General features: G+C 44.6%; 2 protein-coding genes across 2 annotated transcripts; both read left to right on the top strand.

The window, feature by feature from the left end:
* Nucleotides 1–5,604: 5,604 nt before the first annotated feature.
* Rpl34 (ribosomal protein L34) lies at nt 5,605–8,292 on the top strand. The gene is made up of 4 exons (XM_050159984.1): nt 5,605–5,782; nt 6,604–6,677; nt 6,758–6,961; nt 8,174–8,292. Exons 2-4 carry the CDS (start codon nt 6,613–6,615, stop codon nt 8,256–8,258), a joined length of 354 nt encoding a protein of 117 aa, XP_050015941.1. The 5' UTR covers nt 5,605–5,782; nt 6,604–6,612; the 3' UTR covers nt 8,259–8,292.
* A 15,503-nt stretch (nt 8,293–23,795) lies between these two features.
* Ostc (oligosaccharyltransferase complex non-catalytic subunit) lies at nt 23,796–33,023 on the top strand. The gene is made up of 4 exons (XM_050154901.1): nt 23,796–23,998; nt 27,656–27,749; nt 30,503–30,700; nt 32,472–33,023. Exons 1-4 carry the CDS (start codon nt 23,860–23,862, stop codon nt 32,488–32,490), a joined length of 450 nt encoding a protein of 149 aa, XP_050010858.1. The 5' UTR covers nt 23,796–23,859; the 3' UTR covers nt 32,491–33,023.
* Nucleotides 33,024–69,543: the final 36,520 nt, after the last annotated feature.

Here is a 69,543-nt window from a genome sequence, read left to right as displayed (position 1 = left end):
CCCCCCCGCTTACTCTGGCTGTGACTCTGCTAATTCCCAACGTGATAGATTCTATGGTGCTTCCTTTACTTAGATGCCTCCTAAAAAGCCCCCAGGAAATGAAACAGAAACATTTGCAACAAGACATAATCACGAAGCTTGAAGCTGGGCAGCTTGAAGGCATTAATGTCTTCCTAGGAAAGAAGCTAAGGCCGGATTTCATAGAGCATCTTCTATGTGTGGGCCTTGGTCTATGCCACACCCGTTGTTCTCACAGGATGTCCACCATACAATGGCTCCTACACTCCAACAGAAATATAGACAAGCTGTGAGGTTAACTTGCTTTCCTAAGGACACAAGGGTAGCACGAGAAGAGGAAGAAACTGAAACCATCAGCAGGAGAAAAGAGTTAAAGCCACTGAGCACATACATTGAAGCTGTGATGCCCAAATCCACGAAGTCCCCCAAACCCAACAAGGAGACCGAGTCCCATATGTAAAAGCAAAGAGCCTTTATTTTATACAAGTTTGCAAACTTGGTCTCTCCGCATGTCCAACATATTGGAATAAACAGAGAGCCCCTACCTCAGTTAGAGTTGGCTTTTTATAGTAGTAAAGGTGGGGGTGAGGGGTTTCTGAGGTTCAGGACCTCTGATTAGCTGGCATTTGTCTAGGGGTGTCCTGGTGAGTGTGTGCTGGCAGGTGGTCCTATCTACAGCAGTTAGAACGTTAGGCATTTCCTTTGGATGGTCTGTTCTTGGGTGGTGCTCAGGTAATCTTAGTTTGTGGTCCTCTCTGCAACCAGGTATTGCTTCAGGGTAAACTACTGAGACTCGGGCCCCCATTAAACTTATTGATGGCTGAGTCCTACACTGGCAGGTGATAATGGTTGAAAGTAAAGAACTTCCTTTGGGTGCTCTGTTCATATTTAGCTTATCATGGCTGGCTCCTACAGAAGCCTTCCATGATCTGCTTCCAACTCTTGGCCAAATTCCTGCTCTCTCTGGTATGTTAAGCCATCTGAGAGAAATCTCCTGGCGTTACCACACATTGGCTTAATACATTTCCAATGATTTAGAGACACAGGCAAAAATCTGGCATTGTGACATGTTTGTGAAATGGTCATGTGATTTCAACTAGCACACATCCATTTCTTATAAATAACAAGTAGAAAAAAAAACATAACCAGTATGGGATATGAAAATACAGTTTGGATATGTATCCGCACTTTGGGATATGAAAATACAGTTTTCCCATGTTTTCTCAAACTGTTCTCTTCCAGGAAATAGAAACTTTATTTGCCATTGTTGGCTATTTTTTCTTAAGTTTCTAACAATAGGAACATCAATGCGAAGTTTCCCGTAACTCTTCCATCCTTGCTCCTTCAGCCACCCCCACCCCCACTCTCCGTGACCATGCCCAGTTAGACAACAAACAGAGGTTACAGCGACCAACAGAAGCGTATTTCATTAGCAAGAGACGAAACCACTGCACGAATGCTGTTTTGAAGCTAACCTTTGGGGGATTTCATACAGTTGTTCTCTGACAATAGGACTTGGTTCATTTGCTACTTAAGACATGATTATTTAAATTAAAGCTAATTGGTTTCCTTACTCCCCTTTAGGGCTTTAGACTCAGAAACATTTCTATTAGAAAAATCTAATTTGCTCTCAAATTTCTATTTCTAAAACTTAGAATATTAAATGCTGGGGTATTTTAACCCTTCACAGAGAAAATGATCCCTCAACTCCACATTCCAAGCTAACAAAGCTGATTGCATTAAAGACACAGTAATGCTTTCAAAGAAGGGTTCGTCAGGGGTCAAGAGAAAAGGCCCAAAGTGGAAATACAGTGACCAGTAGTCTCTATAAGGGTTCAAAGACTGGACCTCTCTTTGATAATTTAATGTTTGTTTGCTTGAGAGAGAGATTCTCAGTGTAACTGCCTTGGCTGTCCTGGAAGTAGCTGGCCTCAAAATGACAGCGATCAGCCTAGCTCCGCCTCACAGGCGCTGGGTTTAAAGGTTTGCGCCACCACAGAAACTGTGCCCACAAGGGTTAAGTGACACAATGCTGCAAATCCTGAGCCCAGTTATCTCAGGGCATCTTCAGTCCCCTTAATGGCCATTTATTTTCCTCCTCCGTACCTGACCTATCATCTCTGTGACCATTGGGTAAATCCTCTGTAATGTACAAACAGACCCCCAGTATCCACTGACCAAAGGGTTGAGAATACTGTCCGATGACATCAGAGGCCTACAAGTCTTCCCCACATGCTGTCACCTGCCTGCCTGCCCAATGTGCCAACCAATGTGTTTGAAAAGCGCACTGTCTGTGGATTCCTTTGTTCTATGAAAAGCTCATGTAATTGCTAGTTCAATGGGATGTGAGCATGTGCAGAAATCTGCTGTGGCATAATCTATTTGTACACTATGAATATGTATTGCTCTCATTGAATAAAAAGCTGTTTGGACAATAGCTGGACAGGAATAGAGTGAGTGTGACAACCAGACTAGGAGAATTCTGGGAAGAGAAAGGGCAGGTATAAGCTAGCCAAGTGGCCGGGAGCGGCCCACCATTCCTTTTACAACAGGGGATAGTTATACACGTTATCTTAGTTAAGGTTTCTATTATTATGAAGAAACACCATGCATGGCTACTCATATAAAGACAAAACATTTCATTCAGGTGGCTTACGTTTTCAGAGGTTCAGTCCATTATCATTGGTGCCACATGGGGGCATGCAGGCAGACATGGTGCTGGAGAAGTATCCTACATCTTGGCTTGCAGGCAACAGGAAGTGGTCTGTCTTACTGGGTGTGACTTGAGCATATGTGAGACTTCAAGGCCCGCCTCCACAATGACACACTTCCTCCAACAAGACCTCCTAATAGTGCTACTTCTTTGGGGGTCATTTTTTTTTCAAACCACCACAGGGGGAAAATTATATCCCTAATCACTCGGTATAGAAAGAAAAGACTCTAAATGAATCCATGAATAGGCTTTATTGTATTTTAAAATGGGGTCTCAGGCTGACCTCAAATTCATACTCCTCCTGCCTCAGCCTCCAAAATGCTGGAATTACTGGCATGTGACTCCATCCTTGGCTTCCATGAGGTGTTACATTATTGAAGATACAGGTGAAAGACATGTTTAGTGCTACACTATGAACAATAGCCAAGATAGAAAAACAGCCTAAATTTCTCTTAACAGATGAGTGGAGAAAGGAAATGGGGGTGATACAGACAGACAGACAGACAGACAGACACACACACACACGAGTCTTATTCAGGTGTAAAGAAGAATGAAGGTACAGTATTTTCAGGGACATAAATGGAACTGAAGATTATATTAAGCAACATAAACCACAGCCAGAAAGATGAATATCACAAGTTTTCTCTCATATGTGGAATATATAATAAGAAAGTAGATAGGAGCAAAAGGAAGGGGACAAGAAAAGATTATAAGGAAAAAAGGAAATATTGCACATTTCCTTTCATATGCAGAGTCTAGATGTGGTTGTGTGTCTGTGTGCCTGTCATGAAAGCATAGGTGGGGAGGAAGGGGTCAACAAGAGGTGGGAGAAGGCAGGGCGGTGGCACACATCTTTAATTCCAGCACTTAGGAGACAGAGACAGGTAGATCTCTGCGTCAGAAGCCAACCTAGCCTACAGGGTGAGCTTCAGGACAGCCAGGGCTACGTAGAGAAACCCAGTCTCAAAAAAACCAAAAGCCAAAAATGGGAAAAAAAAAAAAAAAAGATGGGAAAGAGGGTAGTTAGAGCAAAAATTAGTAACCACAATGGCATGTATATGAAATAGCATAATGGACCTATTATTTTATATGCTAACAAAATTAATTTGATGAATTAATTTGAAGATGTAAGTGATTCTTTTTTTCTTTGAGACAGGTTTTCTCTGTGTAGTCCTGGCTTTCCTGGAACTCCTTTTGTAGACCAGGCTGGCCTCTGCTTCCTCCTGAGTACTGGGATCAAAGATGTGTAATATTACTGTAGGCCCAGCATATTTTATTATTTTTTTAAAAAAGATTTTATTTAAAATTTAGTATAATACAACATTCTGCCTCCATGTATGCCCACATGCCAGAAGAGGGCGCCAGATCTCATTATAGATGGTTGTGAGCCACAATGTGGTTGCTGGGACTTGAACTCAGGACCTCTGGAAGAGCAGCCAGTGCTCTTAACAACTGAGCCATCTCTCCAGCCCCAGCCCAGCATATTTTAAAGAGGTTATACAATGTTTTTAATTTGTTTGTTTTTCTTTTTGTTTTTTGAATAGCTTTGTAGCTTGTCCTGGAATTTGCTCTGTAGACTTCCTAGGCCTCAAACTCACAGAGATCTGCCAGCTTCTGCCTCCTGAGTGCTGAGATTAAATGCTTGCATCACCACCACCAGGCAGGAATTCTTTTTTTTTTTTTAAATAAGACGCAAACTGCTCAAGTTCAAAGAGTGTTGAATTTGATCCCATTAAAATTAACTTTTATCAAAAACCCTTAAAAATTACACTAAAATATGTTAAACCTCAAATGTCCACAGTCCGAACCAGAAAAATATTTTAGATTCATCTTCTAGTTTTACAAAAATTATAAAATAATATAAAGAGAAATTAATGCAGAGATGAGCAGAAAACTAAACAAAGGAGATTAATAAAAACAAATGAGGGTCTTTTGAGAATTTTATTAAGATTTTTGTATTTTCAGCAAGATTGATCGATAAACATGCAAATACCGATTGAAAGAAAAGAAAACTCGCATATTAGGGTTAAGTATAACCTGGGAAAATTACAACAGCAAGACCATCTTCTACTGCGATGGAAGGGCACTCACGGAACTATATTAACAACGTGCCTTGTACAATGTAAGAGCTCCCACGGTACTCTGCCCAGCAAAGTCTCTCTAGAAAAAGAGATGGGATCTTAAGGAAATGTATTCTCTCAATCATTTATTCAAAAACTACGCTTATCTCTGGACACCAGCCTTTATCTGATGCCTGCCACAGGGACAGATGTGACTCCTGAGTCTGAAGAACACGGACGACAGGCTGGAGAGCTATTTGAGAGCCAAGGGAAGGATAGAAGCAAGGGCACTTCATGACATTTTCCTTTCAGAGACTTACGGACTTGCCCAAAATGATAGTAATTAGCAAATGCTCGTTTCAAAGTCTGTAAAGTTTGTGCTCTGCCTAAACGACAGAAGGAAAGGTTGAAAACGAGAAGGGCCCAGGTCAGTAGAGATTTAAACCCAGGTCTAGGCTAAACGTGTCGTAGCGCCCCTGTTTTCTTTCAGGGGCGTGTGTCGGAGGACTCTCGGTGGGGGTTGTGCTCCTCTGTCATTGACTTTTGCTTCCACAGCACCACTCCATCTAATTTTTCGCGGGACGTTCCTACGTGAGGCTAGAGAACGGAAACCGCTCGCTCCACGCGTTCCGGCCCGCACAGCTTCCGCCGCGTCCGCGTCCGTACAACCGTACAACATGGCGGCGTCCTCTCCGACACACCTCTTTCTCTGACACACTTCCTGTCCTGTGCAGTCCTACTTGACCTTTGCCCTCATCCTCCTCTTCCTTTTCCTCTTCCGGGGACGGTGCTTAGAGGTATGGTGGCTTGTTTTTTCTCCGTGTTGCCCCTGTTTACAATCCGCAGCCATCGGAGGAGTTAGGCGGGCGGGACGTCCCGGGGGACAGGGCCGCAGCTGGCGTGAGGGCGAGGGGCGAGGAGAGGCGTGTGGCGGGCGCGTCCTCGGCCCGGGTCGTGGTAGTAAAGCTCTCAGCGACAGCGGAGCCCTCGGGTGGGCGGCCGCCCCCCCCCCCCCCCCGGTTGATGTCTGCCCTGAGAGCGAGCGAGACGCGATAGCAGGGACGGTGGCGGAGGCTGCCTTGGTGATGAAGACAGAGCTCAGATTGCGGCCGTTTACACTGGGATTCTGTGCGGGTTCAGGGGCCGGACGGTTGGGTGTCCCTTTAAGTAATGTCGGAAGGCAGCTTCGCTTGGCCGATCTCGGCAGGCCGATGCCTGTGTTCCTTGGGGTAGCTCACATGAGAACGAAGTTGCATGGACTGCCGCTGCGGGCTGGAGGGGCGTTTATATGCCGTGAACAGCTCGGAAACGGGGCCCACTAATAGATACACTCCTCGGGGGTGCTGCTTTGGAACAGGACCTAGGTTCCCCAACAGCATGTGCCAGTACCAAGGAGGGTGTTGATGTCTTAATCCCAGCGGTAGCTGTGTGAACCAGGGGGAAATACTGTCTTAGAAGAAGCCAGCATCTGCTGGCTCTATTGCCAGCAAATGGCATTGCCGAGGATTCGCCTCGAGGGTCTCGCTTGCTCTCACCCTGTAAATCGGTGTTTCTCCAGCTTTCCTGGTTAATATTTTGTCTAGACACCAAAGAAAACAGACTCTTTGAGGAAGTGGGTCCACGGTCGGGGCTTTAACCAACTCCCTACTTGATTATCAGCAGGCAAGCCATCCATTAGTGAGATCTAAATGGATACAGTTTTTAAATGGAATTCTTTAGAGTGCATGAATGTGTAAGATGTGTTATTTGGTGATGCTTTGTAGTTGGACTTTACGTTTACAGTGAAGAGTGTTTTTTTTTTTTTAATTTTAGGCACTCAGGATGGTCCAGCGTTTGACATACCGTCGTAGGCTCTCCTACAACACAGCCTCCAACAAAACTAGGCTGTAAGTATTTTCTTCCGAATTTAAAATACCTATCGTCGCCTTCTCTGTGACACTGAGCTGCTCACACCCTTTCTTCCTAGGTCTCGAACCCCTGGCAACAGGATTGTTTACCTTTACACCAAGAAGGTTGGAAAAGCACCTAAATCAGCGTGCGGTGTGTGCCCAGGCCGACTTCGAGGGGTTCGTGCTGTGAGACCTAAAGTCCTCATGAGATTGTCGAAGACAAAGAAGCATGTCAGCCGGGCCTATGGTGGCTCCATGTGTGCCAAGTGTGTCCGTGACAGGTGAGTGGGGTGTCTGAGCCACTGTGGGTTTCTGTTGTGCCCGCTGTTGAGTCTTCCCTGGCAGCTGATAGATAGGTGTTGAAGAAACCACCGATACTCAGGTTGTGTCAGAACGTGGGGGGCATCTTTAAAATAGTTTTGGTTTTTAGAGAAAAGAAATGGTGAATTCGTATTTGATAGTAGGCAGCTGGGGAGGTGACGGAACAGGTGAATTTAGCAAAGCTAAGAATCATTTAATAAGCCAGAAACTGGCTACAGCAGAGTAAATGGAAGCCATTCGTGTAGCAAGGTAAGAGTTTTTGCAGAGGAAGAGGAAATGTGCTTGCTTTGCTGGCTGGGAGAGGACTAAGTCTTGGTTATTAGACTCTTGAGTGAGGGTGGTCGTAGAGCGATAATTGCTGAGCACCGGCTGACATCCATGTGCACCAGGGTGAATTTTCTGGGTAGGTTTTTGGTGAAGAAACCAGCACTTAGGTTCAAGTTCAGATGACTGGAAAGGGATAGTGCCCTGAATATCTGGAAAGACTGAGAAAATTGGTGAGGGGGATTTAGGGATGGGTGGAGTTTGGGCTCTGGTTTATTTGGGTAGTTTTATAAATGTCTAGCCAAGTGTTTAGATCAGATTTTCTTGACAACAATCAGCCTGCCCTGGTTTTGAAAAAAGTTTGTTAGGGAGTAAAGTCTAGTACATTAGTACAAGCACAGGACAAGTATTCTGTGAAACAGGCAACCTGAATTTTATATGTAAAATTTAAAAGAGAAAATTCATGTAGTTGGAGAAACTGGGGTGGCATTTGAGGCCAAAACTGAATTGTGGAAACAAAGGATATTCAAGACTGCTGTTTGACCTGGTACAGAAAGGAGGTGGTGACCTTGGCTCCGTTCTTTACCCCCGCATTCTAGTTTCAGCAGCTAGCTAGTTTCTATGGGAAATGTCCTAGTACCCAGGGTTGGCACTGCCTCAAACATTCTTGATTGAGCTTTCTTCTTCCTAGGAATAAGTTGTGTATGGGTTTGCTAAAACTAGCCAACACCGCCCGTTTTATTTATAGTTATCGTGAAGCAGGCAAGAGTAGGAATTAGAATTGCCATTTGTAAATGCCCATGTAATCTCAAGCTGTACATTTCTCTAGGCTCTTGCTTTGCTCCATCTTATAACGATAATTTTCCAGCGTTCAATAAATGATAATCAAAGTTTGTTTTTCTTCATAGGATCAAGCGGGCTTTCCTTATTGAGGAGCAGAAAATTGTTGTGAAAGTGTTGAAGGCACAAGCGCAGAGTCAGAAAGCGAAATAAACGTGCGGCTTTTTTAATAAAGGTCAAGGCTTGGTCTGTGCTTCTGTTCCGTGTGATTTGTTTAGAGGGGAGGACTAGTTTATGCTTGGATGATTTCTTTAAGGGAAATGATGGCTGGACTGGATGTCATGGTTGCTAGACTCTTGGGTAGTTCCAATCATTGGGAGTGGCTTGAGAATAGTCCTCTCAATGCCACTTAGACCATTTCATGGTATCTCTTACCCCACCAAACCAGAAACCTCCAGGAATGAAGTCTTTAAAACTGTACTTAAATCCTCTTTAAAAAAAAAAAAAAAAAAAGTTCTGATATGGGAAGTTTGAACACCTACTTCTACAAAAACCCTTAGTAAATCTCAAATTTCAGTTTTTGATGTATTTATAGTTTGGGTTGGTATGTTAAAGTATGAGTTGCTAATGCTGGTTTGAACAAGTTTTTGAGGCTCTTAAATGCTGAGAGAACTAGCATGGGTCCCCTTTAGACTTCTTGATGTATTTCCTTTGTGTTGCCTCTTGCCCCAGATTTAGCCGTTGTCTAATTAGCTGGTGAGGTGACAACATGTCTACAGGGGGTTTTCATTGTCACTTCAGGTAAAGACAGGTCTGCCACTGGAGAGATGGTCATTTATGGGCAGTTGCTGTTCTTGAAGAGTTACTTAGTTCCCAGCACCCACCTGGGAACTTAGAACTTAAGCATGGCCTGAGTTAGAAGCCGTAGCACCAGTAAAAGACAGACGTGGTGATGTTCTGTAGCCCCAGTTGTGGAAGCCGGAGGGCATGCGTAACTAGTAGAGAAAGATGCCGGAGGCTTATGGCCAGCCAGCGTAGCTAAAACAGGCTTCACATTAGCAAGTGGCCCTGTCTCCTCTGCTGGACAACAGGATAATAGTATTGGAAGTGCACACAAGCTAATAATTTAAATGAGAATTGAATAGCCTTGGCCTCAGCTTAACTCCTTGACATTAGTGGGTTGTACTGCACCAAAGGGCTGTGCAGTCCTATGGCGTTGGCATTAGTGTCTTCACACAGCACATTGTAATGGGTTAAATGATCATTGTTCATTGATTCTACAGGATAGTTTTTAAAAAGATGGACACTCAAAGTTCATAAACACAAGAAAGGAAATCCTCAGTTTGCCTACATTGTAATGGGTTAAATGATCATTGTTCATTGATCCTACAGGATAGTTTTTAAAAAGATGGACACTCAAAGTTCATAAACACAAGAAAGGAAATCCTCAGTTTGCCTACTGTCTAGGACCCATTTTTCCATGTTAGGTTGAGCAATGTGACTGAATACAGGCTTTTTAAAAATTTATTTTATTTTTAATGATAAATTGGTTGGGGCAGGAGTATGTACATGTACGTTTTAAGCATTGAAGTTACAAGGTGGGTGCTGGAAAATAAAGCAGGGCTGTTGCACAGAAACCCTGTCTCAAACCACCACCCAAGAAGAAACTGAGCAGTACCAGCTCTTAGTGGATCCTGTCAAGGTCCAGCCAAGTAAGTGGGTTAACAGCTTTGAGAAGGTTACTGTATTAAAACACTTTACAAGCGATTAGCTTTGCCATTTTTTTTTTTTTTAGGATTTATTTACTATGTATACAATGTTCCTCCTGAATGTACACCTCTATGCCAGAAGGGGGCATCGGACCTCATTACAGATGGTTATGAGCCATTATGTGGTTGCTGGGAATTGAACTCAGGACCTCTGGAAGAACAGCAAGTGTTCTTAACCTCTGAGCCATCTCTCCAGCTCTTGCTTCACCTTTTCTAAATTACAAGTAATTATACTTCAAAACATCTTTTTGAGACAGGGTCGCTCTATTGCTCTGCCTGTCCTGGAACTGACCTGTAGACCAGGCTGGACTTGAACTCATAGATCCACCTGCCTCTGCCTCCGACTTGCTGGGATTAAAGGTGTGTGCCATCATGCCCCTGGCTCTGGAAATAAATAAGTACCCTCTTGTTTCAGTACTTAGAATATTAATAGTGGATTTTTACCCTTCCATTCTGTTTGTAAGGCAAACAGGATAATTAAAAATTGAAAGCATAGTATGTATGTAAATTTTCAGTTCTTTTCCACACAGAACTCAGATAACTGTTGAAATGCATGTTAGTGTCTTGGTGTGGCCATAATTTAAATACTTCTTTTAGAAAATTCAAGCGAGTTGCAGTTTTCTCTTAAAATCTGAATATTCATACATATTTAACTCTCACTTGAAATGTCATACGTAAGATATCGTGGTGTAAATGTAGTGCCGACGCTATCCAAGTCGCCCAAGCGGGTTTTTAACTGTTGCTTCAATTTGGCGGGGGTGGAGAAGCGGGGATGGGAAATCAAGTTTTTATTGAATCCAGTTCCTGCGTGTGACAAAGCGGTCTTGACAGGCCCCTAAGAGGACATGTGAATGTAGTCAGTGGTTTTCTTTTCAAAGTCTAGTATTTCTCCTTCCGTTGAATTGCTTATAAATTCCATCAGAAGGTTGAGGGGGTCTTTTACCCTTAAAAGCAGAAAAGTCTCCATCTGCTTAAGCAAATCAAGGTTGTTTTCAGCAGCTAAATATTAATAGCATGCTGCTTTCAGCCTACTGATTAGCTTGATGGCGACCTGCAAGAGCAGCTGTGCTTTCCAACTGAAGTCTGTCACAGTCTGTGGGTTAAGATGCTGCTTAATCCTGAATGTTAGTTTTTCTCTTGTGTGCATTACTTGGTCACTATCTTATGATGATTGGCGTCATCACTGCCTCGTCTTAGCTTGTGAAAGCAGTTGTGTGTCTCTGTCTCTGCAGCTCTAAAATACAGTGTGAGTATGTAGACCCGGACAATGACACGTCCCATAGCCCTGGACCCGCTATCACCGGGTCTGCTACCAGTTTACAGGGATGCGCTTGGATGCTCTGTTTCTTTGGTACTTATTTGAAAAATATATGCCCTTTTAAAAGGTATAAATAGTTTTTAATAACTTAATTTTAATTCTGTAAATCTCTAGCTTTTTTTTTCTTTTTTTTTTTTTTTTTTTGAGGGGGAAGGGCTATTTTGTTTTGTTGAGACAGTGTCTCACTATATAGCCCCGGCTATTCCCAAACTCAATATGTAGACCAGGCTGGCATCAAACTCACAGAGATCATCCTGCATCTACCCCCTAAGCACTGGGATTAAAAGTGTGCACCACCATGCCTGGCTAATTTTGAAAAAAAAAAAATCCCAAATCATTTCATGAATCTAGTCCTGTGTGTCTAAATGTAGGGGACAATAAGTATCAGTTCTCTTTAAACAACGAAAATTAAGTGTAGTAAGTGTTTGTTTTGTAAGTCAGGAATAGAAAAGTTCACATTTTCTTGAGTTTTTAATTCTTATTTGGTTTGGGCTGCTGGAAGAAGTTATCACATACTGGTTAATTTAAACAACAAACATTTGCTTCTCGAAGTTGAGGCTACGAAGTCCAGGGTGGTAGCAGATTCAGCATCTAGGAACCCTTTCTTCCTGTCTGGGTAATGGCTGTCTTTTCTCCTCTGTAGTCAGAGGCTCATCCAATCTCTGTGACCCAGGTTCCCCAGATCCTGACTATCCCTTTGGAAGTCTTGAACACACACAAATTGAGGACACATAGGTACCTCAACCTGGAATGCGTCCCGAGTTAAGATTTACAATATGATGCCAGGCAGTGGTGGCGCACGCCTTTATTCCCAGCACTCAGGAGGCAGAGGTAGTTAGTTCTCTGAGTTCAAGGCCAGCCTGGTCTACAAAGAGAGTGTCCCGACAGCCAGGACTGTTAAGAAAAACAAGAAGAAAAAAAAAAAAAGACTTACAGTATTGAATCAAAAACTGCTTCTGGTCTTTCTTCCCAAATCTCAGCTGCCAATCATAGCAGGCTTTCTTGTGTTATTCTGGTGAGCATGAGGATTACACAAATGGTTCCCACTTTGTAAACTTGCCGTGGTGCTCTCAACTGACACCTAATAACTGCTAAGTGCTGTTGGGTAAATGCTAGTCCAGTAGCTGGTAGACCATGTTAAATGTAGTGTGCTGCGCTCTCTTGCTCGCTCTCGCTCTCTCACACATGCAGGAATGAAGGGAAAGCCCTGGTATGTAACTAAGGAGTTCAATGGACAGGTAAACTAGGCTTTTCTAAGGAATTGATATGTAAGTTCATGGTAAGAATAAGTAGTTACTAGCTGTGAGCGGAACATCCGGACAAAGGAACTGACCTAGGCCAAACACCAGGACTCGAACAGCTTGCATGGAGATACATTTAATTCAGTGCAATGCTATTCTCTGTGTTTACAGCCCCACGTCCAAAATGTGTGAACATTCCCAGTCACTGAGAAGAAACATGCCTGTCGTCGCCGTGCAGAGTTTAGTAAAGGGCCACATCTGCAATGCTTTTTCCATCCCAAAGGAGATCAATGAGAGAAAACCTTGCTATACTGCTTACTTTAGCAAGGACAAAAAAAAAAAAAAAAAAAAAAAANGTGCAGAGTTTAGTAAAGGGCCACATCTGCAATGCTTTTTCCATCCCAAAGGAGAACAATGAGAGAAAAACTTGCTAAACTGCAAAAAAAATAAAAAAAAAAAAAAAAAAAAAAAAAAAAAAAAAAAAAAAAAAAAAAAACCTTTGCATTAGGGAATATTTAAATTGCAAAAAGCCCTGGGTCATTTCCACAGTGGCCTCCTACGCTGTGAAGGAGGGAAAGGATCAAATGTATTGACTGAATTCCCCTGCCGCCCTTCCTGCTTCTGTATTCCTTGGCCCACGCCAACAGCCTGAGGGCTCAGCTCTCTCTGCTCTTTTAGGCTTGGAAATAGGCTTACAGCATGACAGGCCCAAAGAACAAATGTACTTGAAGAGAATTCAGATATTTACTGCATTGGCGTGTTGGTCATGCAAAGACTGTCGGGTACATGGTGTCTCTCATACGTTTCAACTCTTCCATTGTAGAGTGAGAGTAGCCATACACCATGCACAAATGAATGAGCATTGCTGTGTTCCAATAAATCTTTATTAGCAAATGCGTGTAAGTATGGCCCATAAGTCACAGTTTGTGGGCTCTGTGACTCTGTGATCTTACTTCTAGTCATAGCTACTGACTGCAACTACATGACTGATTTCAACAGTCATTGCCTTGTTAGATCTCATCAGTCGGGACAGTAGAAATGAAAGGGCATCTTGCTTTCAGACTACTTAGTTTTTCAGGAGTCTTTGGAGTACACATCACCAAAACAGGGGTGCAGTGCAATGACCAGCCTTCTTTGGCTTGCGTACTCCTCACAACATTTTTGAAAAGTGTTTAGACCCTGGCAGATGAATAGATTGTCATCTAAAACTTCTCATTAGGATTTTAAATCCTGGGCTAGAGAGATGGTTCGGCAGTTCAGAGCAATGTTTCTCTTCTGTGTCAGACAGGGATAGACAAACTCTACCATTAGCTTTTCCTTTCTTCACAATCATTCAGAAATAAGTGAGCCGGGCGGTGGTGGTGCACACCTTTAATCCCAGGATTTGGGAGGCAGAGGCAGGTGGATCTCTGTGAGTTGGAGGTCAGCCTGATCTACAGAGCGAGTTCCAGGACAGGCTCCAAAGCAACAGAGAGAAACCCTATCTCGAAAAACAAAAACAAACAAAAAATTATAAATGATTGTGGGTTAACAACATAGACAAAAATCTCCTTAGCAGAGATTTCATGCCGCTGAGGACTGACAACGAATGAAAAGGTGGGATAAATAAAATGCATACTTCAGCTCACAAATGCTGTGGAGAAAAATGAAGCAGCTAAAGAACATGGAACACAAGGTGCAAGCATGGAGTTGCTGTCTAGTGGGTCCACCTGGGAAGGACACACGCAATGTGCTGGGCGCGAGGAAGGAGCCACAGTTCTAGCAGAGAACTGCCGGGAACAAGATGGCGCCACATGGCTGAACTGGAGGCAGAGAGCGGTAAAAATGAGGTCACAGAGTTCATAGGTGCTGGATTGTATTGGTCCTTAGGATTCCCTGTTAGGACCTACATGGCTTTCAGTCCTGGTCAAGAAAGCCTCTACTCTAGTTCGCATGCTTTAGAGATTTTATTTTTTTTAAAAAATATTTATTTATTTGTTATGTATACAATATTCTGTCTGTGTGTATTCCTGTAGGCCAGAAGAGGGCACCAGATTTCATTACAGATGGTTGTGAGCCACCATGTGGTTGCCGGGAATTGAACCTTTGGAAGAGCAGGCAATGCTCTTAACCACTGAGCCATCTCTCCAGCCCTGCTTTAGAGATTTTAGTTTTCTCCTGGACCTACCTCATCCTGTAATCAGAGCCCAGGATACCCCAGGTTGCTGTGTGTTCCCTGTCTAGACATGACCCCAGAAACTCCTGTCCTGGTCTCCCCAAACCCATTCATAGTGTATCCTTCTTCTCTGGGGTGTTGATGTCCTCACCTGAAGCCTGCCTGTGGGTGTTTGAGGGAGGTTGGAAGGCATGCTGGTGTGTGCTAAACTAGCCACACATCTGCAAATGAAGACCTTCCAGGTAGAAACAACCAGAGGTCTGGGAAAGTCAGGGCTACACAGGGAACAAGCTATATCTGTAACGCCATGTTCGGACAGTGAAATCTAAAGAGTTCTGGAAGTCTAATGTCAGACCCACCTTCAACACCTATGTCCAAGTGGTAGGCTGGAACTTGTCTCTGTGAACCGCTCATTGGCTTGATTTATACGACTTATGTAAGCATTTGGCAGAAGGTGTTGTCCTGTATTTCCTTGCTCTGAGTAGTCCTGCAGATGTCAAGGCAGGCCTGGGTTCTGGCTCCCGAGCAGGGAAGCCACCAGTGCCGCATGGCCTGGAAGCAGCTGCGCTGGTCCTAGATGCAGAATTATTCATGCGTTGCCCTCAAACTGTGCGTCTCCAGTCAATTCACCACGGACCATCAGATGACTCCGTGGTTTCCTTTCTTCTGGAAAACGGAAGGAAAGTGGAACGGCCGTGAAAGAGGCCATGGGAAGAAAAATTAACAACGCCATCTTTTTAGGGGAAACCCGTTTTCAGAGATGCTTTGTGGAAGTCGAAAATCTAGAAATTGCTTTCTTTGAAACTGATAATTCTCCAGGGCCCCTTGGGCTATCTTCAGATAGCCTGGCAAAGAAAGTAGGTAACCCACCTCAAGGACTCAGCTAGAATGGAGACAGTGTTTACCCGAAGCTTGAAGGCCTAGAAGAGAGTGTTGGCTCCGCCACTGTTTCTGTCTACTTGGGTAAAGCCCCTCGTCCTGGCTGTGTGGGGTAGTGATTCCCAGACTCCCATGTGTGCAGCCCCTGATAAATTTTACGGACTTGGTGGTGAATTGGGCGTCTGCTGTGTTCCAAGCACTGTAAGGGGCTCCAAGCCTTGACACAGAAGCAGCAGAACCCCCTGGGGGTTCAGGTCTAGCTCCTGACAGATTAGCTTAGCCAGTGGGTCCAGCTAAGACAGCACCTGTGACACTTTAGGGACATGTGCCGGACACTGATAGAATGTATAGTCAGTCCTGCCAGCCAAATTGTCCTGAGTCCATGGATTTCCAACACCCAATGAGCTTCCTATGGATGCCGTTTATTATCCGGGCCTTGGTACACGCTATGTAAATAAAGGCACACAAAGAATTTTCAGAATGGTTTTAATAAATACTTAAATTTCTAAGAATGCAACCACCATTTTAAACTGGAGGAGATTATGTGTTTTTTTTTTTCCTAAACATTAATCTGGAGAAATCCAACATGTGGGGAAAAGGTAATAGTCCACAAAACTTTGATCTGTTGCCAGGTAATCTGAGATTCCCAAATGTCAACAAATAAATAAAAATGTAAATGTGTGGGTAAACTTGCTGATTTGCATTTTTAAAAAATTCTTTGGTGCTAGATACTGTTTGCCCAGAATCTAATTAATGATAAGTTTGTTTGTAACAGAAATACAAATGTCTACCATGTTTCATCAAGAGCATCATGACCTGAGTTTTTTGCTTTTCTACAAGTTTGTGAACCTCTACTGTTGGGGATTAGAAAACATCAAAGGGTTTTAAGCCCATTAAGATTTAGAAAGGTCCTTTGATGACTGAAGTGCTCGCTTTCACTCGATTCAGCATTGTTGACTGTGGACTCTGTGTGTGTGTGTGTGTGTGTGTGTGTGTGTGTGTGTGTGTGCTAGGCACTGTGTTAGCACCGCTGCGGGGCGGGGGAGGTTTGGAAGCAGGCGAAGCCTCCCTTCTCTCCTAGGACCCGGGTCCCCACGGTGCTCTGCTTCCATGCACTAAGTTACAGGACATGGTGCAATGGGTAGAGCACAGGCTCCCTTTGCTTGCTCATATGGCTTTGAGAAGTCACTTCAAGTCTGTGTTTTATGAGAAAAAAAATTTTTCCAATTGTCATAAGAACAGCTGCCATCAGTTGGTAGTTCACATATGTAACTTCTGGTTTTCTCGTTCCTTTGCCATCTCTCCTGAAAACCCTAAACTCAGAACACACCTGCCATCAACACGTGTGAGTACAAGCCCATGCGCTGCCTTAAGGACTGTTTATGATTTTAGTTTTAAAATTCCTAGTGGTGGGGAGGGGGCTGAGTCTCTGCTAGAGAAGAGCAGAGCAGGTGAGGCTGGTGAGTCAATCGGTTCAAAGCCCGCCACCGCCTGTTCGTAGAGACACGGGCAACAGAAAAGATGGACGTGCGTGCATGAACGTGCCCGTTGAAGTACAAACAAAAAACGGCCCAGCGGTTGTAAGCACTCGCGCACTGCCTAACAAGTGTCTGTAACTCCAGTTTCAGAGGATCCGACCCCCATTTCCAGCCTCCATAGAAAAGGGAAATGAATAAAATCTTTAAAAACAGACATCAGGGTTCAAGTTCAGGAGGAACCACCTGAACTTCCCTTTTCTATTTCATAAATGTGAGCTTGACTATGTAGTCCACAGTTTCATGCCTGGGAGACTGACTTTAGGAAATCCCCTAAGAGATGGTTGAACAAGATACATCTATATCCTCCCATCTAAGGCTCAGGGAAGAAGGGATGGAAAGAAAGAGAAAGGAAGGAAGGAAGCAAGCAAGCAAAAAGAAAGAAAAGGAAGGAAGGAAGGAAGGAAGGAAGGAAGGAAGGAAGGAGAGAAAGAGAGAGGGGGAGGGAGAGACAGGACAGAAGAGAGGGAGGGGTTGTGAAAAGCTGTCTGTGTGGCATAAGTGCCATTAACATCATGATTCCACAACAGGTGAGTGACCTTCCCTAGGCCTGCACAAGGCTGGGGGGCCACTAATCCTGGAAGGACTATGGAGGCCTACCCCCCCCTCCCGTTGGGGGATTCTGGAGGAAGAAGAGTCATTGCCTTTAGCTATGCATTCATAGGTGAGCCCACCAGCACCCATGGATAGTTCCAAGCCCCTAGTCCATAGAAGCCCTGGTGAAACTCCATGGTCACTATACAAAACAGATGACATGGTTATAAAGAGGGGACTTGTAGGGAAGAGGGGGGGCTAACTGGTGCAAGGGAGAGAGGGAGGCTCGAAGGCGGGAGTAAACTGAATGTAGACAGACACGTGAAATTGTCAAAGACCAAATTAATATGCATCATAATTAAAAGAAACCAGACTCCAAGCTGGGCGCTGAGTGTTTTAATTCTAGCACTCAGGAGACAGAGATAGGCAGATCTCTGAGTTCAAGGCCAGCCTGGTCTACAGCACGAGTTCCAGGACAGCCAGGGCTACACAGAGAAACCCTGACTTGATAAACCAAAAAAAAAAAAAAAAACCTAAAATTAAAAAAAAAATCAGACTCCTGGGCTAAAGTAAATCAATCAGAATCTCTAAAACTGACATTTGAACACATTCTCGTCAGGCTGGACCTTGGGCTGTCCTTCCACAAAGACGGGAGTACGCATAGTTGTTTGGTGGAGATTTTCAGCGCTTTTAGGTGATTCTGAAGACGGTTCTTACCCTCCGTCTCTGTCCTCTGACCTATAGCTGTGGTGGGGGGATAATGAGGATTTCGGTGAAGCGGCTTCTGCTGTCCAAACCTGAGCTTGTGTGGTCAGGAGTTTTCTCTGTCATGATTAAAGGAACGTCACCATGTTGGAAATAAGGGAAAAGTCAACTGATACCATCCAAATCCTGTGTCTTTGTGAGGGACTGTGGAAACACACACACACACACACACACACACACACACACACACACACGCACGCACGCACACACGGAGTTGAAGTGCCAAGCTGTATTTGATTAGTTCTGGGAGAAGCGCATTATGGCATCTAAAAGCCACGACTGGAGACATCCATTCTGATGGGCCTAATGTTCTGCGGGTTTCCTTTCAACTGAACTTGAGGGAAAGTACTTTGATATAATGTACATATGGAAATATTTTACGGCATTCTTAAAAAGTTAGATATTTCATTTAATATATATAAAACATACTTTTTCTTCTCAATGTGCCTGAGTACAGGCAAATCAATGCCTTAAAGGGGCCTTCGTCATTTCAGCCAGCATAGTTTTGTTTCCCTCTGTTGCTAAATAGACTGCTGTGTGTCTGGAAGGACCGGCTGACAGCCCTGGAGACAGGGTCTCTGCTCAAGGCTCCTGGCCATCAGCAGCGTCAGCAGCTGCTCAGATGCACCCCAAATTCTTACCTCTGGGAAGATCATTTCTGGAGGCGAGAAGGCGCTTTGATTTCCCGGCATCTCGGAAAGGTGCCGATGAGAGCGTCTGTGAGCATGGCCTCCCCTTTGCAGGGACTTCCTTGTGCTGAGGCCGTCACCATATTTCACATGTGCAGTGAAATTGCAATCTGGGTTTTAGTTCCAATTCTTTGAAAAGATTAAAAACTGTTCATTTAGATGCTCTTCCTAACCTTGGGGTAAAGTATGCCTTGGAAAGATAGTGCTCAATCAAAAGAATCCATTACAGCTGGTCGTGTTGAAAATAACAAAAAAAAAAAAAAAAAAAAAAAAAAAAAGAATAGGGAGTGGGTACGGATGATAGGAGATGGCCTTCACCGTTCAGGTTTTTATCGAGTGTTTTAGTGACTTTTAAAAAACACTTATTGTGTGTCTGCGTCTGTGTGCAAGTCTGTGAGCACACACATGCCACAGCATACCCATAGTTGTGAGAAGACAACTTGTAGCAGTGGGCTCTCTGCTTCCACCTTGTGGGTTCCTACATATTAATTAAAAGATGTATTGTATTAAAAGATTAATAGAATTAGTCTTTGTGAAAATATTCAGTTGGCCAAAATTTGCCAAGCCCATTTTTAACATTTCATAAGTATATATGATTTTCAAGGCAGCTAGATAGATTTAAAAAAAAAACCCTGGGTTTGATATTTTATTCATCTGAAAATGATGCTTTCAGGAGATTTTTCTTTTATCTTTAAAGGAGTAAACCATTTGCATTTTAAAGACAGGCCTGAATGCCCCAGGAAGCAGCCTTTTCTATTTATGTTATATTTAATTGCATTTATTTGATCACAGCATCGAGGCAAGTTTTTTAAAAAATAAGTTTGCCTTTTTACTATGCTTGTGAACATAGCTGATGAATCTCAAGGTATCAAAAAATATGTTTGGCCAGAGTTGAACTGTGCACGACCGAGTCCTCGAAAAGAGAAAGCCTGCCCCACTGTGGCCACAGAGGAGAATTACAAGTGGGAAGTTCAAACGGTTGTTTGAATTACACCAGCTTTGCAGGAAAGACAAGTATATAGTTAACCCCCTACATGTTTGTGTTTATGTGAGCACATAGTAAATCTAAACTCTGAATGTTATGTATCAATACATTCCTCTCTTGACACTCCACTCTTCTCTCCCTCCGAGCAGCCAAGTAAGACTGAAAACGCAGAAACTCAGCCTTGTACTTGGGCAGTTCTCTTTTTGACCATCCTTATAGGTTAGAAATCAAGCCGCGGTGGTGGCACACCCCTTTAATCCCAGCACTGGTGAGGCAGAGGCTGGCTGGTCTCCGTGAGTTCAAGGCCAAGCCTGGTCAACCAACTTCTTAAGAGTAAAGTTAACACCTGCTCCAGAGAATGATTGGATGGCTTAGATAAGATGACTTAGCACAGTTTCTTGCACGGTGGACATAAATACTGATTGCCCTAATACCTCTGATTTTTCTGCTCTTTCTTTTTGTTATTCTTAAAAACCGATTCCCTGGCGGGCTGCTGGCCGCAGGTAACAGACGTGTAAACACAGGAAATAGCCATAAGTATTTATTAAGGAAGAGGGAGAAAGAGAAAAAAGATAAAAGGAGAGAAAAGAGATAAAAGAAGAGAGAGACAGAGGAAACGCGTGCGCACGCCAAGGAAGCAGAAAGAGGAAGGGTCCCAAGTTGGCGACGGGCAGGTCGGAGGTAATGGGAGTGGGCGTGGCTAGGGCAAGGACCGAAAGAATAACACTTTTTCTAATCTGTGTGTGGTGTGTGTGGTGTGTGTGTGTGTGTGTGTGTGTGTGTGGTAGCACGCCTGTGAAGTCTCAGCTACTTGGGAGGACAAGGCAGAGGGATCAAAAGTTCAAGGCCAGTCCTGGCAACTGTCCTTATCTTGTCTCAAACATTAAAGTGGGGAGGGCCTGGGATGGCTCAGTGGATAAGAGCCCTGCTCTTCCAGAGGACTTGGGCTCCATTCTTAGCATCCTCCTAACTCTCATTCCACGGGATCCAAGGGACACACATAAAGACAGGCAAAGGACACATACACACATAAAACAGTATTTAAAAAAACTTAGAGATAACACAGCACACATGTATATGTTTGCTCACACAGATAAATGTAAAATCAAAACTAAGAAGAAGAATTTTTTTTACAGAGTTTTTTTTTGTTTGTTTGTTTGTTTGTTTGTTTGAGACAGGGTTTCTCTGTGGTTTTGGAGCCTGTCCTGGAACTAGCTCTTGTAGACCAGGCTGGTCTTGAACTCACAGAGATCCGCCTGCCTCTGCCTCCCGAGTACTGGGATTAAAGGCGTGCGCCACCACTGCCCGGCTAAGAAGAAGAATTTTTAAAGGGCTGGGGATGTAATCTCAGTGTTAGGGCCTTTCTCTAGTGTGTGGATAGCCTTCCCTGGCCATGTTCAATTCTCAGAAGTGCAAAAGAAAAAAATCTTTTTCCAAGATAAATTTCCTCTTCTGGGCTGTGCCCCACATTCGGCCTTTGCTCTGGCGTTGTGCAGTTACTTAACCCCTTCCTTTCCTCTTTCAGGCATCTGTAGTCTTTTCATTTTTTTCTGTGATCATCCTTGAATTTATAGAAACATGTTTGTTTTTGTTTGGCTACAGCCCACCTGTTCCTGACAGACACAGTGTTTACTCTCCAGTAGATGTGCCGGAAAGAAACACCTGTGTTACGACTGGTAGCTACCTAAAAATTTTAATCCAAAAATTAACACATAAATTACAAACAAACTAGGCAATACTTGTGATTTTGGAAAAAGCATACTCTATAATTTCATCATGCACACATTTGTTTTTATGTTCCTTGAGAGCAGTGGTTCTCAACCTTCCTAATGCTCTGACCCTTTAATACAGTTCCTCGTGTTGTGCTGACCCCAACCGTAACATTATTTTCATTGCTACTGTATAACTGTAATTTTGCTACTGTTATGAATCGTAGTGTAAATTTTTGATATGCCGGACATCTGATATGTGACCCTGTAGGAGGGTCGAGACCCTCAGGTTGAGAACCATTGCTTTAGACTTTTTTTTTTTTTCAGTGCACAGTGCCTGGAAAATTCACACAACCAATGAGTCAGTTCTCCACCCTTCCCTATTTTTATTTCAACCCTGTTGTGAGATCTCTCGATTTCAGAAAAATGAACTTCTCTGGCATCAGACGTAGAGGTTCTATAGTATTACTGTGTTGACAGTTCACAATACATTTAATCTATCCATTTTTTTCATATTCTTTTAAAAAATTGTGCCGACTAGGCTTTTCCTTTCAAAAATATGTTTTTAGATTTATTTTATTTGTGTGTTTGAGTGTTTTGCCTGTATGTCTGTGCACTACATGCATACCTGGTGCCTGAGGAAGCCTCCATTTGGGTGCTGGGAATCGAACCTGGGTTCTTTGCAAAAACAAGTGCTCTTAACCACTCTCCAGGCCAATCCACCCATCTCTTTCCTTCCTTCCTTCCTTCCTTCCTTCCTTCCTTCCTTCCTTCCTTCCTTCCTTCCTTTTTTACTTCCTTCCTTCCTTTCCCTTTCCCCCTTCCTCCCTCCCCCTTTTGTTTTTTTGAGGCAGGTTTCCCTGTGTAGTCCTGGACGTCCTGGAACCTGCTCTGTAGACCAAGCTGGCCTTGAACTCACAGAGATCCACTGCCTGTGCCCGAGTGCTGGGGTTGAAAGGCGTTCGCTAGCACTGCCCAGCCAAATCCATCCATTTTCAACGAAGAATTATTAAAGTTTTAGAAATAAGGAGCAAATGGAAGTTTATTTCCTAGCTTAAAAAATAATGTCTCTTAATGTCTCTTAGAACTAAGGATGCTTCTTGTGGCCCACACTAAAAAGCTTTGCAGAGGGCTGGCGTTTTAACTCAGTCTAGCATATGCAAGCACTAGATTCGAGCCCAGCACCTAATAAAAAAGTTGAAGAAAGCAAAAAATAATTCTGCAGTGAAAAGAATCTGGGCAATGTGACTCCAGCTTCGTGAGTTACTGAAATTCAAGTAGACTACAGCTTGACTTCGCATCTATGTATACGTTTTTAAACAATATTTAATTTTCACAGCAATATCATGCTTTCCCTAGAAATGCAATCCTCCTTTATAAAACTCAAATTTGCTTCCCACCCCCAAAGAGGAAAAGAACTTCTGTTCATTTTTGGGTGATAATCATTTTTTTTTCCTTCTTTGCTATCTAATAAGTAGAGAAAGGCTGAATGTTATCAGTAAATTTTATTTCACATGTTATAGAGGAGCAGGAGGCAGAAAGAGAAAAAAGTACTGCACAAACTGTGCACATTAAAATAAGGAAGAATAATGGGGCATGGCGAAAGAACTACATACAAATCGTTCAGGATATATTTTGTTCTGTAACAGTTTATGGTAGGTATGGACTGGATTTTTAAAAAATGGATAAAATACGACTTCGGCAATTATTGACAATTGTTACTATTGTCAGTACCGCAATACAACGTGAAGAAAAAGCTCAGCGAGTTGGGCTTCTTTCAAGCCCTAAGGGGAACCACCAATCTTAGAATCGGGTTCCTAAACTTTCCCATCCACCCTGCAGCTCTGGGACCCTGGAGCTTCCAGCAGCCAACCAGCTCCAAGTGTGTCGTCAGCAAGTGGGCGGGGCAGTGGGATGCGACTTCTCTAGCTCGGCCACGTAAGACGCCTTGGAGGTCCTGGAAGATGCATAATATCGAAGCTGTGTTTTTCAGCAAGAAAACGAAAGTCTGACCCCCTAATCCATCTTAATAAGATCATAAATTTTACTCTATGCGATAAATACCTTAATAGCCCATTGTGGTTTTTTTTTTCTTGAGTGGATGGCATGTCTACTTCTGACCTTTGCGGACCTGCGTTCCTCGACTGACGCACGCACGAGAGCTAGGGAGGCGGGGCGTGTTTCCGGGCGGCACGGGAGGCTGGAGGCCGGAGGGCTGGCCGTGCTGCCGCCGACATGGAGACTCTGTACCGAGTCCCATTTTTAGTGCTGGAGTGCCCCAACCTGAAGCTGAAGAAGCCGCCCTGGGTGCACATGCCGTCGGCCATGACGGTGTACGCCCTGGTGGTGGTGTCTTACTTCCTCATTACCGGAGGTAACTCGGCCGTGATGGGTCGGGTGGGCGCTGCGGAGGCCGGGAGGGCAATGCCGAGCCCACGTCGGTCTGCAGGCAGAGCGGAGCTGTCTTCACGTCCTGCCCCAGAGAGAAGTGCTCTCATTCTCTATCCTGCCCTCTCCCTCGAGGCTCCCATCCCGAGAGCCGAGTTGAATTATATTTGTCAAGCCCAGCTTGTTCTTTTTCTTACTTACTACGTCGGGCTCTTGGGAACATCATAATCGATTCACTGTATTTCCGTGGTCGGTCAAGAGGGTGTAGGACTTTGAAACTTCTCTCTTTGTGGTCCCTGGAACCTTGGAAGTGATCTGACGGCCAAACCCCAAGGTCTTGGGGTTGCTTTGTTTCCAGTCACGAGAATGAGAAAAGAATGTTATCGAAGCCACCATTTTTGAGAAATGCATGAGATTGGAATTGAGGCTTGCAAAAAGATAATATGTTTCAAAGGGCAGAAATTGGGGGCTCAAGGAAAGCATCGCTTTTCGGTTATCTGTCACCCAGTTTTCTCTGAAGTGGTAAATGCAGAGGGGTGTGGCCTTGCCTGCTGCTGAGTTGGCAGTCTGTCTGCAGTCTTCAGGTAGCCTTTGGATCGCCAGTTCCAGGATTTACTCAGGAGTGTGCTTTTGGAGTTTAGGGAATAGTGTACTTAACTCAGAAAATTAGAAAGATCTTAAGTTAGCAAGAGTAGTTCAACTTTTTGGGGGTGGCGGTGACCGTATCATTGCTATTTCATACCTACTTGTCTTTGAGGAGGTAGGAGACAGCCTTCAACTGTAGAGTTTACGCCCTGCCTAGCTCACGTTAACAGAAATGCTAAATGCCACTTTAAACAATTACTTTTATAATTTATTTAACTTTATTTTATGTGCACTGGTGTGGAAGGGGTCAGATCCCCAGGAACTGGAATTAGAGACAGTTGTGAGCTGCCGTGTGGGTGCTGGGAATTGAACCCGGGTCCTCTGAAAGAGCAGCCAGTGCTCTTAACCACTGAGCCATCTCTCCAGCCCTTAAACAATTTTTTTATTGTTTTTTTAAAAAAGACATTATCTGGTGTGTCATTAGCATTAAATTTTGCTCGGCACATTAAGCAGTGAGTACTGAATAAATGAAACAAAATGCATTTGGCTTTAAAAATAATGACTTTTCATTCTTGCCAGTCTGTTTCCTAGCCCTGTTTCCTTTGGAGACAGAATTTTTTTTTAAAGCCTCAGCTTTCCATTGGCTCTCATTTTTGGTATTTATAAATGGGGTTAGGGGATTCTCTGCTCTAACCATTGGGTCAAAGTGAAAGGACACCTGTAGTGGTCAAGGCCACTTCTTGTACATTTACTGTTTGACCCCCCGGAAAAGACAGTCTTCTGAAAACTGAGTATACCTTTCTACAGAAACAGCGTTGCTGAGAATGGCAGGTGTTAACCGAGTTTCTGTGAGCTCATCGCTGGGGTAGCAGCAGACAGCCTTAATTGCCCTGCCCTCCCTGGGATGTAGTCGAGACATGTTAGGTGCCGCACAGTTGCTTCCTCCTACATGGAGTGTCATTGCAGAGAAGAGTTGGAAGCACCATTTCCATTCCCGTGTGTTCCCTGAAGAAATGGCCGGCAAGCCTAGGGTTTACTAGGAAAGAACAGAAAGCATGGACAAAGTGTGGGACCAGGAGCCCAGTGAGGTGGTTTCTGTTTACTTACGTCGGGGCTTCTTAAACTTTCCCTCCTTGGTAATCCATTTGTGAGAAACCTGCACAACCCTGGTTGTGCTAAATGGGTGTAGAAAATAGATATGCATGCCAAACTTTTACTGATAGGAACATATAAACTTACTTTACAGCAAATAGTTTGGTAGGCAGACAGCTGCACTGCTTCTTAAAACCGAAAGCAAACTCATATACTAAAGAGATGGGTGTACTTAATTATTTTCACATAGAGAACCAAACCTTAGTTGAGTATTTGACCCTGGAGGATCTAGAGCATCCCCAGTGTCCTTCAGAGTTTAGTATTTTTGGTTTATAATTGGCCAGTGCTGGGAACTTGTAGTGTGAAATGGAAAACGTGTTTAGGACCATCTCAGAAATTGTTGGGAATTCTGCCCTAATCTGAAGCTAAAGCTCATCTAACAATTTTTAAGAAACTTAAACAGCAATATTAAAGACCAACACACAATACAGTCCGACAATACTAATCTGATACTTAGCATCATGCTTTTAGAAGAGCAAACTTTGTGTCTATAATAATATATAGTAAAAACAATTGTAATCCACAGGGCACAGCAGTCTGGAAACCAAGCTTGGATGTTGCAGGCTGTGCTTTCTGTCATTGCATAGTGTGGAACGTGCTTCGACAGTGCCTGTCTGTGTTCAGAACCAGGGTTGTATGCACATGAGCAATTTAGAGCTCATTTTTGAGCTCACATGTTCACAAACCTTTCACTAGTGACATTTTGTCTGTTTCAATCCCCACAATTGTGTCTGTCCTGTGTTATAGTCCACAATTTAAAAAAGCTGTAGCTTAGGTTATAATGTTAGGTTGGGTAGCAGTGGTTTTAATTAGTCTTTTATCTGTCCAGTTTTGTTTTGTTTGCCTTTTAGCAAGTGATGTTGTAAAATGGACCAGGTGTTCCTGGAAAGATGGCGACAGAACAGTTGTGGAACCAGGAGGCCACAACCGAGAGGTCATGGGTGACCTCAGCACTGCCGGGGGTGGCAGAAGCTGGGCTACAATAGATAGTTCTTTCCAGGACTGTCTGTTTAAGAAAGGCAGAAAGAGAATGCTAGGAGACTAAAGGAATGAAGAAGGGTTGATGTAGGGAAAGAAAGCTTGGTAAGAGGGCTGAGAAGAGCTGTCCAGAGGAATGAGTGACCTTCCTGGGAAGGTGAGCGGGGATGCCATGAGGGAGGGACTCCTCATGTAGCTGAGTGAAAGGGGCAGAGAGTGTAGGTGCCAGGCTTTGTAGGTTTACCAGGGAGAAGGTAAGGGAATTGTTGATTCTTTTGTCAGCAGGGATACAGGGCTGCTATTTCATAAGAAAAGTTGGATTGAGGCTTCATAAGAACAGAGTGTTTCCCCACAGTGGAAGTTGAGAATATTACTGGACATTAATGGTCATGATTAAATTGTGAGGTGCTGGGATTGTCAGTAATGATCACTGGCCGAGAAGTCTGACCCAGCACTCAGGAGACTGAGGCAGGAAGATCAGCACATTTGAGGCAACCTGGGTTACACAGTGAGTTCAATGGCAGCTTCTGCTACAGAGTGAGAACTCCTCTCAGCTAGCCAATGAGAAAGAGCTAGAAAATTTCCTTAGGCCTCCCTCAATTTACAGAAATAAATTCACGGATATGTGGCCGTATTTTATGTGCTAAAGTAGATCCTTAGTATTAAATGTCCCTTAGTGCAGTCATTCCAGAGTATTAGAGGGGTTCCTAAGTTCCCTTCATGAAACTGGCACCTCTTTGAGAGACAATATTGTTTAGATGTTCTAAAATGGGTTATCCAAAGATTAGAAGGTGAGGTGGATGTGATTTGATTATAATAATTGAATCAAAGCAGCCTTATTTATGTATAAATAGTAAGTCCTATCTAAGTGTAATTAGAGGCAGTGAATCTGCAATCTTTGTTTTTCAAACTGTTGTCTTCTTTTTAGGAATAATCTATGATGTTATTGTTGAACCTCCAAGTGTCGGCTCAATGACTGACGAACATGGACATCAGAGACCAGTGGCTTTCTTGGCTTACAGGTAAAAGATAGCATTTTGAACAGCTTGATGATGGGAAAGAAGGTTGCTGGGGCATGCTTAATTATTCAGTGCAAGAAAAATGAGCGTGGTGGCACGTGCTGGTAACTCCAGCAGAGGGTCTCTGTTTAGGCAGCCTGGACTGCATAGTGAGCTTAAGTCATAGTGAGACTCTGGCTCTCAACAAACAAAAGTAGATAAAAATGAAGTACAGTGAAAATGCTGTGGGACTTACCTGCATTTAGAAACACCTGTTTTGCTGGGGAGTGGTGGTACACGCCTTTAATCCCAGCATTCAGGAGGCAGAGACAGGAGGCTTTCTGTGACTTCGAGGTCAGCCTGGTCTACAGAGTGAGTTCTAGGATAGGCTCCAAAGCTACAGAGAAACCCTATCTTGAAAAACAAAGACAGGTTGGGGGTTGCGGAGGGAGGAACGAACACACGCCTGGAGTTCTTATGACAAAACGAGGTAAGAACGTAACAAAATAGAACTGTATTATTAATCTATTAGGTAGTCACATGTAGGGATGGCGAGATGGCTCAGCAGTTAAGAGCACTGGCTGCTCTTCCAGAGGTTCTGAGTTCTATTCCTAGCACCCATGTGTCTCAAAACCACGTCAGAGGGATCTGATGCCCTCTTCTGGAGTAAAGGTATGCATGCAGACAGAGCTCTCATAAATAAACCTTTAAAAAAAAGAAGTCAAGTGTATCTTATTGATTGGCATATCACCAACCTAAAGGCCAGTTTAAAATCAAAATGACAGACTGTTCTAGGGTCAGCAGACCACAGTCATTTTTTGGTAACATTTTGTTGGAATTAGCAAATCCATTTATAAACACCACACACTAATTGATTGCCCCACTGCATTTGCTTATTTAGGCACTGGAGACCAAATCTGGGGCCTCATGTATAGGCAAGAAATGGCTGTTTATGGTAGTTATTTGGGCATTTTAGAAAAGACATTTATAAACCCTGAATGTTACCGTTAAATAAGAAACATAATTTTGAGACCTTGTGAATTCTATTTCATCAGTGAAACAGCATTCTAGCTGAATCTGGTGCCAAATTATGTTTTCTTTCTTTTTTTAAAAGACATTATTACCTTTTCAATGAAATCAATTAGTTAATTAAAAATATCGTATACTTTATAATACCTATTAATAACCATCTCTTTGGGAGAAATTTACTTTCTCTAAGAATTCAACATAACCATATTCCTGAAAAGTCAGATGTGGGCTGTTGAGGTGGCTTAGCAGGTAAAGACACTTGATGCCAACCTTAAACATGAGTTCAATCGCCAGCACCCATACAGTGGAAAAAGAGAACTGACCTCAATTCGTCTTCTGACCACCTGGCGGTGGTGGCGCATGCCTTTAATCCCAGCACTTGGGAGGCAGAAGCAGGCGGATCTCTGTGAGTTCGAGACCAGACAGGCTCCAAAACCACAGAGAAACCCTGTCTCGAAAAACCAAAAAAAAAAAAAAAAGTTGTCTTCTGACCTCCTCATGCATGCTATGGCACATGCATCCCTAAACATATACATACATACATACATACACGGAACAGTAAAATTCTTAAAAAAAGAAAAGAAAAATCAGATATAAGCATATACACAAATTGGCATATAAGGGCTTACAGATTGCTAGAGATATTGTTGGGGTCATAGCCTGGTAGTGCATGCCTTTAGTCCCAGCACTTGGGAGGCAGAGACAGGCGGATCTCATTGTGTTAGAGGACAGCCTGGTCTACAAGAGCTAGTTCTAGGACAGGCTCCAAACTACAGAGAAATCGTCTTGAAAAACAAAAACAAAAAAAGAATGTATGCCTTAAAAAGACCTTAAAATGAGAGATTTATTAATTATTATGACTTCGAGAAGCACAACACATTCAAATTTCTTTGCAGTTGATAGAATATTATTTGTTTGTAGGCAGGGTCTCACACTGTGCAGTCCTGGCTGGCCTTGAATTCATGAGACCCACCAGCTCCTGCCTCCTAAGAGCTGGAATTAAAGGTGAGATTGTCAGGAAGTTGTGTGTACCCTTAATCCCAGCACTTGGAGAAGCAGAGGGAGATACCTCTTGTGTTCAAGGTCAGCCTGGTCTACATAGTAAGCTCTTAGACAGCCAGAGCTACATAGTCAGACCCTGTCTTGAGTGTGATACAAGTTTAAATAGCATAACTTTGAAACGTTGAAGTTCATATATGCATAAGATGTTCAGCTTTTAAAATAACTAAATGTGTGTTGATTTTCTAGACAGTTTTGTTAGCTGATTTTTTTTGAAGCCCTGTATCTTATTTTATGTATACGATGCTCTAGCTGCATATACACCTGCATGCCAGAAGGGGGCATCAGATCCCATTATAGATGGCTGTGAGCCACCTTGTGGTCGCTGGAAATTTATTTATTTATTTATTTATTTATTTATTTTGTGGTGCCTGGAGCCTTAAGTGTGCCTGTGCTAGCAGGTTCTGCCACTGAGCTATATTCCCAGCCAAGACAGGTTTTTATCTATTTTGTTCATTGTTGTATTCCTAGAACCTAGAATAATATTTGATGGGATAAACTCTCAATGAATAACCTGTTGAATGGATGAGTAGATGAATATCCAAAGGCATAATAAATAATTGTAAGGGTAGAACAAAATGTTGGCACAAACTGTTTTAGCATCAAGCAGAAACAGGAATTTCAACTAAAGGGAAAAACATTAATTTTCTAGTAACATTTGTTTGCTGTGCTGTGGTTTTCTTTTGCAGAGTGAACGGGCAGTATATTATGGAAGGACTTGCGTCTAGCTTCCTGTTTACAATGGGAGGTTTAGGTTTCATAATCCTGGACCGTTCCAATGCACCAAATATTCCAAAACTCAATAGGTTTCTTCTTCTCTTCATTGGCTTTGTATGTGTCCTGCTGAGTTTCTTCATGGCTAGAGTATTCATGAGAATGAAATTGCCGTAAGTAAAATAGTTTGTGTAATAAGCAATTTAACTTTTGTTATGAATTGGTATAATAATTAATTGGATAGCATAAATTCATAGATTTAATTTAACACTCATTTAAAGGTGAAAAGTGTCCAGAAACACTGATTTTTCTCAAGTTATAACTATGGTTGTAACAAACTGAGATCAGTAGGTCTTCTTGGCTATCCCCCTGCACATTCATGAGAAAGTCTAGTTCTCTTGCCTCAGCTGCACTGACTGGTGGTGGTAGCTAGTTTTTCTATGATGTGCCTTTTTGGTTACTATGTCAGATTCCAGTAGGATTAGTGACAGGATTTTCAAGCTATGCGAGGCTGCTGCTCTTTCATTATTGGCATAAGTTGCTTATTCCTAACCTGAAAAGCTAAAATTGTTGACAGTCAGCATGCTAGGACGGTGGAAAATGCTATACCATGAAACCTTTGTTTCATGCACAGAATTTGTATGAACCCTCTGGATATATGGACAAGATACATATGATACATAAATGATCGGTTTGGTTTGGGCTTAAAGTTTTGGAGTGCTCGAGATCAAATCCAGGGGCATTGTTCATGTTAGGCAGTGTCTTAGGGTTACTGTGCTGTGATGACCACAGCAACTTGGGGAGGAGAGGGTTTGTTTCACTTGCATATTCTAGTTCACTGAGGGAAACCAAGGCAGAAACTCAAACCAGGCAGGACCCGGAGGCAGGAGCTGATGCAGAGGCCATAGAGGGGTGCTGCTTACTGACTTATCTCTCATGGCTTTCTCAGCTTGCTTTTTTATAGAACCCAGGACCACCAGCTCAAGGGTAGCCCCACCCACAATGGTCTGGGCCCTCCCCCATGGATCTCTATTAAGAAAATGCCCTATTGGCTTCCTACACTTGATTGTGTGGAGGCGCCTTCCTTTCAGATGACTCACTCTGGCTTGACATAAACTAGCCACGTCAGACAGGTCCTCTGCTGCTGCTGAGCTACACCCCCAGTTCCTATAGATGAATTTTATGTTTAGATTTAGATTCCATCCCTAAGATAACTCTTTATATATGCAAACATTAAATAGTCTGAAATCTCAGTTGGGGATGTGGCTCCACAAGGAAAGCCGTTGCTCCGGAAGTGTGAGGACCTGTGTTCATCTTCTGAATCGCCATGTGAAGAGCTGGGACGAAGACACATGTCTGTACTTGTGATGTTAGGGAGGCAGACAGGCTGACACCTGGAGCCTACTGCTGACTAGCCTTTCTGAGTTTTACACTCACGTGTACATGTGTGCACACACATAGGAACATACATATATGCCATTCACACACTAAACAAAAGAAAAAATATCAAACACTTCTGGACCCAGGCGTTTTGGGTATAGATTTCAGCCTTCATACAAAACAAAACAAAAAAACCATTAAGCCTTAGACCAGTCAGGTGTTTTAGGCAAAGTAGCACAGCTTCACAGAGTAAAACAAATGCAACATAAAAGAATACAACACATCTTTGCATCATTAAACAAATATCCCACATCATAAACGAATATAACACATTTTAAACTAATATTCCAAACAAATTTTGTGTTAGTTTGCGTCTTGCTTTGTGATGTTATACTTTGAGAGGGAAGAGTAGGGGGAAGTTTGCTTATTTATTAGTGTGAACCAAGGGCGGTGGTGAGGAGTAGCAATGAGATTTGGGATTGTCCTTTGATTCGTAGGAAGAAGGTGGCTTTTTTGAATTATTGTTTTCTAGTCACTTTCTGTGTTTATGATTTATTTCTGCAGGGGCTACCTGATGGGCTAGTGCCTTTTGAGAAGAAACCAGTGAATCCTGGATTGGCTCCTGTTAGTGAAACTTTGAAGGCTGAGCCACTCCCTTGTGCAGTGTGGAGAAGAGTGAAGAGCAGAGTTGAACAGCGCTGAGTGACACCCTAGCAAGCTTATGAAGGCTAGGCCTGGAATTGATGGTATCAGAGACAAGTTCATTACAGTATTTTCTGATGACCTATTCTGATGTACCAACTATGTTAAGTGGCATTTTCTTCTTAGTTTTTTATTTCCTAAAGAAAATAGACTCCGTTTCTAAAACTTTGGTATTGAATAAAGTGATTATTTTTTACAACCCCCCTATCATTTTTTAGACATGATATTTCCAATTTTCAGAAATTAATACAAATCGGTGAGAGCCGAGATTCTTGGACGTATGGTCAGTTCCTCCAGCGGTGCTTTGCCTTTAAACGGCGTGTGTGGTACTCTGCCGCTTCAGACACATACGGGAGACTTTCCTGGACAATATGATGTATGAAAGGAGCAGAAATAAATGATTTTTCTAATTAACATTTTATACTGTGTGGTTTTTTTTTTAAATTACTATTTTTATTATGTATGCAACATTCTGTCTGCATGTATGCCTGCAAGCCAGAAGAGGGCACCAGACCTCATTACAAATGTTTGTGAGCCACCACATGGTTGCTGGGAATTGAACTCAGGACCTTTGTAAGAGCAGGCACTGCTCTTAACCACTGTGCCATCTCTCTACCCCTAGTGTGTGGTTGTTTGTTGTTTTGTTTTTGATACAGGATCTCACTATATACCTCTGTCTGGCCTGAAATTTTCTATGTATATCAGTATGCCTCTGCTTCCTGAGTGCTGAGACCAAATGAGTGCCACCAGAACCAGCTTCACTGAATTAACTTTTTGGTCTTTAAGTCAGTAAGTCTCATCTTACGGTGTTCTTTAGTCATGCCCCCAAATCTCTAACTATATTGTTAGCTATCAGTTCCAAAGGGTACCCTTATCCCTTTGACATGGGCAGTCAACCTGGACTTTAGGAGGATTTCTGGCAGTTAGACAAAAGCCATTCTTCCTCAGGAAGCTGTGAAACCTGTTCCCATCTGCCAAAAAGAGTCCTTTCCCTGACCTCTGGCAGAAAGAAACATTTGGATCCATTAATATATACCTGTGGCTGGATATATGGATCAAAGCCCATGCCAGCCTCCAGGCTCTCTGAGTCCCCAATTCACAAGGACTTGTTACACATTTGAAAGCCCCTGTCCTGATCCTGCCCCCCCCCCCCCCCGTACCCCGCCCTCCTGTCAGTCTGCCTTTCAGTTCTCTCCCTTGCTCTGTTCTATTCTCTATTCCTTGTCTCCACTCTTTCCTCCCATGTTCCCCCTTCCCCAGCCCTGCCTCTTCAGTCTTTCTCTGGACTCCTGCAGATGCCTCTGGGTGTTTCCTCTTATTCACAATAGAAACCGTAACCTTACCTCGAAGGGGTCGTGTTGGCTATTCCTTTACTGTGCCCGTCGATAGGAGCATCAGGGTGCTCCTGAGGGAGCCCTTCCACATTCCCACAGATGCTGCGCAAGCATGCCCTCCTCATGGCTGCGGCTGGTCAATGACAGTTCCCGTCACACACTGGTTTTCAGTAACATGTTTTGAACACTCCTGGAAATGGATGTATAGTTTTTCTGACCAGGTTTTCCAGTTCTCCAACAGGGCATGACCTCTACTCTTCATAGCTCAATCCATTCTAATAAAATCTCTTTAAGTTTCCACTAAGGTTTCTTCCTCAGTAGAGTCTCCCTTGCCTTCCAGTTCCAAGGGTTGTCATTGGCTGTCCATAAAGATGCATTCCTTTATTCAGAAAACTTTGAGCACAGGATGAGTACGATGGACAAAGGCTCCGCCCTCCAGAGCTGGCATTCAGTCATCAGTAGATCACATTTATGAGCTGTCAGGTACGCAGGGGCAACAGCAAAGCGAGCCATGTGGACCAGGGAGGTGCGCAGAGGAAAGGGTGCCCGTGCTTTTAAACTGAGACGCGAAAATGACCCATTGGTGTCGGTCAGAGTTCAGGCCTGATTCAGGGTAAATGCAGTTTCTGTTTGCTTGACTCTTGGACCATCTCTTAAAACCTTAAGTTAGGTGGACAAAAGTGACAGCAATACAACAAGGTTCCCCCTTTCATCTATTGGTGGAGTAGTAACAGTTCCTACTATGTGTCACTAGGTGGTGCTACATGGATGGTATATTTCTGTTTCAAAACCAACCCTTTTTGGATAATTTTTTTTAACATGTACACTTTTTAAAAGAAAGACTTATTATTTATTTATTTTTGTTTTTTCGAGACAGAGTTTCTCTGTGGCTTTGGAGCCTGTCCTGGAACTAGCTCTTGTAGACCAGGCTGGTCTCGAACTCACAGGGATCCGCCTGCCTCTGCCTCCTGAGTGATGGGATTAAAGGCGTGTGCCACCACCGCCCGGCTGAGAGATTTATTTATTTTATGTGCATTGGTATTTTGCCTGCACGTATATCTGTGTGAGGGTGTCGGATTCTCTAGAACTGGAGTTACAATCGTGAGCAGTCATGTAGGTGCTGGGAATTGAACCCAGATCCTCTAAAAGAGCAGCCAGTGCTCTTAACCACTGAGCCATCTCTCCAGCCTTGGGTAGTCATTTCTTTAGCCAATGCAGGAAAGTATTTAATCAGTGACATATTAATATTTAAATCAATATTTTGAAGCATATAATCAATTATATAAAATATCGTGTTGGTTAAAAAGTACAATGTTTATGTGAAGAAAAAAATGATCCATGGTTGGCATAAACTATTTTCGGGGGCATGTGTTGACATCACTCTGTGGAAAAACTGCTAAGCATTATTACTAAGGTGGCTGAGTGTAGAATGAGTTTGCCTATTGGACTGGAGACAAACTTATCTTTGACTGATCACGTGGCTCTCCTGGGAGAGGGCGCTGACAAGTATCTAGTGGTTTTGTGGAGAATATCTCGTCTGAAAGGAGAAGGAAGAGAGTGATACAGACAGGAAAAGCTGGCAGGCGATGTCACGCCATCACAGGCTGGCAGGCCGTGGCTCCAGAGGAGAGTTTGCCTGTCAGGGCAATGTGACAGGTGGAGGTGGCTAGACTCTGGTCGTTGGAGGTCACCTAAGAGTAGCATTTGACTAGGAATTTCAGGTAAACCTGATCAAGCTAACACCTGGGTTTGCCATTTTGCCGCACTCTGCAGAGAATCCTTCAAGGGGGAGGGGAGTGGCACCGCCAGGCTTATGATTTGTCCTAGTTCTCTCCTGCTGAACGGCCGGCCGAGAGTCTGGCAAAAGCACGCAAAGGAAAAGAATCTCTTCCGGTTCACAGTTCAAGGGTGCAGTATGGCGGCAGAAGCTTGAGACAGTGGATCACATCCCAGGGACAAAACAGAGTGGTGAGTCTCTGTCATGGCCATTCAGCCCCCATCAGGCCACACAGGGGGCTAGACATCCCCCCCCCTCCCGCCCACGATAATCTCGGCTGGACACACCCTAAATACACCTATATTTGAGATTGCATCAAAGTAACAGTTGAGATGAACTATTTCAGATTAATAAAGAGGGGATCCTGTGTGTAGGATATGAACGAGAGTCAGGTGTGGCGTGTGCTGACCATCTCAGGACTCTGGACACAGAGGCAGAGTACTGATGCAAGAGTCTGTCTCAAAACAACAGAAACCGTGAAAATGAGAGGGAGCGAGAGGGAGGGAGGGAAGGAGGGAGGGAGGGAGGGAGGACCCGAGAATGAGAAGATTGTGTGTGATCACCATTGACGCTTATTTGTAAAATGGGAAGTGAGACGTGCGTTTAACTGTTCGCGACTGAAGGGCAAAGTCGGAAGGATTTCGTTTGAATTGGATGGAGCTTCTGCTACACGCTGCAATCTTTCTAGTGCGATCAGCCTGGACCTAGAAGTCTTGTACCTTTATTGAGTCAGAAAAGCAAGTGCCAGGTAATGGACGATACAAGGTGAAGAGGAATCAGGAACCTCCTCCCGGGGCAGAACTTCAGCCTAGAGCTTGCCCAGGCGGAGATGCCTTGCTTCTGGAGCAAAGTCTGCTCTTCAGCACTCCATAGTATCATCCCTGAAGTTCAGAGTGTTAAAACACTTGCCAAAAGCGACTTACTTGGCTTTTATACTTGGGCTCTTCATTTCAGTACTGTGAGTTATTAGTCAGTGGGTCTGTATTTCAGCTCTTAGATTCCCCAAGCCCCATGTTCTTAGGAGACTGAAGAGCGTCATAGGGTGCTCTAAGAATTAAGCGAAGTACTTCCTGGTTGCGTAGACGCTCTTTACGTACCGGTTCCGTGCTTTCCCTGGAGCCAGGCTTCTCCTCATTGCTATCCTTTTATTTAATATGTTTGCGCATTCTCCTCTGGAGGTGGGCGCGGTGAAAATAGGCGCTCGCAGGCATGCGCGATAAATATGATGGACGGCAGAATGTCTGCTCTTATTCTTATCCCACTTAATGTTTTAGAGATTTATGCAGGGTGGGAAGAGTCTCTAAGCAGCGTGACGCCACTTGACTTAAACCAAGGGGCTGCCTGGTCTAACGGATGATAGCCCCTCTTCACAGAGTCTGTCTTTGGAGCCCCTGTCAAGAATGAACCTTCACACATGCCAGTGAGTGCTGGTCTTGGCCACCGGTCCTCCTCAGGACTCTGTCTGCTCCGAGCAGAGGGTGAGCGCCAGTTTAAACAACACTCAGGGTATGACCCCGTAAGTGCGTTGGAGAAGCTGTAATCCACTGGTTTATTTTAACTGGGATGATTATCGTTTCTAAACATCACTGTAACAATAGCTCATACTTACATGGTTTATACAAAGCAACCATCCTGATTCCCCTAGCTAGGGAAAGTGTGCGCGCCCTGTGACTGTTTTGATCAGAAGATGGGAGAAGTGTCGCAGTGTCTGTCCTGGGTAGTTTAGCAGACCTGGCAGCTTCTGCTTCCTGCCTCTTAGAAGGCCACTTCTCCGGATGTGCCCTCTGAAAACGCAGCTTTGAGATCATAAGAATCCCAAACCGCAGGAGAAGCCAGATGAAGCTGCTCCTGTCAACACCAGCCAAACTGGGAACTGACCGGCCATCAGCTGCTGGTCCTCATGCCCGCACGCAGCTGTCCTCTGACTGTGGCTGCGTGAGAATACTCAAGGGAGGATTGCCCAGTGGAGGCCAACTGGCTCGCAGGACTTGGGAGTTAGGTTTAGGGGTGGCTTTTCTGCGGTGAGACATAACAGGTGGACCCATTGCTGTGGCTTTGGGACTAAGAGGTGACTGGAAAGTGGCAGGATCTTGACCTAGAGATGAAAAACAAATGGGAAAGATTCCCAGAAGACCATTAGGGACATGGAAAGACCTTGTGGGAACTCAAGGCCTGAGGCTGGAAGTAGGGACCCTTGTTTTGCTAACTCTTTCTACCTTTGTTAACGTGGGAAACAGCTCAGAGAGAACTTGCTGGTCCAGTAGAGGAGTTCTGGCAGAAAGCACCAACGGCAACTTTCTTCTAGATGAATGTGGTGGAATTTGAAAAAAGAGCTGAGGTTAAGGAAGGGGTTTCTCTCTGTGCACAGAGGTGCACACCTTTAATCCCAGCACCTGGGAGGCTGAGGCAGGTGGATCTCTGCGAGTTTAAGGCCCGTCTGGTCTACATAATGAGTTCTAGGGTAGCCAGAGCTACATAGTGAAACCCTGTCTTGAAACAAAAACAACAAAAAGAAGTTTCCCAATTCCTGATTGTAGAGGCCGAGGTCCAGAACAGTCTTCAGGCAAATGAATTCACACTATTTTTCAAATTCGCTTATTTGAGAAAAATTTCCCTATTCTTTAAAAAAGACTTCGTTGTTCAGTTTTGTTGCAACTGTTGGTGCACCACCATTTCTGTGTCAAACTCACGATGGTTCACGGGTCCTGGTTTCTTAGTCTTTTTCAGTTTACGAAGAACTTTGCTGTATGTTGTCTCAGTTCTTCTCCCCGCCCTGCTGCAGTGAGAGATCCCCCGCTGCTGCACAGTCCTGCAGGTGCCCACAGTCATCGCTCCTTCCTCTCCAGCTGCAAGATGCCTACTGTTGCCTGGCTTGATGCTTTCGGTAGGTTCTCTCCTCTCTGTGTGGTGACGTATTATGATTCACTGTAAGGAACGAGCATGTTAAACCAGAGGCACAAACATTAGCCATACTGAAAACACCCTTCCTGTCACTTCTTGTCCAAACTCCACATCAGCATTTGCTTTACGGAGATAACTATTATTATTATTATTATTATTATTATTATTATTATTATTATTATTATTATTATTATTATTATATTGGTGTTTTGAGATAGGGTTTCTTTGTGTAACAGCCTGGCTGTCCTGGAACTCTCTTTGTAGGCCAGGCTGGCCTTGAACTCACAGAGATCCACCTGCTTCTGCCTCCTGACGATAGCTAGCAATTTTAAGCTGGAATCTTCGATAGGTGGATACTTTCTTGCATCTTACAAAATGCCAGCTTCATTATCTGTGTTACAGTCAATATGTTTTCAGACTTTTTAGGGCTGTGATGCGATACTGGTTTGTCCCTTTTGATCTGTAGATGACAGAAGTGACCCTGCCAATCTTTATACTTATTTATTCTTCATTTTTTTAAAACCAGGTATAGCATTTTCTGGTTTCTGTTTGCTGATGAATTGGCTTTCTACATTCTTTGGGCTGTAAGAAGTTTGCTCAAGTGTAAAATCAGTGTGTTGGCTCAGTCAGTCTTTAATCTTTAATCTTCCCTACCCTCCTGATGCATGTTTTTCAGATGCTGCCGCTCAGTCCCACGACCAGCAGATGGCGCTCTTGACATCCGAATAGGATTTGTGTCCTATGGGGGCTCTTGATACCTGAATAGGTCAGGAGAGGCGGTTACTGATTGCTTACTGTGCACATTAGACTTTGGCCTAGACACGATCCTTCAGCGGGTTCATATTTATGTAAGTATGTTCTCAGGCCCACGTCAGTGATTGATTCTATGTGTGGGAAGGACTTCCGTGACACATTTCACCACACAGGAGAAATGTCTCCATGGCGAATGAAAGAGACAGTGATGGAGATACAGCCCAGGGCTAATTGTCAGTCTGATTTAGTGGCCCTTGCATTCCAGGATCTCCTAGGAGACCAAGCTCATTCTTCTAATCTGTAGCATTTTGGAACTGGGAAATACGTCTTATAACTATTATGATCATAAATGGGACACAGGAGCCAAGGAAATCCAACACATTTTAAAATCACATGTAAACTTATAATATTTACAGATGTTATCTTAAATGAACACCATTAACCCATTCTACAGGGTACCTTATATAATGCTTCCAAATGCAGATTTAACGACCCTCAAACTTCATTTTCTCTGCTTTTCTCAGTATTCCCAGTTGCTCTCCAGTATTGATTATTATTCCTCATAGGTAGCCACAATCAATTGTAAGGTGTGGGGCTATATTTCTGTCTAGGATTTCCAATAAATGCTCCGAGAGCTGCACTGAAGCTTACAGCCCCACTTCACAGTTTTTTCATCAAATGAAACCAAGTCAGACACTGAAGGTTCCCCCAAAGCTAGGGCAGGAATAACGCCCAGCGCTTGTTTCTAAACTTGGACACATCGTGTTTCCTATGGTGTCTGTCTCTTCACTGGGTGTCTAGAGGTTGAAAGGAACCTGTTCCGATTGTTTCGATACATTCATCGTGTCTGGCCCCAGAGATTTCACGTCTAGCTGAGCACTGCACCTGGGAAGTATTTGAAGCAGATGGCAAAGGCCGAGTATCTTTACAGACAGGCTTGCCTTTTCTTTATTCACCCCCGCCCCGTCCTCCTCTGTGAAAATGTCACATACCTGGTGTAACTAAAGTAAAACTTGAAGAAGCAAATTTCTTCAAGAAGGCCGATTGTATCCCTCGTTCAAATTCGTGCTGGACCTCTTCCTTGGAGCAGGTTAAGCAGTACTTCTGAAGGCTGGGTGAGTCAAGAGCAAAGCCGCCAGCCTTCCTTTGCATGGTGGAACTTAACACATTAAATGCAGAATTCTTTGCTTTTAAAGGCTTCATGCCTAGAAAGTTTTGACCCCTGTTTTAGGGTTACAATTGCTGTGATGAAACACCATGATCAAAGAAACTCAGGGAGGAAAGGGTTTATTTGGCTTAGGCTTCCACATCACAGTTCATCATCAAAGGAAGTCAGGACAGGAACTCAAACAGGGCAGGAACCTGGAGGCAGGGTCAGATGCAGAGGCCATGGAAGGATGCTGCTCACAGGCTTGATCCTTGGGTTTGCTTAGTCTGTTTTCTTTTCTCTTTCTTTTTTGTTTTTCAAGATAGGGTTTTTCTGTGTAGCCCTGGATGTCCTGGAACTCCCTCTGTAGACTGGCTGACCTCAAACTCAGAGATCCTTTTGCCTCTGTCTCCTGAGTGCTGGGATTAAAGGCATGCGCCACCACCACTTTGCTTGGCCTCCTTTCTTATATAACCCAGGACCACCAGCCCAGAGACGGCACCACTCACAATGGCTATGGTTCTCAACCTTCCCAAAGCTGTGGCCCTTTAATACAGTTTCTCAAGTTTTGGTGACCCCAACCATAAAATTATTTTTGTGGCTACTTCATATCTGTAATTTTGTGATTATGAATCATAATGCAAATATCTGTGTTTTCTGATGGTCTTCAGTGGCCCTTGTGAAAAGGTCACTCAACTCCCCAAGGGGGTCACAATCCACAGGTTGAGAACCACTGTGTAATTAATTGGCTGGGTCCTCCCACATTAATCACTAATTAAGGAAATGCCATATGGGCTTGGCTACAGCCCAATCATACTGAGGAATTCTCTCAGAAGACTTTAACCCGTGTCAAGTTGACCTAAGACTAGCCCGTCGAGGAAATGAGGCTCAGACAGGCTTTGTGATACTATGTCCCTACCGCAGCCACAGTCTGAACCCCGAGTCTTTGCTCTAACCACAATGGTGGTGGCCTTTACTTGACCTCACTTCAATTCTGATTATTATTATTATTTTGAGATTGGACCTTTTTATGTTGCCCTGGCTGACCTGGAACCTGGCCTCAGATGCAGAGAGATCCACTTGGCTCTGCCTCCCAAGTGCTGCGATTAAAGGCATGCGCCACCATGCCAGCTTCAGTACTGATTTTTAAAAAGTCCACCAGAATGGGAAGTTCAGTGTCTGAATCTGTTTTTTATTTAAAGTTCTACAAGCTTTCTCATAGCTCACGTCTAGCTATATGTCCATATTTACCCACGGTGCTGCTTTCTGTCTTTTGTCATTTTGGCCTTACTCCTCTTTGCTTCTGAAAACACACCCAATGCTTACTGTATAATACGGTGCTCTATCTCCTACATCTTAAAGCTTGGGCATTGAAGGTGGAATAGCGAGTGTTGAAAGCTATAAAACTAACATAGTATATGCCCATTGATCTTCTCAGTACAACTTACGTTTAACAATGGCCTTTATTTCATTAGAAAAATGTTCTCATACAGTTTTCCTCTGAAAGCATGCTTGGTTCATTCTCCCTAAGTTGAGTATAGAAAATGACATTTCCATACTTGGCTTCCATTGCATAATGAAGCACCTATGTTATCTTTAATAAGTCAAGGCACAAATAAAACAAGATGCTTATGAAGGTGGTTCATGTCTTTAACCCATGGACTTAAATTGAGAAGCTTTTTATTAGATAACGAGAGTCCTGCAGATAGCCATCGCTGTCTTAGATGACAGGCCAAGCATCTACTGAGGTGCTTAGGAACACCCAGCTCCCAGGCAGGTTTGGGTGTGAGCTCAGGGGATGTGTTTACGTCTGCAGCAGACGGTCCACAGGGGACCAGAGCATAGACTGGGTAGGTCTGCTTGAACTGTGAGAGGAGAATCTCTCAAGCCAAGGTTCCCACATTCCTAGAATAGGCAGCCAGAAGACCCACTTGGAAGGTGATTTCCAGAAAGGTGGAGCATCCCTCAAACCCTCAGACATTGATAGGATCTCTTAATTCCAAGTATTTGAGCTCGACTCACCAATAATCTTTCATTTCATTGGTTAAGGTTTCGCACCACTGGTTTATATCCTTCGGATAAAATCCATAGGATGAAATCCCAAGCCCTTGGGGTGGTCCCACGCCTGCCTCTCTGCCTCCTTTACGGTCCTCACCTCATAGTCCTCTTGTTTACACGTCATTCGGCCAACACTGCCCCCCCCCCTCGGCTGGTCACTGCACTCACAATTCCAGTCTGGAGGCCTTGCTCCCTCCTTTCCTGGATAGATCATTCCCTTTCCTCTTTCACATATTTTTTCAAAAAAGTAGTTTCTTGACGAGGCCCTCCGTTATCTGCCTTTGAGAAGCAAGACTCTTGTATTTCTCCCCATAGCACTTGCCCTCTTTCTTCTGCTGCAAAGTTGGCTTCTTTATGTCGTTCATCGAGATTAAAACTGGAACCACGTGGAATCAAAGCTGCAGCCTAGTGTGGGGAACACGGTATGCACTCGGTAAATATTCCCTGCACGGCCACATTAAACTCCTCAGGGGCTTGTTAATTTGTTGAGGAACCCAGGCTCGTTGGCACCATCTCTTCTTTGTGGTTTGATGACTGTCTTTTTTTTTTTAATATTTTATTTATTTGTTTATTATGTATACAGTATTCTTTCTGCAGGCCTCATTACAGATGGTTGGGAGCCACCATGTGGTTGCTGGGAATTGAACTCAGGACCTTTGGAAGAGCAGGCAATGCTCTTAACCGCTGAGCCATCTCTCCAGCCCCCTTTGATGACTGTCTTACTCACAGTTAGTTCCCCTCCCATCTAATGCTGGCAGTTGAACCTGGGACCCCCACATGCTAGGTAGGTGCTCTACAGTTTCCTCATAAATTCTTTTTTTTTTTTAAAAAAATATTTGTTTATTTATTATGTATACAATATTCTATCTGGCATGTATGCCTGCAGGCCAGAAGAGGGCGCCAGATGATTGTGAGCCACCATGTGGTTGCTGGGAATTGAACTCAGGACCTTTGGAAGAGCAGGCAATGCTCTTAACCTCTGAGCCATCTCCCCAGCCCCTCTCATAAATTCTTGAACTGAGTGCAATCAGTAGAGAGGCCACGGCTATGCAAGCCCCATACTAAACCAAGCCCCATAATAAACCACAGCACACATATCACTAGGTAAGAGCTTCTTTCTTCATCCAAAATGCTGTGTCATGTGGGATTTGACTTCAAGGTGAACACGTTTCCAATGAATGGACCATCACCTACGTTACTGAGTCCACAAACATTTAATGAATTGATGGACACAGTGATTTTTGTCACTGTTTGTGTTTTGTTCCATTTTGTAGCTTGAGCAACTTCTAAAACAGTGCCCGTCTCTGGAACTGCACCGTGTTTGCAAGTTAATAAGTTGGTCTGTTACTGTTTCATGGATATTGGCAGAAAACTTGAGACTTCTGGGTCAAAGACAAAGGACTTTGTTACAGGGGAGTGAGCTGCATGGGGTTCCTGGCAGCAGCACCCCCCTAGCCCCGCAGGGTTGAGATAGATGCTGTACACATGGGTGGCTGGTTCACAGCTGCAGAACCCTGACTTTAGCAATGCGCCCTTTCATGGTTCATGGGAGGCCGGGGAGACAACCCCACCTTTTGTCTGCAAGGAGATGTTATCTCATTCTTCATCTTGGTGGGCTACGGACAGCAACCCTGAGAAATGGCCTGGGGGAAGAGCAGCCATTGGCTTCACATGCCCAGCAAAGAAGTTCAGGACTCCTCAGAGGCCACAGCTGTCGTCTTTCCCTGTTATACTCAGATAATTAGCCTTGGCCTTAGTTCGCTCTTTGAAACCAGGCCGCACAGGCTCAAGTCCCCGCTGTATTCTTTTCTAGTGTGGGAATTTAAACAAATCTCTTGAATTCCCATCTATTGTCTCTTTTATGATGGCGACACTCGTCCCGTTGGTTGGTGGAGGATGATGAGTATGGAGGGGCTGAGGTTATCCCTGACTTGCTCTGTTTACTGGGTAGCTTTCTGGAACACTCATGTTGCTTCCCTTGGTGGGATGAAGGATACTTTGTGGCACATGTGTCACAGGTTCCCAGGGGACTAGGTTTATCGCTTCCAAAGGATTCTGCTAGTTGTGACGTACTCGCCCAGGTACAAGTGACAGGACAGGAAAAATAGAAATCTCTATCTCTGTGCAGATTATATTTGAGACAATATTATACCTCAATTACCTCAAATTGGTATATAATAGGAGGTGGGCTAACATTATGAAGAACAATGAATCAGGTAAGGATGTGGTGATTGGAGGCACGCCCAGGTCACGCTTTTGACAAACACTGTGTTTTCGGGGTGAGTCTGAGCCCAAGGAGTGGCCATCCATGGCTTAGCTTAGGAGGAGCGACCTCACGGAGAGGCTTGGCATGAGTGATTATGATTTCATAGGAAGCGATGGAATATTCATGTTAAGTTATGATTTGATGCCACACCTAGGTGGAGCACTTTTCAGTCCTTCAAAGGATTTCTCAGGTCAAGGCTGTAAGAAGAGGCCCTGAGGGACTGGAGAGATGGCTCAGCAGTTAGGAGCACTGACTGCTCTTCCAGAGGTCCTGAGTTCAATTCCCAACAACCCCATGGTGGCTTTCAACCATCTGTAATGAGGTCTGGCGCCCTCTTCTGGCCCGCAGGCACACATGCAAACAGAACACTGTATATACAATAAATGAAATCTTAAAAAAAAAAAAAAAAGGAGCTCCTGAAAAGAAAAGGTGCCTTGCTGACTCCACACCTGTTCGTAACCCTTGTTCTCAACGTGACATTTCTCAGGGATTTTTTTTTTCTCATGGAGAGATTCAAAGAGACCAAAGAGTTTGCAAGTGTGTACTAGATGAGCCATCTGGGCTTCCGTTGACATCCTTTCCTTCCGAGAGAAGTGAGCACAGTCACGTCTTAGCATCCAAGTCTCCATGTTCTGAATTCTGTAGTTCAGCTGCTCTGATTCAAATTCACCCACATAGGCTTTCTAAGCCCAAGGCGGCGTAGCAGGGACTGACAGGCAGCTTTTATCAAGACTATCAGAAACAGGACACATTCGGCTGTGTAAAACGAATCCACCATGTATGTGTTTGGTGGCAGTTGGCAGCAGAGTCAGAGAGAGTCTTCATAAAAGCTACAGACTCGGCGATGGGAGGCAGGGGAGGTGACAGCAGAGATGGCTGGGTGACCAGCCTACCATGACCATGCTGAGCCTTTCACAGGGCTGATGAGTTGGCTGCTGGACTGCTAAGAACCGCTTCCTCCCCTTTCCTTGGTAACCAAGGCAACTTGATCACAGAGACTGAAGGAGCCAAAGTCCAGACTGCATGATGCTGGTATACTCCTGACTGAACAAGTCCTCTACAGTCAGGCCAGGTCAAGGACAGGAGCAGAGCAGAGACCGTGTCATTCTTTCCGTGTTCTTTGTTCTTGGCCAGGACAAATCCTTGAACCTAGCTCAGGGAGGACTCGCCTGAGAATCACAGGAGCCCCCACTGTTGGGAGGCAGCGGATCTGAGCATTCCAGCAGACTTAGGTTTGGGATTTGATTCACAGCCCTGGAAGCTGCTCTGGAGCCTCTTTAAACAAAAAGCTTAAGGCCGCCTCCGAGATTGCTTTAGACATGAGAGAGTGTCCAGCTCAGGTTCCTGGCGCTGACTTCTTCTGGCTGCATAGACCCCTTTGTAATTGAACTCACAAGGGAGAAGGAGGAACAGGATAGAGCTGTGTTGCCCAGTTCTAGTCTGGAACTAAGTAAGACTGGCTTGTGTTAGACAGGGAATAAATTATAGAAACTGATGTATTCGCTTGATATGTCTTCCATTTAGGCCCTGTTGAAAGGCAGGGTGACCTAAATCAGCTTGCACACTTGGGAAGGGCAGCCACCTTTCCTGGCCGTTGGCTTCCTCAGCAGCATAGAGGGTCAAATGTGGCCTCTGAAGTCCCAGTGGCAACAATTCCAGCCAGGGACTGCCACCACAGGGGAGAGGTCCTCAGGATGGATCAGATATCATGAATATGAAACATTATATAAAGTTTATATAAAAAATCAAGTTTTCACTAGAGTCTTGGAACACTGCTCGCATTCAAAGCAATCTAGAGGCAGCTCTTATTTTGAGATACGCTGGTGACCAGGGCCCTGCAAGCAGGAGCAGCTGTTTAGAAGTTTTGAGGAGTCCAGGCTGCCATTCAGAAAGCGGTTTGCCATTCTTCAAAACTCGTTTCTTCTTGCCCATCTCCTGACCCTCTCTTCAGTGTTTTTATTACTGCTTGCCCATCATTGGGTTTGCAATATTATGTTGAAATAATCTGCAAGTCTCTCTACTCTTCTAAACTTTGATGTCTTCAAAAACAAAGCCTGGGCCATGTAATACGTGTGCACCCATCACACTGTGCAGGGACCACATAGTTTCTATATGTTTGCTGAGTGCTGAATGATATGTAATTTGAATGTTTATGCTTACACCGACCCTAAGAGAGAAACTGTGAAGGAAGAGACTCGCAGCGCAGCCAGTTCCTTATGAACTTGATGGACTCTAATTAGAAATCAATGATCCATTGTCAATCACCTGGGGTTGGGTACAAAACAAAGAGACGAAATCCAATCAAACTGATACCTGATGTTGTTGGCTATCAAGAAAGGGACAGAATCCTTTTTGCCTCTGTCAATTAGCAGTGAGATCGGCACACAGCCGGTGGAGAGCCAGGCTTCCCTGAGTTCATCCCCAGCTGCCACGCCCCACCCTCGTCCCGCAAGGATGACGCGTGACACCGGAGCTCTTCTCACTGCAGTTTTATTCAGGACCTTTTTTTTTTTTTTTTTTTTTTTATAACAATTGTATCTCTCTTTCCCCTCTCTCTCTGGGCAAACCTCTCCCAGCCCTTAAGTAGGGCTGCCAATCCCGGATTGCCAGGTGGGCACTGCCTATAGGTTCACGCATATGCAAGCAGCTGATAATCATTGCGTTATCATAGCATAAGTCAGACTTGAGCCATAGGAGTTGATTATACATCTCCATCAGGTGTGATTCCATGCAGCTCGCTACACCCAGCTTCTTCAGGAAAAGCTGGACAGAGGGACGTCTAGACAGAGGGACATCTAGACAGGCTCTTCACCAACACTGCAAACCTGTGGGCCGTGAAGGTGGCCTAACCCACAGCAAAGACAGACTTCAATACCACCAGAGGTTTCTGTTCTTTTAGTATCATAGCAATTATAATAGGCTCATCAATTTATCCCATGTATTTGTTCATCTGTTTAGCAGATCTGCACGGATTGTTTACTCTCTACTGGACACAGGCATGGGAAGAAGAGCATAGCTCACGGGGACTAATAATGATCCTGGGCTGGAGCGATAGCTCAGTTGATGAAGTGCTTACACCGCAAGCTCGAACATGGAGCTCCAGCTCCATAACCCAGGTAAAAGTGCCAGGTGTGGTGCACACCTGTACCAGTGCTAGGGAGGTAGACAGAAGATTCCCTAGTTGCTGAGCTCCAAGCCCATGGGAGATTCTGTTTCAAAGGAAGCAGATGATATATATATATTTTTTCAAGACAGGGTTTCTCTGTGTATCTTCCTCTATTCTGGAACTCACTGTGTAGACCAGACCAGGCTGACCTCAAACCCACAGAGATCCGCCTGCCTCTGCCTCCCGAGTGCTGGGATTAAAGGCGTGCACCATCATGCCTGCTGCAGATGACATCCTTCAGGATGATACCTGGGGTTTCCCTGGGTCCTCTGCATACATGCACACACATGTGTGCGCACACACGTGCACCTGCGCATCCGGACACACAGAACAATTTGTTATTTTCATGAAACTTAAGTTCTAGTGTAAGGACAAGCAATAAAAGAATGAAACTGGAAGAGGTATGATACGTGCTGTAGACAAGGAGAAAAGGGAGATTTGAGCTGGGGAAAGCGAAGGTTTATGATGGGTGGTGGGAGGTCCGTGACAGCCTTCTGGAGAAGGGAACCCCCGTGTAAGGGAGTGAAGAAACAAGGGAGCTCGGTTTGGAGCTATTTGGGAGTGAAGGCGGAAGAGGAACAAAGGTGAGCTTCCTGGAATCAGCGTGGTTGGAGTTGTGCGACCAAGGTGGTGAGCACAGGAGAGAGAATCCAGGATCCACAACAGGGGCCTGGCAGGATATAGCAACGACTGTTTTTTTTTTGCTTCAAATGTGAGGGGAGGCCTTGGAGTGTTTGAGCGGAACAACTCTAATAGCATCGGCTTGGCTGGCCGTGGGGAGAATATCCTGCAAGAGTGGTTGTGGGAGGCTAGCTGCAAGAGCCGATAGGAACTTGGGCAAGGCAAGGGCTAGGAGACAAACCAGAAGTGATTTATATTAGAAAAGAATCAATAAAGGAGACTTAGTTAGAATAGCTAGAAAATTCGGAGGAGACCCAAGGCAACTGTGATGCTCTGGAAGCCAAGTGAAGAAAGTAGGGAGGGGAGACTGAGCACCGTGTTGCCTCCCCTGCCAGGTGAAGTAATATTGGGGCTGAGAAATCAGGAGGGTTATCAATGCTTATCAGTGCTGCAGCAATCAAATTGACCTTAAGGAGGGCTGTGCCAGAATGGTGGAGGCTTGGGAGTGGAGGTAATACACGGGATGGAATAGCAATACACGGAATGGAGCGGCAATACGTGGAATGGAATGGGAGGAGAAACCGGATCCATGGCTCTACAAAAGGCTGTCAAGGACTTTTGCAAAAAAGATGGAGAGAAATGAGTGTCAGCTCGAGGGGAGGTGAGGTTTAAAGAATTGTTTCTAGGTGGACAAACAAACAACGCACACGTATGAGGGGACAATCGGATGATACAGGTGACAATAAGAAAGCGTGAAAGGCTCACCTGTCAACAGAGGGAGGAACAGGGGCAGAGTTCATGGTGGTGCAATTCTTCAACAAAACCGGAAGCAAGCCTGTCTTCTCGGAAGGATGGAGGAAGAGTCAAGATTGCGGCTGAAAGGAGACAACATCACGGCGCCTTTTCCTGATAAAAACAATAAAAAAACAATAAAAACAATAAAAAAAGCAAGAGGAGATGTAGGTAGAGGTGGATGACAATTGCTGAGGATTTTCTTAGTTGGCACCGAAATACCAGAATGAGGGTAGAGCGATGGCTAAGGGTTCTGCTATCAAACCTTTGAAATTTTCTGGAAACCAAAGACATTTTTAGAAATAAGAGAATCCTTGTTGTGGTAAGTATAACTATTTACATGTAAATAAATATAGATAGTTGTGTTTACCAATTATAACTTCCAGAATTCCATTCATCAAAATCAACAAAATGCTTACCAAAATGGGGATGATGAAAGAAACTGAATTCAAAAATTTTGATCTGAAAAATCAAAATGAAGAATTCTTATCTAACGGGCTGAGGGAAATGTCCGCTATTTTATAAGCACTGGAAGCCCTCCGTAATCATGCAATAACAATACTCACACGCTCTCAGCACTCCAGGAACTGCTGGGAAATTGCCTCATTAACCTTTATTTTACCCTTGTGGGGTCGGCAAGAATTTGATGAGATTTCCATGCTCTACAGTAGGCAAATGGAGACAGGCAGATTTGAGGAACATTGTAGACGTAGCTCAAATATAAATAAATCTTACGTTGAACCCTGTGAGAGTCGTCAGCTTGGCGTATAAGAATGAGTTCAAGTCTATTAATCACGCCAGGATGAACCGGCCATTTTTAACCTGTAGCGTAGATTGCGAGACCAGAAGGTCACGTGAGAAGTGGTGGTGGGAGCGGAGGGAAAGGAAAAGAAAAACAAGTGAGTGCTGTCTGTTGGGTCTTTTAAAATCGTTTGCATGGGGGTGCTGGGGAAGTCAGGACTCGCTCCTGTAGTGAGGGCAAGAATCAGGAGAACAATATGCAGACCTCCAGCCGAAGCTGCAGTTCTCGGTGGCTAAAATGAGAGGAGCGAGCGAAAATCAGGCAGGGCCGGAGGATCTCATGTGGGGTACACAGGGGAAGTAAGGAGCCCGGATGTGCTGACTGCGGGAAAGCTTGAGCTCGCTGGAAATCGTGTGGTCTTGCATTAGAGCGAGTTTGTGTTGGGCGGAGCAGGCTTAGAGAAAAATGATAACCTCCTAAAACCCCACTCAGTTGGACACACAATTGGCCGTCCACTAAAATGTGGCAGCTAACATTTGCTGAGAACGCGCTGTGTTCCAGACGCTCTTCTTAGCTTCTTACCTGTGGTCACGCAGTCTTTACTGTCTGTGAGCTAAGCCCCTACCACTCTTTGGTGTCGATTAATGAATGAAGGCATGGAGGAAAAGTGGCCTGCTCAAAGTCGGTCTAATAATGCAGACCAGGCATTTATACAGCACCTAGAAGACACCCAACAGATGCACACTCTCTGTTGAATCCGTAAGTAGACAAACAGCCTGGCATGGACCAATGCAGGGGCGAGACCTTGGCAGTACTCACAGTGCTTATCACGGTTTGGGTATGAAACCCTCCGCCCCAGGCCCAGATGTCTGAGCCTGTGTTCCCCAGCAGGTGGCACTGTTTTGGGCAGTCACGGAATTGTAACTGTGGCTTAACCAAGGCAGTGGGTGTGTGGGGTTGGGCCTTGAAGGGGATATCTACTTCCGTTTTCGGCTGGCACTCTCTCCTTTTTGGTCTACCAAGATGTGCAGAGCGGCCAGTGCATGCTTCAGCCACTAGACACGGAGCGCCCCAGTTTCCATGACGAATAGCTGGGATCCCCTGAAGCCAGGAGCCAGAGTAAACCCTTCCTCCCTGGGGTTGTGCTGTCAGCTGTTTGGTGACAGTGGTGACAGTGACTGACGCTGTGCTCAGGAATCTGATGAAATGGTCTACCCACCACCCCCTTCTGTTTTTTTTTTTTTTTTTTTTTTTTTTTTGAGACAGGGTTTCTCTATGTGTGTCACTGGCTGCCATGGAATGGAACTCACTCTGTAGACCAGGTTGGCCTCGAACTCACAGAGATCTGCCCTCCTCTGCCTCCCGAGAGCTGGGATTAAAGTCGTGCACCACTAAGCCTGGTGCTCTGCCTTCTTGTAATCATCTTTTCTTCCTCCTGGACTCAGTTTAGCTGCATCTCCATTGCTTCCCTCACAGGACTCCTTAGAGGTGGGTGCTCTCCAGTCACCCAAACATCCTCAAGTCTTTGGGGACCTTGGGGGAGGGGTGAAGTGGGGAGGGAAAAGGCAGGGAGGGACGTAGAGAAAAATGTAGAGCTCAATAAATATCAATAAAAAATAATTAATAAAAAAAATCTTCAAGTCTGTCCCTCCACCCACCAATCCTCAACCTTCTCACTCTCTTTGCCTAAAGGATCAAAACGATTAATAATCTATTCTTTAGCTCTTTTGCCCTCCAAACCTGCAAACTAGACCAATTCTTTCTAATAGGGGTCGGGATTCCTTTTTTCTTTCTGCACCTAACATGGCGCTGAAGCCATGTTTCCAGAGGATCCTCCTTGGTTGCTGATTTTTTACCCACTTGGCCCTCTCTGTTATAGCCTTTGAGTAAGGAAAGGTGTTTTTGACTCTACTTTTGGTGTGCACATATGTGTGTGTATGTTCTGTGTGTTTGTACTTTAGGTGCTGGGAGAGAATACCAGGACCTATGCCTGCCAAGGCAGGTGCTATCCACCGAGGCATACCCTCAGCCCATGCAGTGTGTGTGTGTGTGTGTGTGTGTGTGTGTGTGTTTGTACTTTAGGTATTTAGGTGCTGGGAGAGAATCTCAGGACCCATGCCTGCTAAGGCAGGTGCTATACACAGAGGCACACCTAGCCCACGCACAATGCTTTAATGAGTTCTTTGTAGTTTGAAGATCTGGAAGGGGCTGGAGAGACAGTCCAGCAGTTAAGAGTGCTTGATGTTTTATTCTGAGGACTGGAGTTTGGATCGTGGTACCCATGCTTACTTGTTCAAAAATGCCTACAATTGCAGCTCCAAAGGATCCAGCACCCTCTTCTGGCCTCCAAGGGCACTTGCGCACATATGTGTGCATACACTCACACATAAGTCATAAAAATAATCTTAAGAAAGAAAATATAGACAGAATGGAAATTCTAAAACTCTGTTGTAGAAATCTTGTCGAGATTAGCCATACAAATGACTATTCATAGATTTATGTAGAGATAGAGTTTTGCTTTTTTTGCATATCTGTGAGACTAATAATGACTTATTTACCTCCTATTATGGTCTAGTGTGATTCTGCTAAACACTTCATCATCATCATCATCATCATCATTATTATTATACCATTTATTGCCTCCAATGACCCTGGTAGCCAAGAAATCTGAAGCCGAGTAGGTCCTTTGACAAATACAATAAACAAGCAGAGAGTCCGATGATTTCACCACAAATCCAAAACTGGAGCTTTCTGTACTCCAGCCAGTAACCATTCACTTTCTTCTGGTGGGAAAACTGGAAACGCTCCCGCCCAGTTCTCCCTGGGGGAGATGTCCCAGCAAACTCTGTTCTGACAGCAAAGAAAGCCTCACTTACTCACCCATTACAGTAATTATAATGTCTATTTCCTGGAAAGTTTGCAGCAAATTGAGCCCCACAGGCCCTGGGGCAAGATATCTTTGAGTTCTGGAGGGCACAGGGAGCAGCACTCTGGCCTCCTCAATACTTCTCAGCTGACCTCGCAAACCAGGGATCGTGCAGTCTTAGGCCAACTCTCCACACTCACAGCCAGTGCTGGGAGGAACATGGGCACCAGCGCACACCCCAATACCTCCCTGAACTCTGGATTTTAATTGTCAGGATGGGTTCTGTGTGTAGATCAGCTCCCCTTTCTCATGGTCACAACAGCAGCCTCCTGCTTCGTAAAGGTAGGTTTCATTCATTTCGTCCCAGCAAATACCTTTCAAATGTCCCCAGACTGACTTCCAAAGGACAAGAGACGTTGACTTGCCTGGTCTTGTTGGATGCCCAGCACCTAACTCTGTGCCTAACGCACAGTAGATGCTCAACATCCGTTGAAAGAAAGACTAGGTTATCAGGCAGGAAAAACAGGCTCTGGTGGGTTTGGGAATTTTGCAAATATAAAATTTTAGACTCTGTCACAGATATTCAAAATAGACTGCCATGTCTGGGGTTGAGGGGACATACTGGCTAGTTTTATGTCAACTTGACACATGCTGTATAGAGTCACCTGAAAGGAAGGAGCCTCAGTTGAGAAGAGGCTTCCACAACATTGGGTGCAGGCAAGCCTGCAAGGCATTTTCTTAATTAGTGATCCACGCGGAAGGGCTCGGGCCATTGTGGGTGGGACTACCCCTGGGCTGGTGGTCTTGGGTATATAAGGAAGCAGGCTGAGGGAGCCACACTGAGCAAGCCAGTGAGTAGCCCTTGTCTTCCATGGTCTCTGCGTCAACTTCTGCTCCCAGGTTCCTGCCTTGTTTGAGTTCCCGTCCTGACTTCTTTCAGTGGACTTCGATGTGAAAATGTAAGCCAAATAGACCCCTTCTTCCCCAGTTTTTTTGTCACGGTGTTTTACCCTAGCAATGATACCCTAACTACGACAGAAATTGGTACTGGGATTGTGGGGTGCTGCTGTGGCCGACCTGACAATGTTTTGGGGAGGACTGTGGAAGGACTTTGGAACTCTGGGCTAGAAAAGTCAGTGAGTGTTGAGAACTCAGTGGAATGTTCTGTGGGAACTTGGAAGGTAAGAACGTTGAAAGCCATGCAGATGATAGCGGCCTCATGGCTTGTAGGTTTCAGAGGGAAGCATAGACACTACTGGGCCTTTTTGTGTGAAGACGCCATGGTGTCTGTTCAGCTGGAGCTGAAGAGTCGGCTGCGTTTAACAAGAGACCAGAGTCACTGAAGTAAAATTGCTTTGCTGGGACAATAGCTGCTGCTCAGCTGGGGCTGAGAACCAGCTGGGATTAAGAGGAGACCAACATCGTTGAGGTGAAGTCTCCTGGGAAGTGTTTCCTCAGAGTCAGCACACAGGAGCTGTGTTCCAGAGATGGCCAAGATTGTACCTCCTACTGGCAGCTGAAATCGGCCATGTAAGAGTCACCCAGGTGGTACTGGTTTTGGAAGCACGAAGGGGTCATGGAGGGCAGCTGTGCCTTGGCACTGCGTGGCAGGGCTGGACTCCTTGAATAAAGCTCAGGAGAGGCTATTGGTGAAAGCGCAGCTTAAGTGGGTGCAGCAGACCCCAGCATCTTTGAGATGGCACTGCCGTGGTTCAAGGACAACAGCAGGTGTGGCATGGATATGGCCTGAGCTTGGAGCCAATCTGTACAGGAGAAGGAAGAGCCAGAGAAGTGACACCAGCCCTTCGGAGGAGCCCAGAAGATCATGGTGAGTGCATTCCAGACATTGGAAGCTGAGTTGCTTACAGTTTCAAGTTTGGGTTTGCCTTGATTTGATTGTGACTGTATGCTGGTTCTTCCCTCTTGAAGTAAGAAAGTATTTCATTTTTTTATTTTATAGGAACCATAGTGAAAGATATTGTATTCTAAAGGACTTTGTATTTATTTAAATTATTTTTTTTAAATCTGTATTTTTATGTCTATGGGTGTTTTGTCTGTATTTACATCTGCATAACAAGAGGGCATTGGATCTATAGGTATAGATGGTTGTGAGCCACCAGTAGGTGCTGGCAATTGAACTCAGGACCTCTGGGGGAACAACCAGTGATTTTAACTGAGTCATCTCTTCAGTTCAAAGACTTTGGATTTTGAAAGAGACTGGATATTTTAAAGAGACTGAATATATATAAAACATTGTTTTCCGGGATAGGTTTCTCTGTGTCATCTTGGAGGTCCTAGAACTAGCTCTGTAGAGCAGGCTGGCCTCAAACTCAGAGATCCACCTGCCTCTGCCTCCCGAGTGCTGGGATTTAAGGCGTGCGCCTCTGCCACCTGGCAAGAAATAGAATTTTAAAGTTTTTGAATTTTTAAAGACTGTGGGACTTTTTAAACTTAGAATGTTTAGAACATAATGCTGTTATTAATTGTGATCTTGGGGTGAACAAGAAAGGGCGTGGCTTAACCGCGATGTGTTTGTGTGTCAAGTTGACAGGGGATCAGTTGTACTGGCTGGTTTTATATTAACCTGACACAAGCTAAAGTCATCAGAGAGAAGGGGCCTCAATCAAGAAGATCAGGCTCTATGCAAGCCTGTAGGCCATTTTCTTAATTAGTGATTCCACGGAGGAGGGCCCAGCCTATTGTGGGTGATGCCATCCCTGGGCTGGTGGTCCTGGGTTTTATAAGCAAGCAGGCTTAGCAAGCCATGGGAAGCCAGCCAGTAAGTGGCACCCACTCATGGCCTCTGCATCACCCTCCCCCCCCCCCATGTTGCTGCCCTGTTTGAGTTCCCGTTCTTTCTTTAGTGATGAACAGTGGTGAGGAAACCTAAGCCAAATAAACCCTTTCCTCCCCGAGTTGCCTTTGGTCACAGTGTTTCATCACAGTAATAGTATCCATCCAGAACTAGGACTGGGGTCTTGTTTTTAATGTCAATGGAACTCGAAGGACATGAGGTCCCACGTTCTGTAGTTCACTGCCTTGTCAAAGGAAATCTTGGAGACAGGAATTGGTAAAGAGAAAAGGTTTGTTCCTAGTTTTTGTTGAAACTGGGGAGAGAGAAGCTTCCCTTTCTCTGTAGCACTGTTGCAACTACAGAAAACTCAGTGTCAAGCTTGGGAAGTGAGCTCGCTCCTGCAGTTAGCCAAGAGTGCAGGTATTCAGCCCTGGGATAGGGAGGGGACCCTGCGCCGGTGCCAGGGCCTTGGCTGTCAATCACAGCATGTGAGCTCTGTTTCAGAGCCAAAAGAACTCCAGACATTTCTAGTAGGAGGGAGATCTTGGAAATGAGGCCCTGGGGGTTAGAATAAATACACTTCAGTTCATCCTCCTGTGGGCCGATGGTTTTTTATTGAGCAACTACTGAAGTATTTCTGAGTTGATGCCAAGCAATTATCCCTCCTCAATCCCCTGTACAACATTACTTCTATTGCTTCCAGGCTATCTTTAGGTTAATGCTCCTTTCATTTATTCGTATATTTGTTTGTTCATCCGCTCAACAAACACCTATTAAACGTTTATGATGGGCCAGTTGATCTATGTAGGGTTTTTGGCTGTCTGAGGAAACGTTCCCTGCAATTACAGCCCTGGCTTGCTGGTCAGCTGTTTTCACTCAGCGTGACAAGCAATTTATGGTGATGGTAGAGAACTAGGGAGGAAGGAAAGGCAGGAAGAGGTGAGACTTGGCCCCTTGTCAATATTATGATACAGCTCCGCCTTTGGCAGTGTGTGAGCTCCGAGGAACTGTCCGGACTTCATTACTGGCCATGAGTGTGGTTGGCTAAAATATGGTGTACTTTACTGGGACTTAGGACTTACAATTTTTTTTCATGTATTTTTTGGTGGGGGTGGGTTGTGGGGAGAGTAGTATTATAGAGTTACAGTTGTATCTCCTCAGTTCTCACACATTAAAGGCTTGTTTACCATCATGGAAGATGCTTGCCTTTGGAGGCTGTCTGGGGAACAAGGTCTCTTCATTGTTCCCCACTTTTGCTTCCCAGCCACCATGAGCCACAAGGAGCACCTCCTTGGCCATCTGCTGCCCACTACGATTCTGTGCCTCACTATAAGCCCAAAGACAACAGGGCCAAGGAACAGATGGAACCCCCTTCCCCTCATTCAGGGGCTCCTCTTTTTAGTGTGAGTCTTCTGATGATGGCCAATGTAAGGAATATCCTAATTTCCAGTGCTTGCTTCCTGCTTCTGTGGGAAGACTCATTTCATCTTCAGAACCCATTTGCCCTTGCCACCCTCCCCATGACCCCGTCTTTGTGTACAGCCCCTCTTGCTGGATTGCGCCATTATTAACCACAGTCAAGACACTAGCTGATCACAGGCTTGACCCTCGGCAGTTCTGTGTGTGTGATAGTTATCTTCATTATTAACTTGGTTGGATTGGTATCCTCTAGGAGATACACCTCTGGATGTGTCTGTAAGGGTTTCCACCAGACGGTGGTGGCGCACACTTTTAGTCCCGGCACTTGGGAGGCAGAGGCAGGTGGATCTCTGTGAGTTTGAAGCCAGTCTGGCCTACCTATACAGTTAGTTCCAGGACAGTTAGGGCTATTACACAGAGAAACCCTGTCTCGAAAAACAAAACAAAACAAAAACAAACAAACAAAAAAATTCCAGAAAGGATTAACCCAGGACGGCAGGCCTACCCTGAACATTCATTTTCTGTCTTTTTGTGTCTTTGTGAACCTAACAACACTGTTGAACTCATCAGTGGTTTTTTTTCCTCAGGGGCGGGGCATGGGGAAGAGAGCAGGTGGCTGCTCTAAGCATTTCAAATGTTGTCTTTGCTCTTGTTCTGGTCTTTGCTTTTGTTGCTGTTAAGACAGTATCTTTCAATGTAGCTCTGGCCGGCCTACTACGCCATGTGCATTTCGGCTGGCCTTTAACACCCAACAATCCTCCTGCCTCCGTCTTCTGAGTGCTGGAATTATAGGCAGGCACCATCACACCCAGTTATCCTTTGCTTTTAACAAAGCTGAGTTCTAGCGTCCGCGCTGTTGATTGTAGAGAGGCTCTAGGGCACCTGCGCAGGAGACCATTAATGAGCCTGGTGAGACCTGTGATCAAACAGCATTTGATAAGGATGGATGGTCAGGGGAGGCTTCCACAGGAAAGGGCGCATGTGCCCCCACTGGATAAGCCTTTGCTGGAGGACTGGCAAGCAAACACGGAGTTATCATTAGGAAAAGAGGTTTGCTTTCTATGCTGTCATTTACGGAAGGGACAGAGAGAGACTTCAGGGCTGGCGTAGAGCTCTCTTTTGATTACTTTTTATTTTATGTGGATGGGTGTTTTGACTGCAGGTATCTCTGTGCACCTGGTTCATGCCTGGTACACACAGAGGCCAGAAAGAACGTCTCAGGTCCCCCGGGACTAGAGTCACAGACAGTTGAGAGCTGTCAGGTGGGGTCTGGGAATCAAGTCTGGGTCCCCTGCAAGAAGGAGTACTCTTAACTGCTGAGCCATCTCTCTACCATCTCATCTTTATGATGATAAATTAGTGCTTGTCAACTGGGGGAATCATTACTTGTCTATTCTGATAGGTATCCTTCAGCCATAGACAAATTACACACACAGGATGGCCTACTAGCACTGTGATAGTCATTCACGACAGAACTGTAAGGCATGGCCCACCAGCCTGTGTATGCATGAATGCATGTCTATTCACATTTCCAATCCATTCTGTGGCCCTGTACAAGCTAGATACATGTTTCCACGGTTTACTAATTGTGGTACAGGAGTAGCCCAACATAAATGGGGAGAAAATACTTCTTACCATGTGACTATAACAAAGCAATAGACTTGGCGTAATTAGAAAAGTGACCAGGAGAGTTCATAAAGACTCAGGATATCTTCACTTTCCTGTTTTATTACTAAGGAGCTACACTTGGTTCCCGATGTTAGCATCTGCAAAGACTCTCATGCATGCATGCATATATGCATGCATACATACATACATATATAATTTAGTAACGGGATCTCAACTGAGGATGAATTTCTTTTCAAAATCTTCTCTCTTCACCCGTTACCATCTACCAGGGCATATTAGAGCCACGGGCCACGGGTCTGGGAAGGGGAGAAAGCCCTTTGCCAGTGTGGGACTCTGGCAGCAGGCTGGCTAAGAGATAAACACTGAGAAAAACTTCACTTTGCCCTACACCTAAGGTGATGAAACTAACAGACGGCAGGACATAACCTCTCTGACGGTCAACATTGCTTGTGTACAGGACAGAATGTGAGTACACAACCGGCTGTCCTGGATGTTGTCTCTCCCCTCTGGCTCTGGCTCTGGGGGGAGGGGGAAGAAATCAGCATTGTCTGATTGTCTGTCATAGGCAAACACTGAACCATGTGCTGTTTGCCATGTTGTGTTTGCCAAAGTTGGGTCTGTAACGCAGATATTAGCTCCGAGTAGACGTGGGAAAGTTGATGCTTGGCTCAAGGAGAGAGAGAGACTGACTTAACAAGTACATAGAAGCTTTAACTAAGGGGCTGGCGAGATAGCTCGGGGATAATGTGCTTACCTCGCAAGCCTGATGACTGCAGTTCAGGCCCACAGAACCCACATAAGAGCCAGGCAAGCATGGTGGGACCCTCTGCTCCCAGCACTCATGAGGCAGAAATGGGGTCCCTGGAACAAACTAGCCAGCTAGAATGGCCAATGGGTGAGCTCTGGATTCAACTGGGAGAGCCTGCCTTAACATTCTGAAGTGGAGAATGATTGACAAAGACCCTCACCATGAACTTGGGGCCTCCAAATGCCTGTGTTCACACACACACATGTAAACACTCATGCACACATACACATGTAAAAAGATTCTAGAAATCATATTAATATATGATATAGAATATATTATAATATCATATAGAATAATATTAATATACATCCTTATAATTGATTCCCAGTGTCAACCATCTAACTGCAATCAGACAAATTAAGCCAAGGTTCTTTATTTCTCTCATTTGTAGTTCTCTGAATCATGATTCCTTACTTCTCCTTAGTGGTGACCATGCCTCTGTCTTGTAGCAACCAATTCCTTGCTGAGTTAAAGATTATCAACCCCCTTGGGGGAGCCAAGGAATCTCTGAGTGAGCGTGTAATGAGTGGGTGAAATCCTAAGTGAATGTGTATTGTTGACAGGGGCACAGCCATGTCAAGGGCCGATGCTTCAGACCCACGGAAAAAGCAAAGCTTTTCCTCTGGCCCAAGTTTGACCAGTGTGTGTCAGACTCCACCTGCAGCTTCCCCCTCACAGGTGACAGCAGCCCAAACCCACATAAAAACCAGCCTGCATTGCTGGCAGCCTGTGTTCCCAGAACTCAAGGGCAGAGTCCCTCCCCCCCCCCCCCCCCCCCCCCCGCTGAGATCCCCTATCAGGATTATCTAACTCCTCCCTGTGCTGTACATAGTAAGCCTACTGAGGTTCTGGGTTGTGGGGGGGGGGGGTAGGGACCATTCCATTAGACTAAACACAGACCGGCTTTCTGTATCTGTGTGTCTGTCCTGGCTTCATTCCTTTTCCACACAAGTCAGGTTTCCAAGCCTAAGCCCATGTGGTGAACCCCTAAATACAAATAGGTTAGTTTGTTACTTTATGTAAATAGAATCGTACTGAATCCGAACACACATGTGGCTTAGGCACACACATTCGCTGTTTCTCTGAAAGTGGATTTATACATTTAAAGTAAAAAATCCTGCTGATGGGCATTTGGACAAGGTAATTTGTGAAATGTTCGCAGAAATGCAAAGGGCAGAGGATTGGTGAGATGAGGTAAAAAAATTAATAAGAGTAAAATAACCTGTCCTGCATGATAGAAAACTTACTAGCCTTGCTAAGACTGTGGTGTTGCCTTAGGGCTGTGCAAATAGCCCAGTGGAACAGAATAGAATCCAAAGAAGACACGCCAATATTCACATTTGATATGACACTACAGAGCTCCAGAGAGGAGAGGCCTTGTTATAAATGCTGCTTGGATGGCTCACATGGAAAAAGTCCCTAATTTGCAAAAGTCAGTTTTAAATGTAATACATCTCTAAATGTGAGATGCTGAAAAGCTTTTAGGAAATATACTGGAGGGTATGTGCATGCGTGTGCACACAACATACACACATACACACACACACTGGGATCAGTGATCTTGGCTCTCTCATAGAAAAGCCATAGTACCCAGGAAGCTCAGCATGTCTATTATATGCAGTTGAACAGGGAGACAGGTTTATTGCATACAGCTTAACAAAGAGGTGGAGTTATAGCATACAGATGAACAAGGAGGCGGGGTTATTATACACAGATGAACAAGGAGGCGGGGTTATTATATACAGATGAACAAGGAGGCGGGGTTATTATATACAGATGAACAAGGAGGCGGGGTTATTATACACAGATGAACAAGGAGGCGGGGTTATTATATACAGATGAACAAGGAGGCGGGGTTATTATATACAGATGAACAAGGAGGCGGGGTTATTATATACAGATGAACAAGGAGGCGGGGTTATTATATACAGATGAACAAGGAGGCGGGGTTATTATACACAGATGAACAAGGAGGCGGGGTTATTATACACAGATGAACAAGGAGGCGGGGTTATTATACACAGATGAACAAGGAGGCGGGGTTATATACAGATGAACAAGGAGGCGGGGTTATATACAGATGAACAAGGAGGCAGGGTTATTATATACAGATGAACAAGCAGGCAGGCTTAACTAATCTCAGTAGCAGCAGCCTCTGTAGTGGAACAGTCTTCAGGCCATCAACGTCTGGGGGAAGAAAGCTTTGGTGCACATCTTTTGACACACTATCAATATTTGCACATGGACCAGGGGAAGGGGGCCTAAGGCGCTGGGGATCCTTGACATGGCTGTGCCCGTGTCAAACACTCCACATTCACTCAGGACTTCCCTGGCTCTCTACCTCTAGGTGTGTGTATAAGTAGGTGGCTTTCTATACCTGTGGTTCTACATCCATGGAGTCAACCAACCACAGATGGTTTGGAAATTGTTACGACTGCTCTGTTTCAACTTGGCTCTTAACATATTTCCTAAACTATGCAAGATAACAGCTAGCTGCATAGGTACATGTAATTATAAATTTACATTGTATTGCCACAAATAATCTTGAGATGGTTTTCACTAAGCAAGAGGACATCTACGTGAAAGACAAGGGCCACGATTATCTTCACATCTTGGAAGAACTCCCTTTGGATATCAAGGGGTAACTTCATGATCAGAGGTCAGACACAAGAGAGAAATTTTTCTCAAAACCACATTTGTTTGATTCCAAAGTCTTTGCTCTTTTGACTCCAGCATGCTTTCACAGGACAGATACCTCTTTTGATTATATCTGTGGGAGAAAACTAAAACAAGCCTATTTCCTCAGAGCAAATGCCCTCAGCATCATGACCACGAAGTCCTGTCCTCTGACTGTGAAATCATGAGGAGTACACTCAGTTCTGCTTGTGGAAGCTCAGCGCAGACGCACGCGCCTTTGACGCAATCCTGGGACTTGCCACTGTAGGATGCAGGGCCCTGTGCCCTGTGTGTGGTTTGTTCTATTTCACATTGGATGATGTTCCAAAACTCGGGTGCAATTGAGACAAGGAAAAAGTACACAGAAAGTTGCAAAGATTTTGTGAGCATGTTAATTGAAGATCCGCCCATTGATGTGACCATCCAAGGGGAGCCTATGACTTTCGGAATGCCAGTTTGCTTTTTTAGGTGTCTCTTTTTTCCTATATCTCAACAATTTGAACATTTCTGAGGTTGGTGGCCCTTTGTGGCATTTGTAGAGCCCAACAACCATCTCTGGTCACTACCGGAGGTCTCTTAGAGATGTTTTTAGAAGGACTCTTCCATCTCCAGTTGACTTGGCTTATATTGATTCTGGAAAATAGACACAGACTAGGGGACCATGGAGGTGACACAGGGGTCATGCAGGGGGCCCAGTTTGAGCCACCCTGTCTCTTTCAACTTCATGCACAGGAGAAATTGCAGAAGTCCTCCAGCAGAGAAACACAGGACCTGAGAAAAAGAGGCTCCGTTTCCCTTCCTAGCTATGTATATATGCTTTACCTGCCAGCCAAAGAGCTGTAGATGGCTCACTGGCTTTAATGATGAACTTTATCCTAGACAATAGAAACAGGCAGAGTAAATAAATAACCTTTTTGGCCAGTCACACTGTTTCAATCCCACCCATCTTCCTAGTGTGCCCTAGTGTGCCTTAGGTTGGTACACTGATCAAGGTCACGTTCTGCCTAGAGGTACTCATACACCTTAGCTTGGTCCAAAGAATGAACAAGGCATTGAAGCTGCCCCCTTCTCTCCAGACGGCTCTAACTCCAGGGCTCTGGGGTCTCCAAGCTTCTCCCACTACTGCCAAAGGACTATTTTCAGCAGGACATACTGCTGCTGGCCTTTGACAACAGAAAGTCAAGCATTGCCACGTCCCACGATCATCCCTGGGATCCCCTGGAGATAGACAGATAATCTATCCTGACACGAATGGATGAGTGCCCATTTTCGGAGCCCCGTGTGATAGTAGTAATTGTTAAGAATCAAAGCTCCACGCTTCAGAGCACTTCCTATTTTTACAACTGGTTCTTCCCGTCTTTTCTCAAGCTCTGCTGTCAGATGCCGTGGGCCTTTTATATGTGGAGAGCCTTAGCTGAGGGGGCTCATGGAGAGAGCTGCAGGTGGTGGGGTGGGCTGCAAATAGGCCTTCAGTTCTCAAGGTTCCCGAGGCGGCGCGCGCCGCCTACTCTCTACTAATGGCCCAGTCCTTTAGATGTCTCTTATTCTGTTTCCTCCGGATGTCCCCTCAGTGTGAAGGAAAGGAGAAGAGGGAGCAAGATTGTCAGAAGGAGAGGATGCACACCGGGCTGTGGCGGGAGTTGTTTGAGGTCCTCACCTTCCACAACCCAATGCATATATAAATGTATAGAATAGGAAAATGATGTCACAGTAATCTTAGCCCACTAATACTTATTCAGCACCTGTTTCAGAATAGTATCTGAAAATAGTTTTTAGAAAAGAATTTTTATGTTGTAAATTTCTCACACTTTCCTTCTTGATTTCTAAATTGCCCGCATTCATGGTCATATTTGGGAAGCATTTTCAGATGGGGACATAGCTTATTGTCTCTTGCTTGTCACATACAAGGCCCAGCATCCACTCTCCAGCACTGCAAACACACAAACACATTTATTTATTTCTTCTTCTACCTTCTCCTCTTTCCTTTCGTTCGTCTCCCCCAAAGATTTCATTCTTTTTGACATAAGGGAACTTAACCAGATGTAGCCTACAGCTCCTACTTTATCCTCCAAGAGACTTTGAAATTCTCCCAACATCACTAAGAAATAATCCATCAATTATGAGCAGTTCAAAAGTTAGATAATCAGATTCTATTTATAAGATTTTGAATGAATTTGCCAGCTGTATTTTATATATTTTTTGCTTATTTTACAACTTGCTCTTCTTAGAAAAATTGATTTTATGAGTACAGGCATTTTCCTTTATGTTTGCTGTGCCATCACAAGTATGCCTGTTGCCTATGCGGGTGAGAAGACAGTATCAGACCTCTGGAACTGGAGTTACAGATAGTTGTAAGCTGCCATGTAGGTGCTGGGAATGAACCCTAGGTCCTTTGGAAGAGCAGCCAGTGTTCTTAATTGCTGAGCTATAGAGAGTGTTTCTCTGTCCCACCAGCCAGCTCCCAAATAACAACATGGAGACTTATTGTTAATTATGAAACTCAGCCTGTAGCTTCTCCTCCATCTGGTGTCTCCTCCCTTCTTCACAGAGTTTTCTCTGTCCGCAGAAGTCCTGCCTAACCTCTTCCTGCCTAGCTATTGGCCATTCAGCTCTCTATTAAACCACTATTAAACCAATCAGAAGGCGCTTTGACAAAGACAACACCTTCACATATAAACAAAAATTCTGCAACACTGAGTTATCTCTCTCATCTCTATCTCTCCAGCCCCCAAATTTATTCTTCTTTTATTAAGAATTCCATATATACAAATAATTGCTTTAGTCAAATCCACCTCTCATTCCCTCCTTTCCAATACCACCCCTATGATCCCCCACACCTTTCCATCCCTAATTCATGTGTTTCATTTTTAAACTCACGGAATCCACTTCATTTGCCTGCATGTGCCAGGGTGTCGGGCCACCTCCTGGGGGTGTGGGTATCCTCTTCTAGGCCACGTCTCTGGAGCAAACTGACTCTCCCTTCCCCAGAAGTCATCAATTGCCAAGAGTGCCTCAGCTAGGGGTGAGACCTCATCCGTGCTGGGATTTTGGATGCCAGCTCTATTTTAAACTATCCCAAATGGAGAGTCCAAATTAGGTTTATATGCATACTATATGAATTATTTGGAAAGAAACTTTCTAATATGCTTGGTATATTTATAGTTATGAAAGTATCCCTCTGAGGAAATGCAGAGGGGAGCTAGGAATAAAAATTAGCATATAGTTTAAATATTTAAGACGTACACGAAAAGGCCAATGATATTTTAATAAAAAGCTGTGATTGCACTTTCTTGTGAAGTCAGTGGAGTGATGCAGATGAAGGCAAGGATTTGGGGAAGAGATCTTTTTTATTCTGAAAGGAGGCAGTTTTGGAGGGACTCTCTCAGGTCCCTTGTGCAAGTAGCTTAGTCTAAGCTGCTGTTCTGCAGGGACCAAAAGTGCTCAGTTCTCTGCCCTGTGGAGCCGGTAGAGATGGAATCTCTGGCTTGGTGCTGTGAGGAGGTGGTGGACACAAGAATGGGTAGACTGAACCTTCATTTTCTTTCCTTAAAGACACCTCTCTTTGACCACTACACATAGAAACAGGAAATGAAGCCAGGACTTTTCAGTTCTGCCATGAATCTTATTTTCCATTTACTTATATACTAAAAGAGTTTGGAGTCAATTTGTGAGCCGAGGAAGATAACTGAGAGTGGTCTTGGCTCCCTCTTTGTCAGTACCCCCAAAAGCCAATCCTCAAACTAAGAAAACTTAAAGAAAAGTAAGAGGCTTTCTTGTTAAAACTGCTGGAGACCAAGACCCTCCTCCCCTCAACAGTCTCATGGAGAGTTCTCTCCTGCAAACCTTCCATGGAGGGGAATCAGTTCCTTAATATCTCGTTTGATATTGATAACCCTAAGATTGCTATCAGATTTGTCCAACTTAGCCAAAGCTCAGCAAAGAAAAGTAGATACTTTTTGGAGAGTTCAACTTAAAAGATGTTAGTTCAAGAATGTTCCAAGTAGCATGAAGAAACATGTTATAATGTGTTTCTCAATCATTTATTCACTCGTATTTGTGCAGTGAAAGGTAAGTGTGCACCTATTAGGAAACACTGCCTTGCCCACTTCTTACTAGTTTAACAAATACAAAAGTTATCGGCTCACTTAACTGGAAGGTCCAGACGGATGGTAGATTTTAGGGTTGAATTCTTTTCAGGGATTCAGCAATGCACTTTTCTTTATAAAAGTATTGCCTTTAGCTTCTTGCTCTCTGTCTATGGAAGCTGCAGATACACACCCTCCTATCCCTGAGTTCTCACTGTGCCTTGCTTGCTTGGCCTGGACCAGGTGAGGTCAGTGACCTGTGCGCTGTGTTGCAAGGAATAGAAAGTGCTGAGTGGGGAGGAGGAAAGGGAGGGGGAGGCAGAGGGACGAAGGGGAAGGGTGGAGAGATTCTGATGGGGCAATCGAAAGGCTAATGCTTTCAGGATGTGGGAAGGAGGACAGCAGACTGGGTCAGCAGAGGGCCAAATGCCCTGTAGAATTTGTCTTCTACTGGGAGGGAGAGAAAAGCGTGGCTCACTCAGAGCACCTACTGTTTCTAAAGCCTCAGACAGAAAGTCTGGGATTTCCCGAGTGACCGACCATCAGGGCTCTTCCCTCCAGCATCACCGAACTTTGGGGCCATAATCAAGGCTCATGAAAGAGCGCTGTGGCACTCTTCAGGACGCCATGACCACTGCAACCTTGGAATGACAACACTTACATAATGTGGGGGGGGGGGGAGAGCACAAGACACGCACCAAAGCATTGGGGAAGCGGAGAAAACCCAAAGCATCCCGAATGCGAACTCCTTTCATGGGAGTCCATTTGTTAACTCCATTCCTAACAAGCTTCCCATTCTGTACATGGAAAAAGAAAATGAAATATTATGTTCTTTCTTCCTATGGTTCTCTTGTTTCAAGTTAGTCCTGTTTTTTTTTTGTTTTTTTTTTTTTTTTTTTTTTTGTGGGGGGTGAGGGGACATTCATTTGACTTGTCTGTTCCCTGGAAGCTACCACTGTGGTAGGATGAATAATGGCTCCCCAGAGATCGCCTCATTGGGAACCCCCAAACTGTGAATCCTACACGATAAGGCACAGGCACTTCACAGTTATGATCGACTGAATTCAGGATCTTGAGATTATCTTGGATTAACCAACTGGGTCTAATATGGTCCTGGAAGTCATTATAAGGTGAGGCATGAAGGCCAAAGGAGGAGGAACCGGGATGGCAGACTGGGACTCTGTAGCCATGACCTTTGGAGATGGAGGGAGTGGATCATGAGCCAAACTCCTCAGGTGGTCCGTCAGTGCTGGAAAAGACCAGAAAACCAATTCTCCCCTTGGGTCCTCACGAGTCAGCAGCCCTGGCAATTCCTTGCTTTGGGACCCCTTAGGATTCACTGCAGCCGTCTAACTCTAGAATGCTCAGAGAACGGAATTGGTATTGGTGGGAGCTACCAAGTTTGTGATCATTGGTGATGGGAGCCAAGGAAACTGACATAATCCCTCTGCCATTTCCAGGCTTAGGTTCTGAGCTCTGCAGCTGCAGCAGAGGAATCTCTACAAAATGCCAATCTGCCTACTCAAAACTTTGCACAAGTCCCTAACTCATCCAAAGGGCATCCCAAGTGGCCTTTTTATCTACTGAACTCTTTTTTTTTGGGGGGGGGGTTGAGACAGGGTTTCTCTATGTAGCTCTGTGTAGTGACATTTTGTTTGTATCTTAATAAAGCTTGCCTGAAGTTCAGAGAGTAAAACAGCTGCACTGATCAGCCTTACAGACCAGGCAGTGGTGCCACACACTTTTAATCCCGGTAGCCACACTAGTTCGCCATAGAAACTGGATGATAGTGGTGCACATCTTTAATCCTGGCACTAGAGAGGATTGTGAGATGGGAGGAGACATCTCTTAGTCACAGTCTCATTCTGACATTCCTGCAGGCAGGCAGGATCACCATTTCAAACTGAGGTAGAGGTTAGAGCCAGTGACAGGCTGACTTGCTTTTCTGACCTTCAGGTTGAAACCCAATTTCTATCTCTGTTTTTTTTTTTTAATTATTATTAATTATGTTACAGTCCTTCTATCCTGGAACATATAAACACAACGAGGCTAGGGGCCAACTGTTGGTTCTCAAATGTGGTTTGCCCACCACCACATTTCCCCTCTTTCTGGAATTAAAGGTATGCACCACCACGTCCGGGCTTCTCTGGAACTCTTCCTGTACCTGTTTTCCTCCCTCCTCTTCTTTTTTTGGTTCATGTTCAAGACCCTGGAATTTTTTTGTACCTGCTCTTCTGTCTACAGAGGGTGCCTATTCCTCTTGTTCTAGGGATTTCTCACTTCCCCGACATCTCCTGGACTACGAAGACTTCAGGATGCGTTACTTGTCCCCTCGTCAAAAGTTCCCACAACATCTTGATGGTGTGTAGCACGTGCCACTCCGTTTCCACCGTGCTGTTCCCATCTGTGTCTCCTGGCAGCAGCGGAGACTCTGCAAGGGTCCAATCAGTATTTGCTGGAGGCTTGGATGAGCGTTGCTATGTCACCCCATCTTGTCTCCAGGTTTCTAGTCCGCCATGCCATTCTTTTCTTCTCTCCGCTAGCGTCATATGGTAGGCTTTGAAATGGCTTCTCAGGGTTGCCTTTCACTACACAGGCCTCCACCCCAGTCTCGGGTTTCCATCTGGAGAATGTGCTCCAGAGGTTTCTCATGGGAGACTCGGGCACGGGATGCCCACTTGGATCACAACCCTCGTGTGTCTGCATACAGATGTAGCAACAGCAGCAGCAGCAGGGGCAGCCTCACTTGGTATTATTTTAACGGTGAAGATACAAGCATTTCAAAGCATGAGAAGTTAAAGTGAACATTTAGCTTTTATTATATTATTATTATTATTATCATCATCATCATCCATCATCGTCGTCGTCATCATCATCATCATCATTTTCAAGACAGGGTTTCTCTGGATAGCTCTGGCTGTTCTGAAACTCACTCTGTAGAGCAGGCTGGCCTCAAACCAAGAGATCCACCTGCCTCTGCCTCCTAAGTGCTGGGATTAAAGGCGTGCACCTCCATTGCCCTGCAAACATAAAGCTTTTAAGTAGTGATCTCAAAATACTTTCCAAAGAAAGCTATGGAGATGCGGGGGGGGGGGGGGGG

This window comes from Alexandromys fortis, unplaced genomic scaffold, assembly GCF_014885135.2.
Source record: "Alexandromys fortis isolate MF-2015 unplaced genomic scaffold, M_Fortis_MF-2015_v1.1 scaffold_19, whole genome shotgun sequence".
NCBI lineage: Eukaryota > Metazoa > Chordata > Mammalia > Rodentia > Cricetidae > Alexandromys > Alexandromys fortis.
The sequence above is the reverse complement of the archived record's forward strand: the minus strand, read 5'-3'. Positions and strand labels throughout refer to the sequence as shown.

Bases quoted from the DNA above. Each gene is read 5' to 3' on its own strand.
- Rpl34 (XM_050159984.1), top strand. From the start codon at position 6,613: ATGGTCCAGCGTTTGACATACCGTCGTAGGCTCTCCTACAACACAGCC. The intron at 6,678-6,757 runs GTAAGTATTTTC...CTTTCTTCCTAG, and splicing joins GCCTCCAACAAAACTAGGCT to GTCTCGAACCCCTGGCAACA. The intron at 6,962-8,173 runs GTGAGTGGGGTG...TTTTCTTCATAG, and splicing joins GCCAAGTGTGTCCGTGACAG to GATCAAGCGGGCTTTCCTTA.
- Ostc (XM_050154901.1), top strand. From the start codon at position 23,860: ATGGAGACTCTGTACCGAGTCCCATTTTTAGTGCTGGAGTGCCCCAAC. The intron at 23,999-27,655 runs GTAACTCGGCCG...TCTTCTTTTTAG, and splicing joins TTACTTCCTCATTACCGGAG to GAATAATCTATGATGTTATT. The intron at 27,750-30,502 runs GTAAAAGATAGC...TTTCTTTTGCAG, and splicing joins GTGGCTTTCTTGGCTTACAG to AGTGAACGGGCAGTATATTA.